General features: G+C 35.5%; 8 protein-coding genes and 1 non-coding gene across 10 annotated transcripts; 3 read left to right on the forward strand and 6 right to left on the reverse strand.

Moving 5' to 3' along the window:
* Positions 1-2,707: 2,707 nt before the first annotated feature.
* LOC133872714 (uridine nucleosidase 1) lies at positions 2,708-6,625 on the reverse strand. Its single transcript, XM_062310290.1, has 9 exons — positions 6,335-6,625; positions 5,518-5,633; positions 5,335-5,394; positions 4,523-4,705; positions 4,255-4,359; positions 3,636-3,732; positions 3,413-3,520; positions 3,177-3,312; positions 2,708-3,067 (listed from the first exon to the last, which is right to left on the reverse strand). The coding sequence occupies exons 1-9, from the start codon at positions 6,420-6,422 to the stop codon at positions 2,959-2,961; spliced, it is 1,002 nt and encodes a 333-aa protein (XP_062166274.1). The 5' UTR covers positions 6,423-6,625; the 3' UTR covers positions 2,708-2,958.
* A 3,219-nt stretch (positions 6,626-9,844) lies between these two features.
* Positions 9,845-14,002, reverse strand: LOC133872713 (transcription initiation factor TFIID subunit 12). The gene is given in 9 exon segments (XM_062310289.1): positions 9,845-9,903; positions 9,906-9,999; positions 10,246-10,281; positions 10,435-10,499; positions 10,641-10,719; positions 11,363-11,437; positions 11,740-12,252; positions 13,206-13,370; positions 13,472-14,002. Coding segments are annotated over 9 exon segments (1,578 nt in total). The 5' UTR covers positions 13,979-14,002; the 3' UTR covers positions 9,845-9,859.
* Positions 14,003-15,099: 1,097 nt separating this feature from the next.
* On the reverse strand, positions 15,100-19,885 carry LOC133872270 (uncharacterized). Its single transcript, XM_062309746.1, has 11 exons — positions 19,565-19,885; positions 19,361-19,455; positions 19,142-19,199; positions 18,402-18,593; positions 18,022-18,098; positions 17,749-17,831; positions 17,519-17,570; positions 16,898-16,966; positions 16,464-16,550; positions 16,250-16,314; positions 15,100-15,443 (listed from the first exon to the last, which is right to left on the reverse strand). Exons 1-11 carry the CDS (start codon positions 19,719-19,721, stop codon positions 15,332-15,334), a joined length of 1,047 nt encoding a protein of 348 aa, XP_062165730.1. The 5' UTR covers positions 19,722-19,885; the 3' UTR covers positions 15,100-15,331.
* A 5,281-nt stretch (positions 19,886-25,166) lies between these two features.
* LOC133872964 (zinc finger A20 and AN1 domain-containing stress-associated protein 4) lies at positions 25,167-26,250 on the forward strand. Its single transcript, XM_062310660.1, has 2 exons — positions 25,167-25,312; positions 25,465-26,250. Exon 2 carries the CDS (start codon positions 25,511-25,513, stop codon positions 26,012-26,014), a length of 504 nt encoding a protein of 167 aa, XP_062166644.1. The 5' UTR covers positions 25,167-25,312; positions 25,465-25,510; the 3' UTR covers positions 26,015-26,250.
* Positions 26,251-27,546: 1,296 nt separating this feature from the next.
* On the reverse strand, positions 27,547-31,630 carry LOC133874372 (purple acid phosphatase 22-like). Its single transcript, XM_062312274.1, has 5 exons — positions 31,357-31,630; positions 30,955-31,246; positions 28,981-29,549; positions 28,791-28,879; positions 27,547-28,223 (listed from the first exon to the last, which is right to left on the reverse strand). The coding sequence occupies exons 1-5, from the start codon at positions 31,504-31,506 to the stop codon at positions 27,995-27,997; spliced, it is 1,329 nt and encodes a 442-aa protein (XP_062168258.1). The 5' UTR covers positions 31,507-31,630; the 3' UTR covers positions 27,547-27,994.
* A 9,310-nt stretch (positions 31,631-40,940) lies between these two features.
* Positions 40,941-46,137, reverse strand: LOC133873134 (purple acid phosphatase 22-like). The gene is made up of 5 exons (XM_062310858.1): positions 45,966-46,137; positions 45,576-45,867; positions 42,681-43,249; positions 41,932-42,020; positions 40,941-41,340 (listed from the first exon to the last, which is right to left on the reverse strand). Exons 1-5 carry the CDS (start codon positions 46,107-46,109, stop codon positions 41,121-41,123), a joined length of 1,314 nt encoding a protein of 437 aa, XP_062166842.1. The 5' UTR covers positions 46,110-46,137; the 3' UTR covers positions 40,941-41,120.
* Positions 46,138-47,769: 1,632 nt separating this feature from the next.
* TRNAF-GAA (transfer RNA phenylalanine (anticodon GAA)) lies at positions 47,770-47,842 on the reverse strand. Its single transcript has one exon. It is a non-coding gene; the product is annotated as a tRNA-Phe (tRNA).
* Positions 47,843-49,891: 2,049 nt separating this feature from the next.
* LOC133874337 (probable purple acid phosphatase 20) lies at positions 49,892-56,534 on the forward strand. Of its 2 annotated transcripts, none has more exons than XM_062312234.1 (5): positions 49,892-50,199; positions 53,299-53,590; positions 54,544-55,118; positions 55,262-55,350; positions 56,191-56,534. In XM_062312234.1, exons 1-5 carry the CDS (start codon positions 50,029-50,031, stop codon positions 56,378-56,380), a joined length of 1,317 nt encoding a protein of 438 aa, XP_062168218.1. In that variant the 5' UTR covers positions 49,892-50,028; the 3' UTR covers positions 56,381-56,534. The 2 variants fall into 2 exon arrangements, with proteins under 2 accessions (XP_062168218.1, XP_062168219.1); XM_062312235.1 differs by lacking the exon at positions 49,892-50,199 and adding an exon at positions 51,745-51,973.
* A 956-nt stretch (positions 56,535-57,490) lies between these two features.
* On the forward strand, positions 57,491-60,046 carry LOC133872268 (acyl carrier protein 2, mitochondrial-like). The gene is made up of 2 exons (XM_062309744.1): positions 57,491-57,741; positions 59,598-60,046. The coding sequence occupies exons 1-2, from the start codon at positions 57,553-57,555 to the stop codon at positions 59,772-59,774; spliced, it is 366 nt and encodes a 121-aa protein (XP_062165728.1). The 5' UTR covers positions 57,491-57,552; the 3' UTR covers positions 59,775-60,046.
* The last annotated feature ends 9,587 nt before the right edge of the window (positions 60,047-69,633 follow it).

The following is a 69,633-nucleotide window of genomic DNA, read 5'->3' on the forward strand; positions in this document are numbered from 1 at the left end:
TTTTCTCTCTCTCTCTCTCTCTCTCCATCTTCTTTCTCTCTCTTGTTTGCATCTTCTTTTTTACCCAATCACTCTCATGTTCTTTGTTTTTCGTTTTTTCTTTTGTTCGCTCATCTGTTGTTGACTGAGAATGAGAGAGGACGGAGAACATGAGAGACATAGAGGCATGAAGGGGAGAGCGTCGTTGTCCATCTCTATCTATCTTCGTCGACAGCATCAGAAGCTTCAAGGACGAGGAATGGTAGGGGTGGGCGTCGGTTCGGTAGGCGGTTAAGTCGGTTAACCGACTTTTGTTGTAATGCAGTCAGTGAATTTATTTCGGTTAAGTCGGTTAATAAGCGGTTGGTTTAAGTCGGTTAAGCAGTTAATAGGCGGTCAGTTAAGTCGGTAAAGCGGTTAATAGGCGGCCGGTTAAGTCGATAAAGAGATTAATATGTGGTCGGTTAAGTCAGTTAAATCGGTTAATATTCGGTTAACATGGGTAATGAAACGACGTCGTTTTGATTTTTTTAAAGGAAAAAAAAAATATGATCAAACGTTTCGTTCTTACTAAAACGACGTCATTTCGTTTTATGTCGGTTCGGTTAATCGATCGGAATAAAAAGCGATTCAGTTCAGTTCGGTTACCGCTTAAAATGCGGTTCGATTCACCAAACCGGCTTTCGGAATAAAATGTTATACCGACTACCGAACCGAAAATTAGTCGGTAGGCGGTTGATAGCGGTCGATAGGCGGTAGGCGGTAGGCGGTAGGCGGATAATTTGCCCACTCCTAAGGAATGGGATGTTGTGGGAGTTGAGGTGGGTGGCGGTGGCAAGACCCGCAAGGAGAGAGGTTGAGGACGACTGAATGAGAGGGGAGAGAGAGAGAGAGAGAGCTGTTTTTTGAGGTTGAGGATGCGTGAAGGAGAGAAGAGAGAGACAAACGTTTTTTTTTTTTTTTTTAATTAAGATAACTTGTTGGGAAGGATAAATGATTGAGGGGGGACTTTTAACCGTCCCCCCTCACCCCTTTTTAATGAAAAAATTATTTTTATTTAAAAAAGTGTATTTTTTTTGAAATTTTTATTAATATAATTGATTTTTTTTATTAAAAAGGAGTAAGGGGGACTTTTACCCCTCAATCATTTGTCGTTGGGAAGTGCTATCCAATGATGACCCTCTAAATTAAGATAACCGACGTAACTTGATTTTTTGTTATTTTTTTAAAATTATTCTTATTTTAAGGGACATAACTACTTAGAGCACTAGCAGTAAATTTTTAACTATTTTTCTTATTTTAGAAAAAATTTAAGGAATCAAATCACTTTTTTTTTAAACAAAAACACCTAACAGCAGCTTCTCTTTATCTTTTCTTATATATTAAAATAATTTTTTTTTTATCTTTTTTTTTTTTTCATTGCAGATTTAGAAGCATCCGCTCATATTCCAGATTTCACTTTCATCTTCTTCTTCTTCTTTCATTTTCTCTCTAAGACTTTTTTTTTTTTTTTTTTTTTTTTTTTTTTTTTTTCTTTTCTTTTCCGATTCTTTCTCAGATTTTCTCATTTAATGATCCCCCAACTCACCCCCTCTCTTCTCCACCTAATCTCTCTCCCCCCATGCACAACCCACCTCCCAAATCGATTAAGAGCTTGGGGAGCGTCGAGAGATTAAATAGAGGAATCGGAGGACGGAGAGGGACAAGAGCTCACTTGGGATGGCCCAGAGAGCTGGTTGGCGACGACGGAGAGGAAGGGCAAGGCGGCAAGTGGCCGAGATCCGACGAAAGCGCGCCTGAGAGATTGAACCCAGAGAGGTCCAGGGCCGTCACATGGCAGCAGCAGGAGTCGCACGAGTATCTGTGAGGGAGGAGAGAGAATTGAGAGAGAGAGAGAGAGAGAGAGAGAGAGAGAGAGAGAGAGAGAAGCGGAGGGAAGAAGAAGAAAGAGTCTTGGATATCTGCTCTGAGTTTATTTGTTTGTTTGGGTTGTAGTGATTTTGTTTGATTTTTGGCTTTTCTCATAAGATTGAGGATTGTTGTTGTTTGTACAAGGAGTTCTAATTAATTTGCTTGGTTTGATTATATTTATGTTGTTCTCCAATAGTTCTACCGGAGAATGAGTAGAGAACATGAGAGAGATGCGAGAGGAGGAAGAAGAAGGAAGGCAATTGGGAATCGTGAGAGGAGAGAGACCGTCTTTATTTTTGGATTATAATAACCAGTTGGAAAGCACTGAGCTTCCCAAAAGTGATTATCTAAAATAGGTAACTGTTATGACTTGATTTTTTGTGAATTTTTTTTTTTTTTTTTTTTTTTTTTTTTTTTTTTTTTTTCTATTTTAAAGAATAGAATTACTTCTAGAACGTTTGCTACTAGTGCTCTTATAAGACACCTATTACTAGTTCTCTAAAAACCTCAAAAAAAGGCGAAGTAAAACCATATTAACCATTATTAATAATATATTTGAGCAATTTAAATTTAATCTATTTGGATGCAAGCAAGTAGAAGTGTTAACAAATTATATTTTATTCAATTTTTTTTAAACAAATCATATTTTATTCAACTTTTTTTAATTTTATCACAATAAGTCAAACTTTAAAATTTACACACTAAATAAGAATTGAATTATAATTTTAAAAGTTAAACACTCAAACGCATCACCAGAATAATTTTTTTTTTTTTTGATAAAAGTAACACCACCAGAATAATTAAGAGTGAGACTTGGTTCTCTACTTCAGAAAATTGGTACTAATTACTTTTTTCCTGTCAGATAACAAATTATTATACCACAACAACAATTTACTTTTTCAATTGTAAAGAGAGGAAGGCGCTGTTTCACATTTTTGAAGTGTTATGACCTTCACAAACAGAACCAATGAGAGCATTAAGAGAACTTTCAGCAGAAATAAGAGGCACCCCAACTTCATTTTCTTCTTATGCATCTTTTTGGAAGAAGGAGACCATATTCCCTTGCTTTCATGGATTCATCAACAATTTTCTGATATAATTATGGACTTCCTCCACATTAACAGTCCAAGCAACTGAAATTGGGGAATATCCCGTCCATGGGTTGTCTGTATTCCATCTGTCTCAGATTGAAGTAAAAGTATCAGTAAAAAAATAAAAAAATAAAAAATAACCAAAAGATAAAGATTTCTCCCGAAAGAGTATGTTTCTTTGAAGTCTGAACATACATTTTTAATCCTTGATCCATGAGCGTATGCCCTACGCAGATGCCTTGTGTCTCAACCCTAACAACCCCCTTCTTGTATGTAAAGAGATCAGGACGGACTAGCGCTACAAAACTGACAGGGTCGTGAAGGAAAATCCCTGAAAGCAAACTCAGGGAATGAATCAAACTTTTAACGAAAGATGACAAAAGATTTATATAGCATAATTGTTAGACCTTGAAAATTTATATAATGATTACCATAGACACCATCAGACTTGACATGCCAATCTCTGTAAAATTTGCACATGTCACTTACGACTCGAGCATACTTCCCCTTGGATTGCCTCAATTCAAGGAGGTCAGCATCTGAAACCATAGTAAAGTGGCAATTGTTAGAAGGATATATTCTTTCACCAATCACAGAAAGTAGCACAAGAGCAGTTGGTTTAGAAAGTGAAGCAAACTTGAAACCGAGAAAAACCTGTAAATTTGACTTGGGTTGTAATGTTTATTCCAACAACAACGATATTTGCCCCGGAGGTGAACACAACATCTGCTGCTTCTGGGTCCCCATATATCTGCAAGTCAGGAAATGGCGTCACTGAAAAAGCAAACTAAACTAATTTTCTTTGTCACTAAGAACTACAGTTCAACATTTAACAGAAACCAAAAAATAAAGAGAAGAGCTACACTTACCAATTTCTTTTTTCCAAAAGTTTATCCCCAAATAATGTATCAATCATGGATGAGATCTACTATTTTGAAAAATATGTCACCATCTCATAGAGTGGTGTGAGATGGTGATACATCATTTAGGAACCACTTTTGGAGAAAAAAAAATTTTGTGAAGTAGAGCATTTTCCATTAAGGTTATATATAGCTCCGACATGATTTATTGGGGAAAAAATCTTTACACATGAAACAGAAAAGATTTTGGGATTTCCAACTGAAACAGTAGCTTATGTTAAAAACGGCATGTGCCTATATGCTCATAAAACTTGCAACACATGACAGAGAAGTACCGATCCCAGCTGGGCTTTGGCATGTTTTCTATAACAAAAACAAAAAAGAAGAAAGAAGTAAGAAAAGCTAGCACTTACATTTGCTTCAGCAGCGGGATTTACGTTTCCCAGTGCAAAGAAAGCACCACCAAGTATTACAATGTTCTTCACCTTGCTGGCAAAGGAAGAGTCCCTCTTGATTGCCTGATCAAGGAAGTCACTTTTTGATAAAAAAAAAAATTGTTTTTTAATTAAAAGGGGAGGGCAGGGGACGGTAAAATGTCCCCTGCCAATCACTACTCCTTGAAATTTATCGATTATGTAAGTTCCAAGGCAGCAAAATACAGAAAAGTATACTGCAACTTACCAAAGCTAAATTTGTCAAAGGTCCAAGTGCAAGTACGGATACTTCACCAGGATATTCAGAGACTTTGTCAACCAAAAATTCAGAGGCACTCTTCTCAATTTTCTGCACTTCTGGAGGAGGTAGAAAAATGTTCCCCAATCCATCAGAACCATGAATAAAGTCGGCAACACGTGGCCTTCCCCCCTTCCGTCAGAATGAAGCATGATTAAGATATAACCAAAAAAAAGAAAAAAAGATACAATAAATAAAGCATGTAATGAAATCTAGGACTTGTTTGACAAAGACATGTACAGAACAGAACATAATAGAGTAGTGAGTTGTTAGTTTTGGAATTAGTAAAAAGTGATGATGTAATATAAAATAAAAAGAATTTGTATTAAAAAGTGAAAAAGTTTTGTATTGTAGTGAATTTTTTTATTTGAATAATAATAAAAAATTATTGATGTGATATAAAAAGTGAAAAAAAGTGAGAATGTTTTGATGTTAATTGGTGGTAAAAAATATAAAAAATTGAAAAAAAAGAAAAAAGAACGTAAACAGTAACAGCATTATGCTGTTCTGTTCCATAAGTTATCAAACAAGGCCCTAGTTACAGAAATCGACAAGGGAGGAGGGGGTTAACAAAATTACTAGAAACTATAAATGTAGACAAGATAACTCGAGATACACAACCATTCAAATGAAATACATCAAAGCAATTTCAAAAAACAAAGAAAGAAAGAAAAATCGGCCAAAGTACATCTTATTTACACTCTAAATTTGGTGAAGACAACATGAGGGTTAAGATAAAGAAGAAATATTTCAATATATACCTTCAAAGGCTCAGGGCTGCCCTCTGCCACCGGAACACCTGGAAACCCTGCGATCTCACACTATGCTTTTGCACATTAATATCACTAATTGATCAGGGACATACCAAAAATATTATCCCTGAAACTGTAGCAAAATAAATATCATGCATAAGAAGATAAAAATCAACTGATATAAATACATACCAGAAGCAAAGCATTGCGAGTGGCATCTTCTGTAGTAACATTACCGAATATTGTTGTCAAGCCCAGGATCTCCAACTCCAGAGATTGAAACGCCATGAATATCGCCATACTATCATCTAGTGATTATTGAAAAGCCATTCACATTTGAGACATGGCAAAGACAGGGAAAAGAAAAGAAAAAAAATCATAATGCATCACTAATTAAAAAACCTAAACTGATACCTGTATGTACATACCTAAGGTATTTCTCAAAAATCCATTTTAATAGATTTGGTTATCTCAATCTAATCTAATAATAAAGTTTGGTATTGAAAACAAAGGGGCTTTACAATCCACTTCGAACAATGAATGGTTAGCAAAAGCATGACCCAGTACTATTTTCTCGATTTTTGAATTATATCTATCTGTAGGTCAACATCAAGCATATATTACAACAAAGGTATACTCATTTCCTTTCAATTTTCTCATTTTCACAGATTGCTCTTTTTTTCCCAAGTTTTCTCAGCAAACAAACAGGTGATTAAGTGAAAAACCAACAACAAATTGATTTAGCCAAAGCACCACTAAATTCCACAACACACTCGCATTCCACAAACTCAGATAAAATCTATTTTCTCAAGCGCCAAATCATCGGAAAATCTCACGCGCCAAACTTCGAGAGACGTTAAGTCCCCGTTAGGACGCCGAGAAAAAAAGAGAAAAGGAAACAATAAAGCGTCAGATGCCTTAAATATTCTCGTTGAAGTTGTCGCTATTTCAACATTTTCTCGGCAGCCAAACGGAGGAACACAGAGAGAACGAGACACCGGAAACTCACCGATGCCAGGGTCGGTGTCGATAATGAGCTTCTCGCGCTTCACGAGAGATCCCAAAACGGCGTCGGTCTCGCCGTTACAGTTCGTCATCGCGCAATCACAGAGCGGGTGGAGACTTGGCAGAGACAATGAAAGCACAACCGCACTCGGATTATATCAACATATAATATCTCTACGTGCCCTTTCCGTGTGCACAAGAGCATATATAAAATTGGGGAGCGCTTGTCCGGTACGAAACGACGACGGTGCAGGCTGACGCTGGGCTAAGCTGCCAAACAAAGACTCCCCCACCTTTCTCTCTTAAGAAATTTATGTAGGTTTGCTTTGGGTAGGTGGACATCGATGACCAACGAAAGAGCGACGTGTGGATGGATATCCGTAGTGGATCTGTGTGTTTTGTGCCGTCTCTCGTCTTTGGGATTTACCGAGGATCCCCGATAAAGATGGAGGGAGATATCTTGTATAACAAATCAGGGTTTTTCTTTTTCTTTTTTAGTTAACGAGAGGGAAGACCGGCATATTTTCCACTAATTAAATAAAATTGACGTGGTGTATGTTTTAAGTGTTATTTTTTTCATGCCTAGATCATTACCATTGAACTAGTCAAAAGTTTTAGCCAAGTTTTGTTTAAAACTAATAGTTATTTTTACTTTTTACATCTCACTGTTTAAATCATTCTACGCTTTATTAAAATAATCTTTTTAATAATTTTATATTGATTTTCTCTCTCTCTCTCTCTCTCTCTCTCTCTCTCTCTCTCTCTCTCTCTCTCTCTCTCTCTCTCAATGCAAATAGAAGAAGAAATCCCAATAGTGCAGATTGCAACGCAAAGCCAAGAAACACGTCCCACCATGTAAAATGAGGACGGATTCTGCAAGAGAAAGAAAAAAAAAAAAAAAAAAAAAAAAAAAAAAATCAGACTTGCGGGGCTCACGGCTCCAAATGTTTGTCACTTCATTACTTTTTGTATAATAATAATAATAATAATGATTACTATTAAGAGATGCTAAAAGGGGGGGGCCTTCAAAAGAAATTGGAACGTCACGTACACAACAAGTCAAGATTGGATTAGACACGTAAATAGTTTTGCAACCCCATATTCAAATTGAGCTGCAAAGAGGGGCCAGACAAAATCTGTTACCACACATGTTTCCCATGCGCAATTGGGTATTTGCTTTGATTTTTCTTTTTCTTCACAATTTGTCAAAGGAAGGAAGGAAGGAAGGAAGGTGTAAGTGTGTAACATCAACATAACCCTCCAGACGGTTTATACGTAACCCCAAATATCAATAAAATCTACGCCTGGACTATATTTTAGGACTTCTTTTTCTTTCTAATTTAATAATCTATTAAACTAACTTTAGAGCACATTATTTTCCCGTGCATTTTTAATTAATAGATTAATACAACATTTAATTCTCACACACGCATCTAATTTAGAAGAATTTTTTCTAATCCAATTTGTATGGAATGTGTGCTCCATTTTATATGAAATTGAAAGTTGGAATGCACGTTAAGGCACATGCACTTTCATATAAAAAAAAGAAAAAAGAAAATGCACATGTTCAGTGTCCAAGCCCGTCCCCAAGACCCCACCCACATTAAATCATTTTACCAAACACGACTTTTATGGAAATTTTAAGCTATTTTCTCATTCCAATCAATTAGCCACTTTATACAATTATAATAATAAAAAAGGATAGATGCACAATGCCAAGCTGAATATATTCCAATCAATGCCGTCCGATAAAACTTTTTAGATGATACTTTCTTTTTATTAAAAAAATGTTTTGATGTGACATAAAAGTAAAAGTAAATTTTAGTCGTGTTTTGTGTTTTGAATTGTTTGTTAATATTTTTGTTTTTTTTTTTATATAAAAATATTTTTTTTAAAAAAAAAAAACGTTGACAACCGAGGCCGACATGCTACAGCTGCCTTAAACCGATTTTACACTGGAATAGCCGAATAGCAGTTAAGAATATGTGACTTCTAAAGGCAAGAGAAATAGAACATAGAAGTTGCTTATCAAACAAAGGAAAAACTTGAATCAAATACGAGAAATGAGGTGTAGGAAGTTAAAAGGAAAAAATCCAAGCACAAATAGAGACACAAGCACTTTGCTTGGTATGGTACTACCTGAACCTACATAAATCAAGTTCAGGAGAAAAGTTATTCATGGCTCAGATTTTTTCAAGCTCAGACTTAAAGGACAACACAACCAAATGGAGCTTGAGCCTCGAACACTTAGCTTGGCTTGGCAATCACTATTAAAAGAAAAAGGCCCATCCTCGGGACAATCACTATGGCAATAATCTAGAATAATTCATTTTAAGAACAAAACAATCTATACATGTATGTGTGTTTGTATACAAAGAGCTGAAAAGATCTCGCTAGTTTTTTCAACGGTCCAAATTCAATTCTAAATTTTTCATGAGAAAGTGAGTAAAATTAAATCTGAACTACTGCAAGAAATTCCCTGTAGTTTAGCACTTGAGCCAAATCCGACACCATAAAATACATGCAATATCATTTTAACAATCAAGTCACATGCTCCATCAAATTTTGAAAGCTTTTAGAGCTGCTACACTAAAAATGTTAGGGTTGTTTTTAATATTATCGGGACATAAAACAGGGAAGACTGAGCAAGACCATTCATGGAGCTAAATTCATTATGTTTGTTTCATCATTTGCAGATCAACATTGAGATTCATTAAACCGTGTTCCTGACTCGGATAAGTAAATCAATTGGTACATTAAACCATCGAAGATACTCCCGATCAAATTTGCCTCAATCAAATTGACTTCATTCTTTGTTCCTTTGTTTTCTATGTAATCCCAAAACCAAGATTTACCATATGCAGCAACAATAAACACATATAAAGCATTTCCGGCTTTCCCACGATTGAAGGTAAAGACCCTCATTTATAGCATGGCAACAAACAGCCATAACAGCTAAAATATGTGTACCTTGTAAGAGTTCACCAGTCCACTCAAACTTGCAGCTGCTATTCAAGATGCTGGGGGCCCAACAGCATTGAGGGCATGGAATTTCAATTAGTGAAACAAAAATTTTCATCCGAAGTCATTTGTGGCCCGAGACCGACATGAAGAAGATTCATATACATGAATGTCCCACCAATGTAGGCATGAAATCTTGTTTCCATTACGTCCTAACATTCTCCTTTCTTTTCACAAACTTTTGCCTGCAAAAAAGTGAAGAGGAATGATGTTAGGAGCAAAGGTCAAAGATAGATGGACTTCCATCCAACAAAAACACTTTTGAACATGTCATGACATTAAGCACTTTACTCCGTGACATGACCTAAAATATAAAAGCAACTTCTTTGGACGTAACTATTTATATGTATAAAAGCGGATAAACCGATTAGTTTTATGTTTCAGTACATGCGACTGAGCACACACATATAGCCATTCCTATCCACGTCTAAAAATTTAACATACCTTCTTTATCAAAAAAAAAAAAAAAAAAAAAAGGTTCTCATGTCCAGCAGCATCAATAAATGCTTCACGTGACTTCATGTACTTTTAGCTTTGGGGAGCCAATGAAGCGGCAGGTGTCTTGGCCAGATTACCTTTTGCATTTCCGGCAGCTTGCCCAGTAGAAATCTTGGTTGCCGTCTCAGTTGCTACTATTGACTTCTTTATCTGCCAATAAAAGAAACAAAGATGAACTGCATACATGTTAAAAAATACAACAAATTCCAGAAAGACGACCCTGTCTTAAACTAATATACAAATTGAACTAACAACTCAAGATTAAATTTAGCTTTGCACAATAACATCAATGTGTGTCCACACGTTCATAAATACCTTTAGAAGCATATACACATTTAAAATTCATCTATTTATTGACAGTCAATAAAGTGGACAGATGCAAAGATAAGAACTTACTGCTGCAAGCCGCTCCTTGTGAACATCATTTATAAGCTGCAAAACCATCAAAGAGCAAGATATTAAAAGAAAATTTTATTTTTCGCTCAAGTACAAGAGGCATAATCACCACAACTAGTACTCTAGTAGATTATGCGCTTCAGCCACTCTGCATCAAGATAAAGGTAGTTGATCAATGATAATTCTTACTGGTTTTCTAAAGCTCTTAATTTCATCACCACCAAAACCAGGAAGCGTCATATTCCAATTCCTCTCTGCAACAAAGTAAAAGAGAGAAAATTTTGATAAGAACATAGTAAAGAAAATTTTGATAAGAAATGAGTACAGAGAATTAAGCATTGAAGGTCCACAATCCGGTGAACACTACGCATGGAGAATTTTCCCACATAACTAACCAAGATGTAGAAGTATGTCTTTTGCTTCCAATGTAGTTGATTTCCGATGCTTGGCCAACGAGCAGCCAAATGTTGTAATCTGTTTAAATGAAAAAGTTAAAAAAGAAGAAGAAGAAGAAGAATAAGCAAAATTATATGAGTGCAAGATTTAAAAAAGAAAAACCTAGAAAATCATAACAAGTCTAATTTGAAGTTCCCAACCACGGCTGGATTATAAACTATAAGATGCTGTGAACCAAAATTTAAGATTACACCACAGCGCAACATAGGCCTTACACCAATTACCAACTAGGTTTATGAGTTCCAATTTTACAAGGCAAATTCTGCATAAAAAAGTATTGTCTTCAGCAAGAAAAAACCTGGGACATAAGGGCACAAGTCTTTGACTGATATCATATAAAACATTTCTATATTCCGAGAAAATGTGGTCATTGTTTCATCCTGAAGGAATTTCATTAATTTAGAAAAGTCCCCATATGATCTCTTACTGACAAAATGATCCATTCAATCAAGCAAAATAATCCTGTCAGGAAAGATCAAGATATAACTAAGCATGGTTTGCAGCAATCCCCGACAAACCTCTATTTCCTACATTGACTCTCTATGACATTACACTTCAAGAATTAGGCAAGATTTAACTAGTCACAACGTGATAAATATTTGCAAAGAGAGTAGACTGAATATGAGAGAGAAAATATAAACTAACAGGTTCAACTACTCACAGAGTCAACAAAATCCTCTGCAATATCCACAAGAATTTCTTCAACTTCAGGATCTAACTTCTCCAATGGATCAACCTGTACAAGAAGCAGAAGCCAACATCGTCAAGGTGTGAGATACACCTAAATGATTTGGGCTTTAGGAAAGGGATGTATTGGGCTATGCGTATCTAGGTGCTTCAATGTTTATGTTACACCAAAAACTTAAAACAAAAATGCTGTACACATCGTTTTATTCACAAAAACAATGTTAGACAGGTTCCCTCATCCCAATCAACTGATTAGACTTCAGGGAAAAAAAAGCTTGTGATTAATGATCCAAGGTTTTGATAATCTGGATTCTTCAGTGAAGTGATTGCAAGAAGACTAACATGGCTCACCTGGCTGACTAGCTCGTGGATGCTTCTTTTGCTAAGAATCCTATCACAAGATTCATCGGTTTCTGTAATAGCTGTCTTTTTCTGCGGCCCAGACTGGACTGTGTTAGTTTGCATCATTCCAAGAGATGAAGGCTTCAGATTTCCTGAGCCCTGGACCCTCGTAATTTGTTGTTGATGGGGTACAGTTTGCAGGACCCTTGATGGTGGAAATTGGTGGCCAGAATGCTCCTGCGACTGATTTGATGGTGAAGGTTGTTGCTGCTGCAGAGGTGACATATGTTGTTGTTGTGAAGCCGTTGGCACCATATGATGCTGCTGTTGAGGAAGATGTGCTCGCTGCTGCATTTGTGAATTCCCCTGATGCCTATTGGAAGGGGATGGTAAAGGAGGCTTCCCTTGTGATCCAGCTGACAACCATGGCTGATTAATACCTTGCATACCTTGCGGAGTATTTGGTGACGAACCAGGAGGTCCCACTGGTGAGAGTCTCAAAAGGCCATGCCCTTGAAGATTCTGCAGAAAGGAAAAGAAATTAAAAGGACAGATAGAACATGCATGAAACCTACTTTTCACAACAAACTACGGGAACAATTTTCAAAAAGCATATACAACCAACCCATAGACAAGATCTACAACCATTGCATTAGTCAATAGTATAACATCATCAATAACAGAACCACCACTGTTCTACAACATATCCGTTTAGTATCCCAACTAGCACCACCAACAAAATAGAAGCAGATTCCTATCACCCCCTCTAGTGAACAATGATCTTAAATAATGCAACCCAATTTTTTTTTCTTCTATAAAGGGTCCATTCGATTTAGCTGTTTGAAAAAATACCGATTTCAAAACGCAGTTTTGAAAAACGCAAGTAAACATTTGGGAAATTGCAGTTCGGCCTTTAAATCATGCGTTTTTATAAACACACCCCCTTGCCTGCGATTTGAAACATGATTTTTTTTAAAAGGCACTCTTCAGTGATTTTTTTTCACATTTTCAAACCGTTATTTTTTTATTTTATTTTTTTTAAAAAAAAAAGGCACTCCCAAAATGGTCACTTTCCGCAATTTTGTTTAAAAACCAAACGGACTCAAAATCCCACAAGGACCTTTAGTAAGTGATATGACCCATAAAACAAGTAGAAATGTCTGAGCACTATATTTAGAAGAAGGCCCTAATACTTGTAGTTGGACAATAATATCTTCAAGTATTGTCCAACTAAGGGGCGCCTTACGTTTTTTCTATAAAATTGATCTCTTACCTATCAATATATATATATATATATATATATATAAGTAGCCATATCAAAAACCCACTTCAGTACAATAATATTCAACATAGCAACAATACTATAAAACTTTAGTTCCTCTATCCAAGAGTTCATCCCATGACAGACAGCTTTACGAGCGATCATAAATATTTATATCAGTCAATGAAAATAATAGAAAATGAAGGCTACTAACTTGGGAAGTAGAGGGCTGATTAGGCGGTGTAGATGGCGGTCTAAGAGATGATTGGACAGGCCTTTGTTGGTGGTGCGCAGGAATCCCACCCGGCCGCATTTGCGAACTCGACCCGAGCGACCCCAACATCCCTATTCCTTGCACTCCTTGCATTGTCGGTCTCGCCTATACATGACACCAAACAAAACCATCAATTGAATTGAGACGAATTGTGTAAATTTCCTAGCCACCAAACAGAGCCAAACCCACAAAAAACAAAATCCGACCTGGGAAGTATTGGGATTCGAGACTGATTCGGGCGCGGCGACCCCCGCCCGGCCCAGCCCGGTGAAGTGCTGACCGAAAGAGGAGGAGAACGGCGTGGGCTGCGTAGAAGCGCTAGCGTGGTGCGCCGGCACACCAATGGCCATGCCACCCCTCGGCGGCGGAGCAGAGATGGAGGGTGACCCAGACGAAGACGCCGGAGAAGACGAAGAGGGCAGCGAAGAGAAATGCGGATAGTTGGGCTGCTGTGTAACAGCTCTGGAGAATGTGGAGGGAGGCCTGGTTGGTGGTTGTGGTTGCGAAGGACTCGGGAGTGAGGTGGCGGTGGTGGTGGAGGGTTTAGGATTAGGGTTTTGGATAGGGTTAGGATTTGGGGACGGTGGGATTACTGGTGGGGTTATTGAGGAGGGTGGCTGTAAGGTTTGTGGTGAGTCGGAGGGTTGCGACGTCGTGGTGGCGTTGGTGTTGGTGTTGGTGTTGGTGGCGGGGGTGGGGGTTTGTTGTTCCATTAGTGGGGATCGTTTGCTTTGCTAGTTTGGTTTCTTTGGGTATTTATCGGTTGGTTTAAACTGGCGAAGGATGAATGAAGGCGAAAGATCGACGTGTTACGTCGGACAGATAGCTGTAATAAATACGTATGAAAACGAATTTTAAAATGCTCAGGGAAAATTTAAAAACAAAACAAAAAAAACAAAAAACAAAAACAAAAGAAGAAGCAGAGAGAGCAAATTTTAACGTTGGCATTACGAATTACATCATAGGGTGGAACAGTCTATTAGATTGAAGAAATACTGAGGTCCCCTTTAAAAGGGAGAGAGAAGAAGAAGAAAAAAAAGAGGTTGAGCCATTTTGTGGAATCACCCTATGGTGGTCGGCCACCTTTGGCCACCCTACAACATGTGGATGCAACCACATCGGGAGTGGCGCAACAACCCTCCTTAGATGAGAATGGGTAATGGTTCACATCTTCGATAGCTCGTCAGGGGTCGAATAACCATATCTCAATAAGAATCGAGACGGCTACACACATTCAATGACGCACTAAACCATTGTTTTGGGAGGTCAAGGCCACTCCCGACGGGTAGGGAATAGCAGTGACCACTGCCGATGTGGTTGGTGTCACCCATTTAGAGATGGCAAAACCTCTCATTTGGTGGTTTGGCCACCCCGCCAGAAGCACTCAATCCTAATCTTTTTTCTTTTTGCAATTTGGGGAATTGTTGACAAGATCAAGATCGTCTATTTGAAATGGACCGTCCAAAAAAAATAGTATTGCATGGGATCTCAATCCACTCACGACATAATTATTTAGTGAAAGATCTTGTCGCATCTTTAACATATAGAGGCTGGTATATAAAGCGAGCGCGTACGGCGTAAGGTTGTGGTGGCGCATGGAGCTAATGATAATAAAGAGCACCAGCAACAGAAGAGACTATTAGACACCACAAGAAGTTCTAATACTATAATGAAATATAAAGCAAATTAAAAATAAGGAGAAATTGTAATAAGAAAAGAGAGAAAATAAGACAAAATTTAAAGTGGTTTAGCTTTAGAGACCTACATTCACCATTTACAAATGCTCAATAAGATTGCATCTTCGTTATATTGCATCCTATCTGAATCCATTGACTTAAATTACAACGTACATATGATAGATTCATACTGTAGTTCAAGTAAAGTACAATTGTGGTTAGTGAAGTACCATACAATTGTGATTGGTAAAGTACAAGTGTATTTCAGTACTTCAACACCTGCCGCGAAGGTAAACCATATCAGTCTTTCTTAAATTGTTAGTACTCAAGCTACAATCATGGCACTAATCGGATAGAAAACTCAAGTTATACTGCAAGCTGCCTTGCCCCTCATGAAGCCAAAGACTCATTTCTAGATGCTTCACTTTCGTTAGCAAGCTCTTGGTACTGTTCATTGGAGTTTCCACCCACGAGAGCTGGTAAAGGAACGGGATCCTTCTCACTGTTACCAGAAGAGAGGGATTAAAAAGAGAAAGTAAAAGACTTGATTATTACTTTTTAAAATGAGGAACCCTAGATATCAAGATCTAAATGTTGGATGTCATTACAGAATGTATAGCTCAAAGCAGTTTCTCATATTAGGCCAAGTTTTTAAAGGCTGGTGATTCCAGCTTAGCATAAGAGTTAAGCTATAGCTCATCTCACTGTTGTCATGATTCTTTGAACACTTGTAATAGAGTGGCTCATTGGTGAAAATATGAATTACAAAATTACTCTGTTCAATATGGAAACACAAAGAAGCCCTGCTATTTTGTAAATTAAATTCAATGGAATGCACCCTAAAATGTGCTCAAGGGTTTTGGTTAAGGCCAAGCTGAAAACATGCATCAAATTGCCTTGAGATCCATCTTCAGAAATAAGCACAGAGACAAAAAAGAGGATATATTGCTCTAGAAAGCAGAGAAGCCAAAAAAAGACACTAATCTAGCCACTGGACTATAAATCTATCAAACCAAAGTCAAGATGCGCTTATGGCTCAATATTGGTGAAAAGATGATTTATTTCACATGCTCTTGCTACCTCTATGCAAATTACAGTGGTTGATTGTCCAGTTAACGATCAACTACTCCTTTTGGGAGGTCTACAAGGTGAACCTGGTTAAGTTTTCTATCAAATTAGATATAATAACTGTTTGTTGGGTTCTATTTGGAGACCAATGGAAAGAACTAACACATGATGCTGCATGTATATTCACAAGCAGAGAGTTTGACTAATAAAAAAAAATTTGAGGCAAGGTCTAGGACATACGTTGTTGAATAAGTGATGAGTCCAATAATTACGAGTGCAAAAGCAAGATAGTATAACCAATCTACCTGCAATAGAAGATTAATATATCAGGTTTGATATGAGTGAAACCAGTTGTACAGAAACGAGATGTATTTGCTTAAGAATCGAAAAAAACTTGGGTCCAGGCCATTTATATCGCAGCTCAGTAATATATGCGTAAACTTGAAAATCATACCTCTTGTTGGTAGATAAAAATGCGAACAACAACTGCCCACATATCAGATGTTAGGAGAGAGAGATTGAACATTGTTGCTCCGCTTAGCTGTATACAAAATACCCACATTAAAGACTGTCTGTTGATATTTCTCATAGAACAACTTCACCATAAGAAAGGCATTTTAAGCCATTGATTTCTAGTTTCATAATTAGTTCGTAGAGGAAATTAGATTACAAAAAGAAGTTTAAGAGAAACACTCTTAAACTTCGTGTATAACCAGAACTTGGATATTGAACAATATATTTTTATTCTCATCTCTCAGTCTAACTAAGACATATATATATATGTAAAAGGCATTGTTCAAATACTCATTCAGTAACCAGACCCAACTGAGAAGTAATTCATCTAAAGAAAATAATTGCACGAAAATTGTTGAGGAGAAGGAAACTTACCTTGAGGACGAAAGGAGCAAGGGAGTAGAACATAAAGATTGCTAGAGCATAGCCAGCAAAGGCTAATATCTGAAAACATGAAAAAAGAAAATCCTGTTTTGAACTGTAACCAGTGCACGTATTTGGAAATTAGACAGGAAAATGTAACAGTTAAATTCCTACATTTTGTTTCCACACTGTCTTTTGCCTTAAACATTACAGCTTAGTGAAAATACAACAGCAAGTGTACCTCAATGATGGAACATGATATGACATAATATTACTCCCTGATATTACTAGTGATGTCCAAAAGTCCCAAAGTTTCTTCTAGTAACCTAATCAATGAAACTCGTCGCCCTAATTGTAATGGCTTGGCAACAGTTTCAGTTCATGCAGATTGCTATTCACTAGAAGAAGGTAAACACTATCCCTACAATCTTACTATGCACAATTAACATCTAGAATTGAAGTTTACTAGTTGGAGCTTAGATGTCATTCTCATTCTCACAATTTGACACCTCCCCCCCACCCCCTCCTGAGAATTGTAAATATAAATTAAAGTATGTTATGCAGAGAAGACAGAGAAAGACCATAGAAAAAGTAATGCACCAAATCCAAGATTATACAGAATTCACTACTTACAATATCTGCAGACCACTCAACTGATTCCAGAGTCTTTAGCTCCAGTATAGATCTGAGAAAAGGCTATTCAAGGAACACAATACAATTCTTCTTCTTCCAGAACGGCAAGATGAATTACATTTTCACACTATTCTCCTTTAAGCTAAAATCACGACAAAAAGATGCTAATAACAAATTTGAAGAGAAATTGCAATGCATGTCTCTACTATAAATGGATCAACGAAGGATACACCTGAACCACAGTCACTAGAAATCCATAAACACCGATCATAGAAATTACTTCAACACGATCTTTTTTCTTAACACAAAATTCCTGCATTGTAGGAAGGAATTATAAAAGGAGCAACTTATAAGGGGCAAGTATGTGACTGAAAAAGACAAGGTAGAATATGTGATGCAGCATGGACTGCATCAATATGGCTTCTGTTGTCTTCGGTGTTCCACAAAAGAAAATGTATTCTTCTACAGAGAGGGATGGAGAGAGACGAAACAGATTCACCAACCTCACCAACATTGCTCATTGCAAAGAAAATTGTCCCTGCAATGACAAGTGTATCCCCTAGTAGAGGTTTTGAACCACCTGAAAGATCAACAAATCATATGACATTAATAGATACAATCATGAATTAGAGATAATTAGAGATAGAACTGCTTAAGGAGTTAAGGGGATAGAAATTCCCTTTCAATGTTTATCCCAAAACTTGCTATAAATATCTAGGAATGAAAAGAAACTAAAGGAAGTCCACAGAGCAAAAGCATACGTCCATTTATATACCCTTACCCCAAGAAAAAAACATCCTTGGAACATAGTTTTGAACAAACATTAGTACATTATCCAGAAAATGGAAAAATTAGTTCTAAAAGGTGGAAAGGAAAATGTCACCTCCACCACCCACCCCGGCATCAGAGATGAGCACTAAGCCAAGGCCAACCACACAGACGGCTGCACCAAATAACTGCCATAAGGAGTATCGAGTGCCTAAGAAGATCCACGTCATAATTATGACCCATGCTACTGTCCAACAGTCCAACAACGTTACACTGGTAATTGATGAGAACTGGTATGCTTTGTTAACTGCAAAATTCATCTGGAAGTAAATCAATGATTCCCAGAATAGAGGAAAATTTTCAATAATTCTTTAGAGCAAGTGAATATTATACATTAGAGGTTCATTTTACAATTATGCATGTGCCAAAATTATCCATTCTTTTGAAATTAATTCTTAGATAAATTCCAAATTCCTAAAATACTATGTTTTATTTCGTCTTTTCTGAACCGTTATAACTTGCAATGCTTGCCTATTAACATGGTATTAAAGTCGAACACTTAATTTGAACATTGACTCCACAATTTACTCTTTATTTTCAATCAATATATGCCGCCGGATGTTTGGTCCACACGTGTAAATGATTAAATTAAACTCGCCATTTCCTTATCAGTTAATTTTTTTTTAAATAAATACTGATTTAACAAAATCATCATACAGACACAGTTAGATTGGCACTACAACCCCCCATCAATTTTCTAAAAGGAAATCATCAATAATCTTAATTAGCCTCTTACATCTGCCATGCATAAATAACGCCAACCACATGTGAGAGAGTTCAGGCACCATTACTCACCAAGATAATTGCCTTGAACATCGACAAAACCTAAAAGGAGATACCAATACCAAGAAACCTGCAACTCTCACAAAGAGTACGTCACGTTTTTCAGAACCCCAAAAACAACTCAGATCTTTGCAACCAATTGCGCTCCCTTCACCCCATAATTTCAATTTCACCAATAGTTGAGCATACGCAATGTACAGCTGCTGAGCAATGAAGGGAAAACAAACATACCAGTAGTTTCTGACGCCTATACAGCAAAACACTCCCATAAACCAAAGCCAAAGATAAGTAACCAAACAAAGTCTGAGAACAAGGCGCATCTACACCTACACACATGCAACAAAGTAAAGGAATAAAAAACCCAATAAAGACCCAACACAAAGCCTACACCTACACGCAAAGTCTGAGTAAGATTGGGTTAATTGTTAAGGTTACCAAGATTGGCTATCAGAGATGAAGTTAAGCTGGCAAGCGCAAGTGAAAAGGAGACGACCTGACCCAGGAACAGTAGGAAAAGTGTTCGCCTGATCTCAGTGCTTCTCCAGCAGCTTTTCAAAGCGCTCCAGCTCATACTGAAACTTGCACCGGGCATCCAAGCAAAGTCCGTACTGCCTTGGATTGTTGTAGCTGAGCATCAACCATCAACATCCCGCGCAACCTCCACTTTTATATTTAAGTAATATTGAGAGGACCCCATCGTGGAAATTCGTGAATAAATTAGATATTTGCGTGAGTGTGATAGAGGAGAGGGCAAACATTGCAGCTACCGTTCTTGGGTTCTTGAACAGTGGGCGGGAGATGTCAACCGTCTTAGACTCTTAGGGACTGGTGAGAAGCACTGTGTCACCCGCGGTTAGCTTTTATAGCTGACTGCACCTCCAATTGTTAGCTGCCCAAAGTGGGACAGGAGAAAATGTTGGTGAGCTACAAGCCTATAAAGAGGGCCTTGTCTGAACAGGGTTTTTCCATTCGAGCAGGACCCCTCTCTTCGGACAGAGGCCGGCCTTTCTCACAGGCTCACAGCCATGTCCAAATAGGACGGACAAGGTACTAAAAGTGAGTAGCCCTTATTCGTGTAGGGAGCCCCATGGGACGGAGGCCCCTTCTCACGCCTCATCCCCATATAGTTGGAAAGTCGGCTGCTTATGGGTCAAATTTTGCTTCTTTTCGTATGGAGTAAAAGACTTCACTATTCTTAAATCTTTATCAAGAAAGTTGTTAAGACAATTTTTGGTCCGGTGACGTGGCAGCCTCTGATTCACTCATTCGTCGGTGACCTGCAACAAAGCAAAAACTCGTCGGAGTTGGCCGGCAGAGCCTTTTTCGACGCCCAAGTCAGCAGAAAGAATATATGAGAGAAAAGTATTAGATGGATTCATACCTCTTAAATGTAATGTGTATATATAGGCCTTTTAATAATTGTTGATGTGTATAGTGAAAGTCTTACAATTGTACAATGTGAATAATAATCGGTAAGGTGTGTAGATATTAAGTATGGTGCTCCATACTGATTTCTGACATGATTTAACAAGTATTGGGGGTCGTAATAAATGCTGAGGATCTTGATTATTCCCGACCTGTACAATCTAAGTGTATAATCCGAACGTTGTACAATCTGAGTGGGGGATAATAATTCTCCAACAAAAGTACCGTTTGACATAATGCAATAAAACATGTAGATGCCAACACAATGTGGACGAATTGATTTGATGACTTTTAACATTAGATAATGAAAACATCAAGAATAAATTTACACTTGTGAGGTTGGATATTGTTTGTACATTAACCACAGGGCAAGCACAGTAAGGGGAGGCTAGAAAGAAGACAGAATGTTAGAGAGGTAATTAAGCCCCTCAAAACCACCTCCAATGCTTAAGTAAAAGGCAGGAGACTAAGTAAATTGACAGAATCTAAAAGTAATGGAATAGAGATGCGTAACTTGTGAAGGGTCGGTCATCCCGACTCTCTTTGGTAGGGCTTTTTGTTGGACTGTTGGAGCTGGACTTATTGGAATGGTCCAAACGAGACTTTAGACCCTTTGGTAATGAAAATTAGACTTTAATTGCATGTCGTCGGGTCCAAGCGACTCCAGGATAGACGGGCCTTATCGACCGTTGGATTACGTGATATAAGATATGGTATCATGGCATACGGTTTTAGTTGGAAGCCAACAGTTCAGCGATGTTGAGGGCCATGACAGAATAATTAAAGGTGATGGCTGGTTGGTTTGATAAGGGTGGATGGAGAGACTATCACGTTCTCTTTTGTTAACCACCAGGGCTCATATCATGTGCAACTCGCCAGTTTTATGCCATTATGTCATCCTACATATGAGTGCCTCAAACAATGGTTTAAACCAAAGATCTGAACTATAAAGAGACAAGAAAATCCAGATGGCGCTTACATCTTTTAGAGCATTCTTAAGATCATTCTCAGCAGCCTCGTTAACCCCGTTAGAAAAAGACAAATTTTTTAAAATATGATCGTTAGAATAAGACAAATATTTATAAATATAACTGTTAGAAAATGAGTTTTTTTAAAATATAACCATTAGAATAAAACAAATATTCAAAAATATGATCGTTAGAAAAAGACAAACATTCAAAAAAGTTTAAATAAAGATATAATAAAGTAATTTGAAAAAATATTATTTAAATAGAATAGTTATAGTGAGTAGTTAAAAATAGTTAGGCTGATGGGGTGCTTTAAAAAAGTAACTCATTAAAATAAAAAAAAAATAATTTTTAACTATTTTAGCTAGTGAAATTTGTTTGAAGGACTCTGATCCGTCGACCGTAAGGATTGGATTACAGCTTTCCAATGAGCTAGACGATATTCTACCAGAGTTTTTGACTGCACATTTCAACAAGCACCTTAGATTCCCACCAGAATTCTCGAAAACCAATTTATTCCGAATCATTGTTAAACGTAAGTTTAGTCTTATTTTTGAGAATTCATATTTTTAGGCATCACATTCTTAAAAATGGATGTCTAGAGAAATGTCAAATTCTCCTAATGATATGCATGATTAATCCATTTTATTAATGATTTATTACTTAAATATTTAATTCATCACAATCAAATTATAGCTTAAGATCCATTATTGATGATAAGATTCCTCTAATGATGGACCACGTACCCTGTCTATGACGTGTCAAAAAGAGTAGAGAAATAAACTAATTCATTGGTGGGGAGTAATTTTAGAATTTTTTTTTTTTTTTGTCATTCTAATAATGACATGGCATGACTTTTAAAATTAACAATCAATTAAAATTTAATAATAATTAATTATAAATCTAGTAATAATTTTAAGAATCACATCATCATTAAAAACGACATAAAAAAAAATAAAATAAAATTATAGCGTCTAGAATTAGGAATAGATGAAACCGTGTGTGCAACATGTTTTTGCTGTAGCCTGTAGCCAACAAAAAGTCTACGTTTTGCAAACAATGGAATTGTGTGACTCACTGCCGCATGTCAATTGTCATGACGTGTTATGGCCCAAAATATTCACGCGCATGCACTAAACACAACTTATTCTATGAACCTAACATGTCTAAAACATCAGCGCTGTCTCATTCTAAATTGTTACAGCTGTCTTTCTTTTTTAGCGCAATTTCCGTAGAATAGGGCTCGCTTTTTATCGTACCGCGCACCAAAACAGTCTTATTTTTTTTTTATTTTTTTTAACGATAAAACAGTCTTATTTGATTTACCACTATATTTATAATTAATTATTATTAAATTTTAATTTTAAAAATTCTTCTAATTTTAAAAGAACACAAAAATAACATACGACAGATTTTTATAATTACTCATTCAAGCACTCCAAATAAATAAAAGCTGTGTTGTTTATACACTTTTATGAACCTCTCCCATAGACTGCTGGCTTCATTGTAAGTATAATGGTATATCTATGTTATGTGTTATTTAACATATATATATATATATATATATATATATATATATATATATTGTTTGGCTTGTACAAAAAAATGCCAACGGCGTAACGTAATTTGGCAATTGTCACCAGATTTCCGGCGATGTCTGGCCGCCATCGCTGGATTCCAGACAGTTTGGCCAAAATCTGACAAAGTCGCTGAATTTCGACATGAATTTCTAGATTCAAGCGATGGTTGCCAGAATTCGACCAATGCCACGGGATTCCAACAATCGGATACTAAAATTCAGGAATCTTCGGCAGTAGAGTTGGGTTACCAACAAACTCCAGTGCTCAGCAGTGGCAAATTCCCACAAAGGTTCGTGCAACAATGAAGAGTTTAAATTCAGAAAACGGTTTTATGGTTTTTACATTTTCCCCCAATTAAATAAGCTTTTATGGTTAAACTGAAAATAATTTTCGTTGAACATTATTTTTGCCCCACCAAACATAAAAAATGTTAAAAATATTTTTCAAAAAATATTTTATACCAAAATAAACGGAGAAAAAATTTATATCCCGAATCTATAAAATATCCTCTCTTTTTTATCTTTTTCTTTTTTATTTCCGACAATTATAAAACAACCTTTTAAATTCGAGTGTGAATGCAAAGGTGGTTCCGTATCTAAACTGGCGCTGACAATGCAAAGCGTAGGTCGGCCGAGCTTATCCGTAGTCTTCAAAAGACATTGGACCTTGTTGTCATTGGCACACCCCTCAACCGTCGTCATCTGAAAAAAGCCAATTTTTCTTTTTCCCCCCTCAAATCTGATTATTTATTTTTATTTTTTTTCCTAAAATGTGGTCCCGTGGACTTTGAAATATGTTCTAAACATTAATTGACATGGACTTTGTTTGCTAAAAATATTCTTATAAAAGTTATGGGAAATGATTCCTACACTCATTCTCACAACAAGTTGATGTAGCTGGTAATATTTTATTATTTTTTTTAAAAAAATAATAAAATATTACCAGCCACGTTAACATGTTGTAGGACTGTTGTGAGAAATGAGTGTAGGGATCATTTCTCCAAAGTTATATAATAGAACGGGTTTATGGGAGTCACAATCTTATTGGGCTAAAAATTAAGATTTTAACACCTTATTAATTTTGTTCATCTATCTTAGCCTAGTAGGTATTTAATTTATTTCCCATTTCAACTACTTCAAAAAAAAAATTAATGCGATTGCTTATACCAATATATCACGTATATTTGATACATGCTGATATAATGTATTTGAAGTGATTTTTTATTTCAGTCTTTTTTTTAAAAAAAAAAAAAAAGAAAAAGAAAATAAAGATCACTTAAAACACATCATATTAATTGATTCGAAATAAATACGTGTGAAGAGTAACACTAATAAAAATAATAATAATAATAATATTTTATATTATTCTAACATATTCAGTTGACGTCTTCAAAGGGTAGCTCAGTCGGTTGAGGACCACACCTCATGAAACAGAGGTCACTAGTTCAATCTTTCTCCCCCTCTTGTGTGAACATATATATATATATATATATATATATATATATATATATATATATATATATATAAAATAAAAAACATATTCAGCTGATTGAATATGCTCAATTCACTATTATATCAATCTTAATTAAATAGAAAAAAAAAAAAAAAAAAGGTCAAAGTTCCATTAAACATACCAATTCAGCCAAGTATGTTGAAAAATACAAAATAATATTTCTAAAAAAATATGTAATAAAAAAAGTTACTAAAAATATGTGTGAAAGTACAGCGTTACTAAAAAAAAAAAAAAAGAACAGCGAAGCAAGACGGAACACTGATCAAACATCGTACTCAATGACCTACCCCACCTAACATCGAAAAACAGAACCACTAAAATCCCACCACGCGAAACCAGAAAACCGCCCGCCACGCGTTAATCAACAAGGTCCAACCGCGGACACGTCAGCTTTATTTTTCTTCTTTTCATTGTATTTTTTTTTTTTGTAAGTTCCTTTTCGTTGTATGATAACAAAAATAAATCCCGAGGGAAAATCCAGGCTGTCCCTCACATTATTCTTATTCATTGTGTACTAAAATAATTTTTTCTCACTTTTATTAGATGATGATTGATTTTTGAAAATGATTATTCCAAATTTGTCCCTTTTCGCCGCTCCTTCCTTTCTACCTTTTTCCGTCTTTAATATTCCTCTGACTCATAATCCTTCCGCGTTAAGTTTCTTCTTCTTATCGAATTCCTCTGATTTTTTCAAACAGGTACGATCTCTCATCGTTTCTTATAGAGTTGAGGTTTTCGATTTTGTAGATTCGGTTTTGATTGTTCATTTGACGATCTGATCCAATCGCCAGGATCTGCTCCTGGGATCGAAGAATTTTTGTTCATTTTTTTCTTTCCCAACGTTTCTCAGCAACCAAACAGAGCGTGAAATAGCGAGGCACGAGAGAAGAGATCTGATGGCGGAAGAGCACAGATGCGAAGCTCCAGAAGGCCACCGGCTCTGCGCTAACAACTGCGGCTTCTTCGGCAGCCCGACCACCATGAACCTCTGCTCCAAATGCTACGGAGAGTTACATCACTCTTCCTCCAAATCCTCCATGGAAATTGCTCTCTCCTCCTCCTCCTCTTCTACTTCTTCTCCACCGGCTACCGTGTCTCTTCCTCCTCCTCCTCCTTCTCCTCCAGCGTTGACCTTGCCGGAGGTCGCCAAAGATATACGGACACAGGCGGTTGTATCCCGAGGCGATGACGTGGCGGTGGTGGCCCAACCGAATCGGTGTTTCACGTGCCGGAGACGGGTCGGGTTGACCGGGTTTAGGTGCAGGTGTGGGACCACTTTCTGCGGGGTCCACAGGTACCCGGAGAAGCACGGGTGCACGTTCGATTTCAAGTCGATTGGGAGGGAGGAGATCGCGAGGGCTAATCCTGTTGTGAAAGCCGAGAAGCTGGAGAAGATTTAGTTTAATCAGGACCGCCTGATCTTATGACTGGATGAATTTGATAAGCCTTGCTGCTACATGACCCACGCGCGTTGATCACGAGCTCCTCTTCTGTACGGAGTTTTAATGGGTATTTTCTCTTTGATGTAATTTTTAATTAAGTTTTATGTGGCTTTTTGCTTGTAAAAAGAAAAAGAAAATCTTTATCATGGTATCGAAATGCACGTACATCTGGATTCTTCCTTTGTATTTTCCAACTGGGTTGAGAATTTGAATACCATTGATGTGTACCCTAGCCAATCAAAACGAGCCAACCGCTGTATGTGCTGACCGGGTCGCATTCGACTTTTCACCTTTAACAAATTAATAAGAGAAATGTTAAAAATAATATATAATTCTATTCAATATTCACCCGACACCAACATGAAACTTGAAATAGTAGTTATTCATTATTAAATAAATAATTCAATAATTGATTTGAAGTTCCACGTCAATATTATTTTACAATTAAAGACAAAATATAATACCTAGCAATGCTATTGGAACCGTTCATTGTAATTCAGAATGTGACAACAGATAAAGAAAGGTAAAGGGTGGTGTGTAAGCCACAAGGAAGGCAAGTGGGAGTAATCTCAAACACTCAAACATATGAGAGACAAGTGGTGACTTGTACCAGAGAAATATGTTAAGATCGAAAATTAATGAAAAAAAATAAAATTATTATCCATTCATTATCAGCAAAATATAAACAAAAGAAAATACATAAAATAATTGTTTCTTAATCTATTTCAATATTTAACTTAATCACCTATCAAAATGCAACATAACATTCTTTTAAATTGTAAAAATCATCTATTTTGCAACAAATTTCTTTTTTGAAGTACAACATCAAAGAATAAGTAATAAACTTGTCTTCAATTTTGTAGCAAAACCTAATTTTGACAATATTTATGGTAGACTGTTGAAAATAAACACAAGTACAAAAACTCTAAAACCATGTTGGAAGACTGTACGTTGATTTTGTGGTGCTTACTAAGTACTATTGGCATAATTTATAAATATTTGACAATTTCTGAAACTATGAATTTACGTTGAATTATATTATGCCCATAATGAAGATATGATTCATTCTAAAATAAAAAATAAAATTTAATGTGCGAGCGAACGACTTGAGGACGAAGAGCCGAGCTGATAATACCACCACCGCACCACCACGATTCAACAGACGAATGCCGAAAGCAAAGAGAAAAAGAAGAAATAATAATAATAATAAAAAGTATATACGTACAGCAAACCTTTTCGCTGAATTTTTTTCTGTCGAAAAGTGACATTTTCTTTTCCTTCTTTGTGATATTGTCTGGAGAACAGCGTTGTAGAGAGAAGGCAGAGCGAAAATTTCCTTCCCAAGTTCCAACTCCAAACTTTAATTCTCCGTATATATATATATATATATATATATATATTTTGTTTTTTGAAGAAATTCTCCGTTTATAATAGAATAATGTTATCTATTATATTTTTATCGACAATTAATAGTAACCTGACAATCACAATTAATTATTAAACTTTTTTTTAATAAATAATAATAATAATAAATTACAAAGAACAATGGATGTGTGTATTTATATTCCCGGGCGATACGCAGAGATACGAAGCAGGCTTCAAAAATTAAGCTAGATATACACCATCTTCTAAGCCGAGATGTTATATATATTCATCAGATCTTCTTTTCCTTTCTGTCTAAACAATATAACTTAGAAGTGAAAAAAACTACAAGCTGACAATTTTATTACAGTGTATATATATATAAGATTCACTTTTTTAAGGAATCTCAAAGATCTAGAAACCCCCTAATTACAACAAATGAAAGCTAATTGACACTATCATCTCAGTCGAATGAGATAGTAATAGAATAAAATGTGATTTCTGAAGCTTCCCCGAAACAAATCCGACTGGAGATTAATTTCGATCACCCTCAAACTGTATATTCATGTACGTCAACTAAAGTTCTTCCTTAAGAGACGATGATAATCCTTGGTCCACAACATCCGGCCAGCAGGCTTTGGAGGTGCTTAAGCTTTCAAACCAGAGCTGGTCTGCCACAACTGAGTTGGAGTCATTGTTGCGGTGCCACGACCAATGCGCATGTGTCTCGTTTTCTATTCTCAGCCGTCCATGTCCAAAACTTGCCTCCCGGTACAAGGAAAGAGGGGAAACTGGGTTCTTGAACCTACATATATATATATGCATGTCAATTTTTCCATAAATTAGCAAATACATAGATATATATTATTAATCAATGGACAAATTATGTCACAAAAGAAAATCATCACTTGAGTTTTGATATCTGATTCTCAATTTCAGTTAAATATTTTTCTCCAGTCTCACTTGTTATAGCATGTGTTAAATTAAATATGAATTAAATAATTAAATTCACCACTTTCTACCAAAGAGCAACATTTTAGATTGAAGTTTTGTAACAAGATGGAAGTTGTGGTCACCTTAAGGGCAATGCAGTTATCCAAAAACTAAGCTTTTACATCGATAAGAAATAATGAATTTAATCATTTATTTATATGTAAGTTTAAACTCTTTCTTAATAAGTAAGACCTAAAAAGTGTTGAATCTTTAAATAAAATTAAAAGCAAATGACGGAAACACTTGATCTTGGAACATTTTGGTTTAATACCATATTAAATTACTAATTATCTTAAGATCTTAAAGTAAATTTACTTATTTAATATTAAAAAAAAAAGAAAAAAAAAGAGGCTCAAAACCTTGATGCATGGATACTTACTTTAATGCTAGTCCTTCTCGGTTCCCTCCATCACCAATGGTCACATACACCGGACCACATTGGTTCTCCTCGTTGTTGTAAACCCTAGTCTGTCATCCATAAATGCAGTGATTAAGAGATAGCTAGAAAACCATGAAAGTTTGAAGGATTATTGTTAATCGAGAAAACAACACACGAATATGTGACTTACGAATCTTTCGTATGCATGAACATGACCGGAAAAAACCACGTCGACGCGTGCCTCATATAGCAACTCTTCCATGGATTTTCTCATGCTTTCTCCTTCACCTTGATGGGCGGTATTAGTGTTATACCACGGCGCATGCAAGAGCACAACCATCCATTGCGTCTTTTTCCGGTCGACTTGAGCCAAATCAGCCTCCAGCCACTTGTACTGAGATGATTTTGCATCAAAATCTGCATAGGATCCTAACATAATAACGTGAGTCCCAGCAACGTCGAACGAGTAATACAAATTTGAGGTGGATCCACTCTCTTCGTATGGCATTAGCCACCGGGCATTGTAGGCCGTGAATCCCTGGGGGTGGATGATCGGGAAGATCTCCATCTCGTGGTTCCCTTCGGTCACCATCCATGGGCGGCGAGTCGCGTATGGCTCGACTAGGCGTCCAAATGAATCCCACAGTGGCTGCTGGAAATCGGCGTAAGATAAATCCCCCGGTAACAAAAACACGTCGTAGTCCTCGCTATCAACATGTGCTAGGGTTGAGGCAGTCCATTCTGTTTGTCCCAAGTCTCCTGCAAACAAAAATAGCGATGTTTCAAGCTGATCCAGGAAATTCATTGTTATGACACTTAATTTTTGTTGTCACCTCCTTAATTAAATGGCCCAGAACCGATAGGGGTATCAGAATAAATGTCTGATTTCGAGCCTCTTCACCATCATTTACTTTATATTTCAACTACATATTAAGCCTCAGTTATTAATGGAAAGTTTGTGTACGTATATGACCATCCAGCCTCAAAATTGTCCGTAAATCACTAATTATTTCAAAATTTTAAACTGATATATAGAAAATAATTTATTTAATAAATTAATTAATATTCTAGCACTTTTTTACGTGTGTTTCTTACCAATCTCTTGTTGGAATCTTGGGGTAGGCGGCTGAATTTAACTGGACCAATATCATTTTTTGGGCCTATATCTAAATTTGAACTTTGGCTAGGCTGCTATATCTAAATTTGGGCTAAATATGCCCCACGTTGCACTAGTCCAGCTGCTGATTCACACGCCGAGAACAATTTCGGGAGTAATCTGATTCCAATCAGATCGATGAATCTCCATTGGAGTTTCGGCCATAGCACCACTTGAGGAGAGTGTATATTTGAAATGGGGGTGGCGGATCAGACAACACACAACCTATTTTAATTTAGATAGAGTAAATAACGGAGATAAGATACTTATTTTAAAAATTTAAGTTGATAAGAAAGTTAAATTTATTCATTTAATTAAGAAAAATGTTTTTTTTTTTTTTTTTCATATCTTTTGTCCTTCTCTGTACCTCGAAGATGGATAAATCTACCATTGAATCGATAGAACTCATATGGAAAAGAGATGAATATGAATTCTACAGATTTAATAATGAATTACTTTGCAAAAAAGAAAAATGTGTAACAACTCTCTTTAATTAACACTTTAACATTAAATTTTAAAAATAACTAGCGATTTAACGTTAGCTCATACATGCATTTATGAGTTTTTTTTTTTTTTTTTTTTGGGTGAATATATATGTCCGTAGAGAAAGAGAAATTCCCAAAGACTTGCAGCCAAGCTGTTAACCGTGTGCTAAGATTTCTAAGTTGACGCATGCGCGCGGTATCCGAGGCAGGCGTGACCTAATTCAGGCTTGAAAAACTTGTTCCATATGCAAGCTAATGCCGATAGCACAAGAAGAACATGAGTCACATGACAAGACACCCAACTTCAATTCATGCAACCTTTTTCAAACCAGTAGTGTTGTTCACTCCTTTCGATTTATGACGGCTTTGCTTAGACTTAAAGCAGTAATAACCTAACCGGCTAACTCGTCCGAAACGTTGGACAAAAAAACACCCTCAGATTCTTTTTCATATTTCAAAGGAATAGGCAAAATAAATAAGCGGTCATGATTTAATATCGAAATTAATTAAGGTCATGACTTACCGACAACTGCAAACTCAATGGGAAATCCCGAAGGTGGCGTCCTGAAGGAAAACTCCGGGCCTGACTCTCCACACCTGTAGAAATGGGTGGTGCTGGGCTTTAAGGGTCCAATCTTAACGTGGTGGATCTCGCCTGAGCTGTAAAAGAAGTACTTATATGATGTGTGTTCTCCGGTTGCCTCTGCATTGTATTTTCCCGGTGCTTCTCCATATTCCACGATCGACTTCGAATGTTCGGTATCAGTAACCCATGAAACTCTGAAATGGTCCTTCCCCGCCAATGAAATATGCACCTAATTATTAAAAGTTTGTACGCAATGAAAAATAATTAAGTAATATGGGTGATGGGTATGTCTTGTTGAGAAAGAGAAATATTTTATGAAGACAAAGAGATTGAAGAGACCTGTTGGGGATCGGAGTCCGATCGGTTATGTGGAGTGAATACCATTGGGCGAGGTGGTTGCCGAGAAAGATAACCCTGTGATTGTAGGAGTTGAGGGAAGAGAACTAAGAATACGAGGAGAGGGAAAGCGCGTAGGTACAATTTCTCCATTGTCGAAGTGTTTAAAGCAGAAAGATATATATTAGACTTCTGGAGATTCCAGTTCTATATATATAAGGAGGAGGGGGAGAGAAAGTGGGGTTTGAGAGTTTGGAAAATATCATCGCTAGCTAGATTTCAATGGCGTCAAGGAAGCCCACCTTAATTCGAATAATTTTTGGATATGCTTGCAGCAATTAATCTATGACCACACAACATAGTTCGTCAATTAATTCCTTGGTCTCTTGGCTCTACTCGCTAGCTGCTTAAAGGCTCGGCTTGGCTATGAACCAAACTATTTTTTTTAATTTTTAAAGCCCAAAATCAGTAGGAAGACATTCACCTCTACATTTTCTCATGAGCAATGCTACACATTCCACATAATCTCATGTGATCTATTATTTTAAAAAATACATCACCATCTCATGAAATTGTGACACATCATTTGAAAATTAAATTTCGAAGAGAAATTTTAGAGAAGTACAACATTTCTTTTTTCTCATTTATACGCTACATGTAATGCTATATATATATGATTTCCTCGGACTCTCGGTGGCCGAGGTTTGGGGCTTATTTAAATAACAGAAATGCTACTTTGTATTATCTTCTTCTTTCTTCTTTTTCTACTGATGTAACATTATATATATATATATATTCTTTTTAATTAAAATTGATCTAGAGGTAAATTGGCAATGCCACATTAGCAGAGAATGACCAAAGAAAAATGTACGTATAACACATTTCATTTCGAGAAATGTTAGAAGTATCAAATTTTTGCCAAGATATGAGTTCCAAAATTATATGGACCTTGTTAATTGGTATCTGTACAATTTCTTTTTATTAATTGTTTTGATCGATTTTCTTCAATAAAAAAATTTCACATCATCTTAATACTAATTTCTTAGTAAAATTAAAAATTTAATACCCCTAATATTTCTCATTAAGTCATTACGGTGTTGTCTCCATCCAATAAAATGAAAAGTCAATGCGAATTACTCAAGGTCTCTGAAATTTCCTTTTCCTTTTTCTTTTTCTTCTTCTTCTTCTTTTTTTATTTTATTTTCTTTTCTTTTTATAAAGCTAGGCGTGCTAAAAACAAAAATTTCTTACAATTTGTTGTCCGAAGAACACTTAATTTAGACAACCAATTATTAAAATTCCTTGAGTACGTAATTCCCATTGACTTTTCATTTTATTGGATGGAGACGACACCGTAAGGAGTACTTATAATTGTGTGGTTATTAGAATATTGAGCTTCTAAGAAGCTGCCAAAAAAAAAACTTGTTGAGGGTCCAAAAGACTGATTTTTGCTGCCTTGTCTGGTAGATGACCAGCTAGAAGTTTCCTTCGGATCCCGATAAATTATGTTAATTAATTCAAATTATATATATATGATGTGCAAATACAGCATGAGATGATGTGATGAGACTGCTCTTTCTTTTAAAAAAAAAATAAAAAATTACAATTAGTTATATTAATTGATCTAAGAGACTAACTTTAAAGAAATTAATACTATTCAAATATTGGTTCAAGTAAAAAATGGTTGTATCATATCGCAGCATATGAGTTGGGGATTTTGAAGTACTATAGTTAATTACGTGCATTGTATTTACATTGATAATAAGAGAAGTTTTGTGACAAATTAAGATTTTGAATGACGGACAAAAAATCTGGTGCAATAGGGCAAGTAATCTCATATGAAAGCATAGACAGACCCTACTTATTTGGACAGGCTGAACAAGTGGGAAGCTCGAACTATCAAAACATCTGTTAACGTTCAAACAGGTAAAACTTACTCATATATATACTCTCACACGGCCTATCTTCTTGCAATGTAATCGGACAAGATGCTAGACCCAGATCCGAATCTCAAATTCTCTTGATTCAGCTATCAAAGCTCTCTCTAGACTCTTTTCCTGATCAACTGCACTAAAAGTATATACCGAGCAAGTATCTATATGTATAGCATATATACAAAGTTAATTAGTCACAGGCTTTAACCATGTACCGAGAAAAAGAGCCCGAATTGGTTGATCAGATAGTCGGTTGGCAAGCTTATTTGCACAAACCATGCCCTTCAAAGAGGAAAAAACCAACCTTCAAAAGGGGATTTGCAAATAAAAGGATTGGATTTGGCTTAATTAGCTTCTAAATCTGACATGTAAAAGCTGCAATTGCCTCTAAAATTAGCTGCGAGTGAGTCACCCATGAAGGAAACATTAATGCTAATCGGCTTAAAGAAGTGGCCGCATGCACGGCAAAACTTCCCAAGAGGGGTTCAAGAATGGCCACAAATTCAGCCTAATGGAGGCTGCAACAGTCAACAAAAGTGGCTCACAATTAATGGGGTATCTATGTGACACATGCAAATTAAATCTCCTCAATAGGTCTTATTCAAAACGAACCCTAAGGGCATATATTATGCCCTATTTTGATATGAAAAATGCTCAAGCTAGCATTTTGAAGTACTGCTAAACTACAGTCAATGCATATATAACCCATTACATATTTATCTCCTTTATATGCCAATAACAATATTGCTGTATTGAAGGCATGATTGCGGCTTTTACATGTCAGATCCTTATGCTCTGTTTGGCATTAGAAATGAATAATTATTTCATCCGGGTTTTTTCTAAAACTTACCCACCCGCCTAAAAATCCGAATTTTGACCCGAATTTTGAGTCCACTTGACTGTCTTTCAGATTAATGGTGGGACCAAGCGCAGAAAAAGTTGACTCAAAAAAAATATTAATATTAATATTAATAATTTAAATCAATATAAAATAAAAGAAATTAATATTAATAATTTAAATAAAAAAAATAAAAGAAATTAAAAAAAAAAACAGAGGGGTGGCTGCCAGCCCTTGGGGGAGGCCGCGCGGCCACCCCCGACCCTGGGGGGAGGCCTCGCGGCCTCCCCCGAGTACTGGGGGTGGCCGCGCGGCCACCCCAGACCCTTGGGGGTAGCCGCGCGGCCGCCCCCCAGTACTGCGGGTGGCCGTGCGGCCACCCCCGACCCTTGGGGGAGGCCGCGCGGCCTCCCCCGAGTACTGGGGGTGGCCGCACGGCCACCCCCGACCCTTGGGGGTGGCTGAGCGGCCTCCCCCGACTACTGGGGGTGGCCACGCGGCCACCCCTGACCTCCTCAGGGGGTGGCGCGCGGCCACCCCTTTCTTCATTTTTTTTTAATTTTTTTTAATTTTTAATTTTGATTTCAATTATTTTTTTTTAAAAAAAATTATTTATTTATTTTTAATTAAATAATCAATATATAATAAATTATTATTATTTAAATTATTATTTCACATAACTTTTTAAAATACCAATCATTATACACAACTTTTTAAACTTTCAATCATTTCTTACCATTAAAATATAATATTTTTCAATCTCAAAATTTAACACTCAAACACAATTTTTTACCTCGATATTTGTAAATAAAATTAGAATTCAATTCTAATTCTCAAAATTCAATACCCAAATACACCATTAGCAGCTCTTTAGTTTGTCCATTTAAAGCTTGCTTTTTGCTGAATTATTTTTCTTGTTAAATTAAAGGAAACATTGAAACCAGTAGTGGCTCCTAAACCTAAGCCTTCTTCTCAAAAGCTAGCCGAGCTGAAAGATAATGAGACCCATTGATTGGAACTCAAAGTTTTGGATGATCAGTGTTTATATTTAATTAATACTGATCGATGAACTTTACACGCTTTTCCTTTCATTTTCCCAAAAAAAAAAAAAAAATTCAAATACCCAAACGCAGGGCAATCTGCATGGACCACTGAAGATGGCTGGGGGACTCATAGTCATTGAATTAAACAAGCAGCCGGAAATTCTTTGTCACTACCAACTACTTTTAAAACTACACTCCAGCCGCTGCAAACCCTAAGGGCTGACTGTGAGAGTTATCCTTGCGTTCTCATTTTGCGTGAGACAGAGAGAGAGAGAGAGAGAGAGAGAGAGAGAGGTAGGTTGAGACGTGCATGACATGGCCCTTGTACGAGAGATTCTCAGTCAAATGTTGTTCTGTCATAACTCGATTAACAAGAAGAGTTTTAACATATTTAACGTCAGCTTTGATCGTGCGCACAAGTAATTAATTATATATGACTAATCATCAGAATATCCCCAAGAATCTACTTTTGGGAAACAAATATACCTATGAACCCAAATTACCTATGAGATGGAGGTTTTGTCTACACCCTTGGCCGGTTAGTACATAGTAGTCAGGGGCGGAGCCAGCCCCCAAGTTAGGGGCTAAATTGAAAAAAAAAAATTTAGAGGGGCTAAAATTTGAAAAAATAATAAATTTTGAGGTAAAATTTTAATTTTTTTAAAATTTTTTTTAATTTTTTTTTTTTTTTGGGGGGAGAACCTTGAACGTGGCTCCGCCCCTGATAGTAGTCTTCTAAATTTTTAAATTTACCTCTAAATTTTATATTTTTTTATATAAATCTTTTTAAATGATTTTTTTATTTTTTGAAAAAATACATTTTACCCTTAAAATTTAACCACTTTTTTACTTTTGCCTCCAATGTTTAAAAAGTGATAATGTACTACTCCCAACAAAATTTTTGAAATTTTCAAGGTAAGCATTCTGTTAATTTTTTTATGTTTTCTTTAACAAAAATTAGTGAAAATACCTAAATGCCCATATTTTTTATTTTTCTAAAAATAATAAGAAAAAAAAAGAGGGGAAAAAAAAAAAAAAAAAAAAACCACCCCCACGGCCCCATCCCCAAGGGGTCTTATTTGGCCAAGGGAGCCACCCTCCCCCCCTTCTTTTATTCTTTTATTTTTTATTTTTTTTTAAATGAGGGCATTTTAGAAATTAACATGTGTATATGGGGGCAATTTTTGTACAAAAAAATACATGTGCGTCGAACGTGAGCCATTTTCCGTAAAAGAAGACTGAAATTGCTAACTGAGTTTTGCATTGAAAATTTTAGAAACTTTGTTTGGGTATATTGCCACTTTTTAAACATTAGAGGCAAAAGTAAAAAAAATGGACAAACTTTATAGGGTAATCTATATTTTTTTTTTTCCTTTTTTTAATTATTTTTTCTTCCCACAGTTTAATTTTTGGGTTAATTACCTTTTCTCCATAAACTACCGGTCATTGTCAATAATCAATATGCCACCACAAACTGACACTTCGATCGAAAGAGAGTATCCAACTACCACTTTTGTACCTTTAGCCGTCTTCCGTTAGGGAATCTTGTTAAATTGGACATAATATTCGATTTTTAGATGTTAAATTTTGTTAAAGACAGAAATGCCCTCAAACAGTAATTTAATAAAAAAAACATTTTTTTTTATAAAAGAAAAAAAATATGTAAATTACCAGCAGCCACCACTTCTTTTTCCTTTTGTTATTTTTTATTTATATATATATATTTTAATTGTTTAATTTTAAGGTATTATATGTAAATTTGAAACTTGAGTTAGGATATTTAAGTCTTTTAACGAATTTGACTGACAAAAGAAGGGTAAATGTACGAAAAGGGTAGTTGCATGCTCTCTTCGATCTGGTCAATGTGTTAGTTCTTGATGGCATATTGACAATGGCCGGTAGCTCATGAGATAAAAAAGTAATTATCCCTTAATTTTTGGTTCGGCCCTGCACCTTCCTCTTTAGATCAGATTCATCATATAGACGTTCTCACGGCATGGCCGGTGTTGATCGTAAATTCGCCATAAATTTATTGGATTTAGATGGGAGATCGACCACGTAATCAGCAACAGATTAGGATCGATCTATTCAGAAATATATACTTAATATTGCGATTTCTTCAAGAAATGCAATAATAAATTATCTCAAAAAGCACGACGACAAGAAATTATTGATTTAATAAGAGCATTTTGTCTGAACAAGAAAACAGAAAGTTGATTTGAGCAATCAACGTAACAACCATTCTAATTATTGGTTGTTTACTTACTAATTAAATTAAAGTACAATTAAAATGGTTTAGATTCATTATCAAAAAAAAAAAAAAAAAAGTGGTTTAGATCTAGATTCGCGTTACACCTGGTATAATTTTCTTAAAATATTGTTTCATCGCTCAATAATCATTTATATATATATATATATATAAATATTTTATCAATCCCTACATGATCTCGATCCATCACGTTCACCAAATATTAATGTAATAAAAAACTAAAAACTTAGCCATCTAAAAAAAGTTTAAAGCTATAATTAATTTTATTATATTTTAAAATCGATTAAAAATATGAGTTTGAGATTAGATAATAGATGTCGATTAATATAAAGTTTAGTATATGTAATAATGATCAATGATGAATTTGACAAAATATTCCAAGAAAAATTATTGAATAATATAATATTATGAAAATTAAACTAGATATAACTTGAATCAATATTCAACTTAATAAATCTTATATAATAAAAGCATTCAAGTTCACATTCACACGTGCTTTTTATTTTTATTTTTATTTTTTATGAATAATAACTGGATAAACCTTTCTAGTAATTATAGTCTTTCGTTTGTTGTAGAGACATGTTCTAAAAGACTACAACTACAAAAACTAAATATAATAATCCACTTTTAGGCCAGGGAACATTTTATCTATGGAAGATTGAATTTGAAAATTTATAGTCTTTCGTTTGTTGTAGAGACATGTTCTAAAAGACTACAACTACAAAAACTAAATATAATAATCCACTTTTAGGCCAGGGAACATTTTATCTATGGAAGATTGAATTTGAAAATATATATATATATATATATATATATATATATATATATATATAATATAATAATCCACTTTTAATTAGGGCACATTTTATCTATGGAAGATTGAAAATATATATACGTAATGACGTAATGTCTTACGCATGTGCTTCGACCAATCTACTCACCATCGGATCCACAAAGAAAACCTCTACATAAAATGGGCTTAGGTAACAACCAAGACTATAAATTTTGTTTGCGACTTTTCCCGTTCTCCCGGTATGGGACAAGATTGCTGTCTTCCCAGCCAAAATATATGTATACTTCCGTGAGGTATAAGACAACATGTTTGAGATCGAGCAACCCAATGATGTGATCGAGTTTGTTTTTCTTTATACTTTTTTCTTTGAATATTGTTGACAAAAGACTAGATGATGTAAACTCCCTTATCGGCTATGGGAACTTGTTAGTTAGTTGTACGTTACTGAAGGACTCCATGATAAAGGTGGAAGAAGAAGAAATATATTCAAAATAAATTTAACTATTTTGTTTTTCGAATAAGGGTTTTTTCCAAATTGAATAGGATTAAAGAAATTTCTGTAACCATGTCTATTCAATTGACAATTGATTCTTATATGCATTTTCAAAAATGCATGTATGAATCACATATTCTGTTAATCCTATTAAAAATGTGAAAAACTGCACCATTAGTCTCTGTAATTGATATAAATTACAAATCGCTCCATTTTCAAACATCTCTATAGTTTGCTTAATTTACAAATCACTCATTGGAGTCAAATTCCATTAAAAATTTTAATAGATTCCGTTAAATGCTACGTTAATGCCAATAAAAAGATGACACGTATCAATCATAATAAAAAAAATATAAATAAATAAAACTTAATTTTTTTTATTTATTTTTTTTAAATGAAAAGAAAAAAAGATGTGGCATGCCAATTGAGTAGCCACCCCATAGGTGGCACGTGGTCACCTCAAAATGCATTTAGAGGTGGCCTTTGGGCCACCCCTAGCCCCTAGAGGAGGTTGCGTGCAACTCCCAGAGGTAGCTGAGGGTGGTCGTGCAGAGAGGGGGCAGGGGTGGCTTAGATTTATTTTGGGGTGGCCGTGTGCAACCCTCGGCCACCTTTGGGGGTGCCACGCGCCCACCCCCATTGCCTGGGGGTGGCTAAACCACCAAGCACCACCCATTTTTTTCTTTTCATTTTTTTTAAATAAAATTTTAAATTTTATTTATTTATATATATTTTTCTTATTATGATCGATATGTGTCACCATCTTATTAGTGCTGACATGACGCATAATGGAATCAGTCAAAATTTTTAACGGAATTTGATTATAAAAAACGATTTGTAAATTAAGCTAACTACAGGGATATCTAAATTACTTTTAATACCAGAGTAAACGATTTGTAATTTAGGCCAACCACAAAGACCAATGATACAATTTTTCCTTAAAAATGCTTGTCATAATCACATATTTCATGAATAAATGTAGTTTAATAATCCAAATTTAAAGAATTCTTTTTGCTATAACAGTTTTGAGGAAAAAATTTTCCTTACTAGAAACTACATTTTTATCACATAATTATCTCCAATAGTTACGTGATAGTCTTTGTTAAAAAGAATTCAATAATTAATTGAGAATACCCCATCAACATTGTGAAATAAAAAAAATGTATTATGTCATCCTTTTTACATAATAGACTCACCCAATATTAAAATTTCAAAGTGTCCACGTGGCTCCCAAAGAAAACTATCCTTTATTTGGTATGACTAGTCTAAGTAACACACTTATCCACGCAATAATAATAATAAGCAATACATGTATCTTGGTTATCTTGCCGTACGAAGCTGAGGAAGCAAATTGTCAAAGTTTATGGTTATAGTGATTAGATTCTACGTACTAACTTGCTCATATTGAACGAGGCAAACGTGTAGGAAGGACTTCAATATCATTGTATTAATTAGGAAAAACGTGTAATTGAACAATTTAATTAATTTCCTATCATTGTCTATTACTATCACGATTATTTTGTGTTGTGATTGTTTGATTCGAATAATATTCAAAATAATATTCTACTTTTTTAAAAAAATAAATTATATTTTATTAAATTTTATTAAATTTTATTTCATAAAGTCAAACTTCATAATTCGTGAAATGAATTAGAATAATATTTAGATTCAACACCTAAACGGACTTGAAGACAAGAACCTAAACGGTTGTGATAAAGGTAATTTATTGAGTAAAGTTTTTCTAATTAATTCAATCTGATAAGATGACATATGTTCAAAATGCATGTGATTTTTATATGTATTTTTTTCTAAAAGAAAATAATTATATATTTCAAAATCACATGTTCTAATAAAAATAGACATGAGAATCACATACACACACATATATATATTAAACGCATGTTAGTCTAATAGACTAATTTTTTTTTTTTTTTTAAAAAAAAAAACAACTTTATTCTAGCTCCATCATGTATGGTGTGTGATTTAATTTGTCAGAAGGTTTCATAAAACTTGCCAATTAATTAATTTGAAGGTGAATATGGAATTACATTAGGTCAAGGATAATTAACCTTTTGGTAGCTTTCTGCCTTTTGTTTTCTTCTCTCAAAATAAAAACATTAACAGATAATACGCATAGTCTTAAAAACACCAAAAAAACATTGTGTCACATAATAATTAATGCTTTTTCAAACCAAATGTAAAATGCACCCTCTAAAATACAAGAACAACAGAGCCAATGAATTACTAATTATTAAGGTTTAGACATTAATTAATAAGCACTTAACAAGCATGCATGGAACATCAACAAATTAGAAGAAATATTTACACAAATTATTTATGGTCTCATCCCTTGAGTTGAAATAATATACAATTAGATAGTCTTGGTTGCTTAATTAATTAGAGTTCATCATTAGGAGGTGCTTGCTTATCCACAATATCCCAGCATGCTTTAGACGTGCTTAAGCTTTCTAACCAGACTTCATCCGCCACAAATGCGTCCAAGTCATTGTTGCGGTGCCATGACCAATATCCATGTGTTTCATTCACTATCCTCAACCGTCCATGCCCAAAGCTTGGTTCCCGATACAACGACAGAGGAGAAGCAGGCTCCTCGAACCTGCACATAAACATTGCATCGATCATACATATATATTACTCCAAATTATCGAGAATATTTTAACAGGGGGAAAAAAAATTATATATATTTTCATTTGGACTGTCCAACTACCGGATGTGACCCTTCCCCTAGGCCGGCCATCAAATTCTCAATCATGGATTGCCGGCCTGTAAGAACCCCTAAAGGTCATTCATACTGGAAATTTAAGACGTTAGCTTTTTCGAGCTGGGGGCCGGGGTATAGGGCCTAGAAATTCAGTGGACAATCTGTGGTTCGTCGAGGTAAGAAATTCACGAATTTAATACGAACTGAACACAAAAATAGTAAATTAAGATTGAAGATTTTGACTTGAATTAAAAATAACCTATATAATTTTATACCTAAACCCGACGCATGACCTACCTCGATCAATTTGGTTTGAAATCAAAGCCAAATTAATTAGATCGATTCAGTTTAATTTGAACCCGATCGAACTTGATCTCTGGCCATATTTTTGCCTTTTTAAAGGCAATGAAACTTGGCAAACGATGAATTTTAAGGATTGTAAACAACAGTCACATTAATTAATAACTGAAATTCAAGAGGACTCACTCTAGTGCAAGTCCTTCGCGGTTTCCTCCATCACCGATAGTAATATACACCGGACCGCATGGGTCAACCTCGTTATCATAAACCCTAGTCTGCAACACATTGAGAGTAGAATCCAAATAAATAATAATTAATAATAAAAAAATAAAAAATAAAAAATAAAAAATAAACTTATAACCCGGATATTTCATCAATTTTACAATTAAGTACTCAAACTTTAAAAAGTAGTAATTTAGGGTATTCAACTTTCAATTTTTTTCAATTTCAACATTTTGTTACAATTAATTTTTCGTAAAATCCTGTTAAAATTTTGAAAATACCTCTCATTTTTCTTAGAAAAATTAAAAAGTTAAAAAAAAAATTAAAAAGATTTAAGTATCAATAAGAATTTAATGAAATTTTTAAAAATACCCCATGCCTAAATTTACATTTTCATTGCCAACGTAATAAAAGATTATATATATATATATATATATATTGAAATAGGGTCCCACAATCAGGGATTGAGTTTCCTAGAAATTAGTAAAAAATTCGGATGGCCGAAGAGATGGGCTGTAAGGCCTACTTATCATGGGCAACAAGCTAGCTAGGCGCGCAGATGAGACCCACAATCCTCAGTCTTAGACTCTTAAGCTATCCAAATTTATGTAAAATACGGGCACAGACTAATTATATTTCGGGGATCCTAGTCCTGCATGCTATCATATGATTCATATATATGCTTTTAATTTTAATTTAGCCAAGTGACTTACGAATCGTTCATATGCATGAACATGCCCAGCAAAAACCACATCCACCCGTGCCTTATACAACAACTCTTCCATTGCCTGTCTCATGCCTTCTCCTTCACCTTGATGGGCTGTGTTAGTGTTATACCACGGCGCATGCAAAAGCACAACAATCCATGGGGTCTTCTTCCTGTCAACTCGAGCCAGATCAGCCTCAAGCCACTTGTACTGAGCCGAGTCGACGACAAAATCCGTGTAAGACCCTAACATTACGATGTGAGTCCCGGCAACTTCAAACGAGTAATATAAATTTGAGGTTGAGCCACTCTCTTCGTACGGCATCAGCCACCGGGCATTGTAAGCCGTGAAGCCGAAGGGATTACTGTTGGGTAAGATCTCAATCTCGTGGTTCCCTTCTGTCACCATCCATGGGCGGCGGCTTGCCTGTGGCTCAACTAGGCGTCCAAAGGAGTCCCAAAGAGGTTGGTGGCCGTCGGCGTAAGATAAATCTCCAGGTAACAAAAACACGTCGTAGTCGCTGCTATCCACATGTGATAGGGTTGATGCAGTCCATTCAGTCTGTCCCAGATCGCCTGTAAAGGAAAATTGGGTTGTGGTCATGAGAGAATTACCGCATTTCAATGCATAAATTACAGGAAAAATAGCTAGGCTTTAGCAACCACATATTTGGGTCATCCCTAATAATCATGAAAAATGTTAGAGCAGCTTCAGTATGTGTTTTTCTAAGGTCCTTATAAGTTGATATGGTACCATGTTTATAGTAATAATAAAAACTAGAGTTTGATTTCATCCTCATATTTTTATTCAAAAAAACAGGGTGTCGTGTTAGCATAGAAAAATCATAGGCAAACACTAGAAAAAGTTATAGTATTTCTTAATAATCATATATCAACAACCACAATATGTGGTCGTTGCTAATGGCAACAATTAGTCGTCCTTAATATTGGCAAGAGAAATATGTTTGTGCATGCAAAAAGCCACGCAAAAATATTTGCATTGGAATTTGACTTATTTGAGACTACTATAGGCCTCGCAATAAATAAATAAATTAGCGACAATAATAAAAATTATCATAATACATTTTAGTGACGACACTATATATATATATATATATTAGCAATGACAATATTGTCGACGTAGTGTATTTACCTAAAAAATGATCTACTAAATAGATGTATTATTGCCGATGGGTTTTTCTAAATTATAAGCACCATGGGACTGAGATTCAATACTATTAAGTTTCTCGGATTTCTATGAAATTAGGATATAGCTTAAGAGAGGCCGGATAATTGTGGAGCCTACATGCATACTCTAAACATGTGGTTTCATATTTTAGGCTACCCAAATTAAAGTAGGTAGGGCCCCGCTATCTCCTCTTTCAGAGCATCGATCGGAATTTTCTTTGAAGTTTGGACAACCTAATAATAATGATCCTTGTCATGAGTTCAGAACCTATATGGAGCTTGAAAAGAAAATTGATCACGTTACAATAAGTCATCTTTCCTTTGGCTTAGGTGTTATAAAAAAAGTACACTGTATGTAGTGTAATTTTATCAATGATCCAGATTTAATTCAAACTATTTTATGAGAAAAATTAAAAATTTAAATTTTTTTAAAAAAAACTACAACACATATTTTTTTTTTTATATATATTACGTAAAGCCAAATCCTTCCCAAAACTCGTCTCAGCACAGCCATACTAAAGAAGACGTAGAGGATCTATAAAATAAAAAAAAAAAAAAAAAAAAAAGACGTAGAGGTGAGTTTTTGTGCATTTGCGGCGATAAGGTCGTCACAATAGTTCTTTAATAACAGCCTAGTAGTTGACGTTTCGAAGCTACTTTTTCAAATTAAAGCATGCACCGCTTGTTTTATAACGGCGCGCGGCTTCTCTTCTAAGAAGTTCCATTCACTTTTTTTTCGAGGGGGTCAATTTAATGTTTTATTATCTCTCTTCTTCTTTTTTTCCTGGTCAGAGAGCCACGGAGCCACCCCTTTCTATATATATATATATATATATATATATATATATATATATATTCAGTTTATGAAGTAATAAGTTAGCTCCTAAACACCTGAAAAATTAAACACACGTTTTCTCCAAATATTCTAGTAAAAATTTGTAAATTTTTTTAAAATTATGTTATGATTTGAGAAATATTCCGTACTTTAAATTATTAACAAAAGATATGTACTTTTTATTTTTGAAAATATATATATATGAAAAATATTCTTGTACAACAACATTGACAATATTGTGTAATTTGTGCACAACACAAGACACATGGTGAGACCTATGTGAGTGGAATCCACCACATGAATCTCACTCCATGTTTCTTGTATTGTGCACAAATTGTACAATATTATTGTGTACCAATCACTTTTTTCTCTCTCTCTCTCTCTCTATATATATATATATGAATAATGATTCAATGCCACCTAAATATACAACTTTTCACCACCTTGCCTATGTGACAAGGTGGTCCCCTACTACTTTTTGAGTTTTTTTATTTTTTAAAAATAAATTAAAGTGGGGGACCACCTTACCACATAGACAAGGTGGTGAAAAGTTGTATATTTAGGTGGTAGTGAATCATTGCTCATATATATATATATATATATATATATATATATATATATATATGGCAATGTGGTCCCCCACTTTAATTTATTTTTAAAAAATAAAAAAACTCAAAAAGTAGTAGGGGACCACCTTGCCACATAGGCAAGATGGTGAAAAGTTGTATATTTTGGTGGCATTGAATCATTATTCTATATATATATATATATATATATATTCGAAACTTGCGAAACAAATTTAGAGTACAATTCTAACGGTGAGCAACTTCTCTTCCAACTAACTAAAATAACCGTATTTAGAAAGTCGGGGGGACTCACCAACTACGGCAAACTCAACGGGAAATGTCGAAGGAGGTGTGTTGAAGGAGAATTCCGGGCCTGAACCTCCACACTTGTAGAAATAGGTAGTGCTGGGCTTCAACGGTCCGATCTTGACATGGTGAATCTTGCCGGAGCTATAGAGGAAGTAAGTGTATGATGTGTGTTCGCCCCTTGCGCTTTCATCATATCTCCCTTTTTCCTTTCCATATTCCACGATCGACGGTGCGTGTTTGTCATCAGTAATCCATGTAATTCTCATGTGATCGCTTCCTGCCAGTGATATATGAACCTAACACGATTGAACATGGCAAATAATTAATATAATATTGTTACGTGTAAAATAAATGCACTTATTATGGTTCAAAAAGAAGAGAAAATGGAACAGACCTGTTGAGGATCGGAGTGAGATCGATCATGTCCGGTGCGAATGATCTGCCCAGGAGGTTGACGAGAAAAATCATCGTCCTGAGATTGTAGGAGTTGAGGGAAGACGAAGATGGTCAGAAGGAGAGGGAATACGTGTGCCCACATTTTATTCGTTACTGTTGTAAAGCTAAAGGAGTCCAAGAGAAGAGGCAAGGCATATAAGAAGAGCGCGCGGTTTGAGAGAAAATAATAATAATAATTAAAATAAATAAAAAAGGATTGGAAATGCGTCAAGCAATTGTCCACCATGGCATCTTCTTGGATATGCTTGCAAGAATAAACACTCGGAAATTTCTTGCGCAAGCAGCTAGCTTAATTTGGCTCAGCTTAATTGGCCTGAATCTGAATCAACCTGGGTTTCTAGAGTAAAATATTGTCGACTCACCAGTAGGCGATAGTACGTACTACAGGTCCAATACTTCTTGATATATGCTAGACATTAATTTTCTCACTTTTTATTTTTTAAAATTTCTTCTGATATCATGAAGAAACATGATTAGCTAATAGCTTATAATTTATTGAACTAATTAATGAAAATACTTGAGAAATCCAGCAATATTGTATTCTTCTTCTTCTTCTTCTTCTTTTATTTTTTATAATATTTTGGATATTATTCTAGAAGAATACATTCGAACGTGTTAATACATTGGACCGTGAGTGCTAAAAGAAGTTAGGGCACCTATGACTAATAAAATTTTAGTGAATAACCAATACTGATCATATATATTTGCATAGAGATATGATATATTGCCATTCCATAATATAACTATTAGCTTTTATATTTATTTTTTATTAAACAAAAAATCACAAAATCATGTAAATGAATTGAGGTATGTCAATAGTCATATCTTTGAGTGACAAAATATCATTTCTCACTCCCATATCGGTAAGAAGAGATTAATGAGTCATAACAAACGAGGGCTTTGGTCCAACGTGATCTTCCCAATGTTCCCATATAGGAATTAGTGTGGTAGCTAGCTAGTTCTTTTGAGGTTAAAAGATGTCTACATTGAAACATATGTATAATGTGGTAATTAATTATGTTTTGAGGCTGAAGAAGCCCAAAAAAGTAAGTTTGGGAGTTTTTTTAATTATTCCAGACTTGCTATACATTCTCTTTTGATATTTACCATTAAATATATAAGACTTATGTGTAAGATCTATATAGATCCTACAAATTTAATTGTAATTTTAAAAAGTGTAAGAATAACAGAAGGACAAGATAGAAAATGAATTATTTCTTTTTTTTAAGTGGTCTTCCATTCTTTTTTTCATAAAAAAAATAAATAAATTTTATTATTTAATTAATAGTTAAACAAATAAAGAAGGCGGAGGAAATCAATTGCGAGAACTCAACTAATGAATACTTCGTTGTCAAAAAAAAAAACTAATGAATACTTCATTAATGACACCGCTCGTACAACTAATGACTCATCAGGATATCCTGAGAATCTACTATAAACTCCACCTATCTTTTTTAAAAAAAAATAAAAAATAAAAATGGACCACGAGAGAGTAAGCCCCGTTCAGTTAGCCCAGTGGACCACGTGAATAACTGCGTTGTCGGCCAACCAGCTTCGGCAGGAATTCAAAGGCTCCACACGCGTCTCAGCCCTTCGCACGAGGGCGACAGAATTCCGAACTCGAAGACTACCTCGTTTCCGAGGCTGCATCTCTGCAGAAAGAGGCCCGGGGACTTTCCTGGGCCTATGCAATAGCAAGCTAAAGCAAATGGCCCACTCACATCTCTCTCGTGGTCCGAAATTGCGGTGAGCGTGGATCGAACACGCGACCTTCAGATCTTCAGTCTGACGCTCTCCCAACTGAGCTATCCCCGCAAGTTGAATGATGCTTCCACCATTTTATATTTGTTAGAAGATTGTTAGCCAGTAAGAGGAGAGATCCCAACGGGCAACAGTACTCCCAATTCCCAAGCGCGTTTTCTTTAGTCTTTACTACAGAGGAGTATTTTCAATATTTCACTACAAAAATTACAATATATGTTCAACAAAAAATGCTAAAATAGTAAAATATGTTAATAATTTTATTATTGTTTGGATTTCCGATTTAAAAAAGTGCAATTTAAAAAATTAATTTTTAAAAACACATGCTAAGCGTTTGGCAAAATCACAGTTTAATCTTTAAAATTCTACATTTTCAAAAAACCACATTATCTACGATTTGATAAAGCAATTTTCTGCATTTTTAAATTGCAATTTTTTAAAAATATAATTACCAAACAATTTATTTTCTACAAATTTTTTTTTTATCTACGAAATTAAAATCTCAAATCTACTCTTAATGCCTACGATTTGGTCTCATAAAGCAACACAAGCGTCATGCATGTTCATATGCACCAATACCACCAGCAGACTCTTCTCATGTGTTCAACAAGTCCATCACAGAGAACAAACATGTACAAGGAATATATATATATATATATATATATATCCAATTAGTCCATTTAATAAGTTAATGTGCTCTAAAATTAACATTAGGAGAAATCTTCAAAATAGTTCGAATGCGGATACATTGAAGCTGATCATAAATATCTCCGATCATTGTCTCCAATAGTTAGATCAGCGACGTTCCAATAAAGTAAATGAATTTACAGAGAGAATGCTTTTTAGAGACTATGAACCGGCCAGTACCGCTTCCACACTGCCAACCCATTTCGGATAGTCACATCAAAGTTGGAGCAAAAAGAGACACAACTAGATTTTTCGATCGGTACGGTATGCACTGGCCCATTGGGCATGTCGGCGGGACAAAAGCTACACGTTTTGTTAAATGTTACGTGACAAGGTGGTTCTCTTGCTGGCCGGCCAGAGAAGAGAAGTTTGTAAAGATCGTGACTTGATGATGGCAAGTTTGGGTAAAACATTTATTTATATATTTACTATTTTTTTAAAAATTAACCTTCTTCCTTTGTCGGAAAAGTTAAGACAACCGCTCGTATGGGGCGCTACAGAAACGTCATGTTGGAGATTTGATTCTTGCACTATATCATCATAACAATTGCACAACAATCTCTCACATGAAGGTGTGCTACAGTGTGTGGACCCACCCTCATATAAGGGGTTGTTGTGCAGTTATTGTATTGGTGTTGTAAATCTAACAATATTTTCCATAAAGATAACTTATTATCTCTAAGCTATTCCAGTTTAAAACTCCTAATGAAATTATATATTCTTATTCTAAATTAAGAGAATCTTGCTACTACAAGACTTCTTATGCCATAAGATGTAGACCCATAACACTAATAAAAGACTAACTAGAATAAACCACTTCTAATATTATCAATAATGATAACATACTATTGTAGCATTTAAATCCTAATCTAATCCTAATTCTAATATTATCAATAAAGATAACTTATTATCTCTAAGTTATTTTAGTATTAAAGTCTATCGGTTCCAATAGATTTCTTACGTACCAATCAAAACCAAAAGGAGTCATTTCGGGTAAACTGAAACGGCAAATCGTTTTCGGAAACTGCCAATGAGAAAAGGAAAACTGTGCATGAGACCAACCGCATGCAACACCTGAACCGTGACGAAAACTTGCAACCACATCTACATCATATATATATATATATATATATATATATATATATATATATATATATATATATTTATATATATATTTGACATAGACGAAAATATAAAAATATTGTAGAATTTTCCAGCATCGAAATCCAAGCCTGTGAAATGCCTGGGATATTCGAACCACATCAGAAACGTACGGACTTTCAATTTGCACCTTCTACGTGTCAAACGGTAGTTAAATTAATTATTATATCACGACTCACGAGTCAAGACGGACATCATTTGCGTAATTCATTGCTCGGCCATATATACCTGTATGCGAGTAGAAAGTGCAAATTATATATATAAGCAATAAAATTCAGAGTTCCATTATCTGATATCTCCACTCCACGTACATGTGAGGGTCGTTTGTCTTCTTCTTCTTCTCTCTCCTTCTGGTTCATCTTCTATCTTCGAGGGGTCTAGCGCGCGACACCATGGGTGTGCGAGGGCAGGGGCTGTTTCCAACGTTTGCAGTAGTACTACTGGCCATGCATGTGGCCTTCGCCGGATTCTTTGGCGGCGCTTATTCATACAACCGTCCGCCTATGCGCAAGCGCCTCGTTGACACTGTATCGAAAGATTTTGATCATGCTTCTCCGCAACAGGTATCAATTTTGTCATGTCTTTCAGTAATATATATATTTCATTAAGTAGCATATATATATATACGTCTTTATTTTTGGTATGAATCTTTTGCCGGAAATTAAATCATGAGCGAGAATTTCTGTGTTGGAAAAAACATTCCCAGGTCTTATATATCCGCCTAATAATAATTAATTTAGTACTTAGAAAGAAAGCTCTTACCTTCTGGCGTGGATGAACGTGGAATACTCAATAGCAGTTAATGGTTGGTGGGATAATGGGTGTAGAAGTTATCATTACACCATCATCTTGTGTATTAAGTCAAAATATTTCTTAATGAAAAGCATCCAGAAAATTATCAAGTAAATTGTAGGTTTTGGCCCTTGAACTGCCAAAAGGAGGGTTTGACCCTTGAAGTACCAAACTGTTAATTTTATTTACAAATTATCATTCTCAATTAATATATAGGTTTATTACACCATGTAGTTTTGTATGTTGCATGTGGGGAGATTCTAGGATATGATACAAAATTTCAATACCAACCTAATTGTTTGTTGACTTTAAGAGGATGACAGCCTTTTGTCTCCAAGTTAAGGTCAAGGGAAGGTAGATTACCAAATTAATCTTTGATCAATATCAATTCTTACTAACTTTAAAACTATATACAAAACCAAAAGATCGAAGAGACTGATTAATGCATGTTCTATCTCTTGTGAATTTCTAGTTCCCTAGCTAGCTCTTATACAATGTTTTCGTGCTAGACTCTCTTAGGAAATGTTGTCATGTGGTTTCTAGCATTACTTTATCTTTAATTTGGTTTTTTTTTTTGGGTCTCAGTCCTAGCTAGCTAGTTAGGTTGCCAACAAATGTTGATTTTCTTTAAATATTAATTAAATGATTAAATTCTTGAAATAACTGGTGATTTAACCTGCATTATATCAAAATAGAAGTTTTAAATTCAAACCATAACTTTACAGTTACTCCCATTTTAGAGAAAATGTCATTACTCGAACGCTTCTCGATCGTAATGACCCTCATGTGTTAAGTTAAAAGAAGAAGAAAAGACATTTTTATAAGCTTCAAAGATGAAAACTTATATATGTATATAAGGTACATGTGACAATTTTATAATTTGAATTAGAAAAATTCTTTCAACTCAATTTAAAGAAAAACTCTGATCATTAAAGTATATTCTTTTCTCGTAAGTACCTCTTATCATAAGTGTTATCTAACATATAACGAAACTAATTATTCAGTATTTTGGGACTAATATTTTATTTTCCCATGATAATGATTACTCTTTATATAGAATCATATGTAAATTATAAGGGAAAAAAAGAAAAAGGAATAATGTAATATACGTTCCAAATGATTGAATATTTTTTGCACCGGCGGCGTCGACAGATGAAGCCACGAGCTTTGTCTTAAACGCCGATTTCCCGTGGCCTTGTTTTGTTTGTAACGGATGTGACAAATGAGAAAGATATTATCTCGGTGGATATAAATTATAAGGAGACAAATGAGGAAGATATTTATTTCTCACCCATTAAACGAAAGAATAATTAAAAAAAAAAAAAAAACAGTAAAATTCAGCTGAATATCCTCTGACATGCGAGGATATTCCAATCTCTCACAATGGCCGCACGAGGGCTGGGGCTGTTTCTCGCATCCACAGGCCTGGCCTTCAATGGATTCTTAGGCAGTACTAGTCTTTACACGTACAATCTACCGCCGCCCCTTCCGACGACCTTCTTTAAGAACCAGTTCGAAAATGTTAGCTCTACTTCTCCTCAACAGGTATCAATTCCTATCTTCTTTATGTGGTTTAGTTTTGTTCGTTTGAATCCGTCGCCGGAAATTAATTAGGAAATAAATATACGTTTAGATTGTGGCCCATTGTTTGATCGATCAGTTCAAGGAGATAATAGCAACTATTGCAGCACTGTCCGTTTTAGATTATTATCAAAGTAAAATTCAACCGTGAAATGAGAGATTGAGAATGGTGGTTTATTCATCAAAGAATTATTTTTATTCATTAAAAAAAAGAAAAAAGAGAGATGGGTTGGTGTGTTGTCCAAATTCATTATAAACCGATTCATAGAAATTTGAATCACCTAAAATTAGGTTGGCCGAATTTCTAAAAGAGAGGGTTGTTGGGAGTCCGAGTAGATGGCCCGACACTAAGCTGCTCATAATAGATAAGTACCATAGCCCATCTTTTAATTAACTTGTCCAATTTTTTATGAAATTCGGACTACCAAATTCTAAAAATCCTCTCATTATTTTAAACTGTCACATAAATGTCATAGGTAGGTTAATGCGGAGCAAGTTATTAGTATTTAATTTTATTTTCAAGGGTCAATGGCATTAAGTGTTGCTTTAAATTATTTTGTGTAATTCAATAATATGCATTGCCATGTAAGATAAGTCACTACAATTATATTAGATAAGTCAATAAAATTATATTAGGCAAGTTAATAATTGGCAGTTGCCCTAATTAATTAAGTTTAGTCCGAGTCTCCTTAAGCTTGCATTGTAATTTGGTTGAAGTACTTAAAAATAAAAAATAAATAAATAAATAAATTACTACATCGACGTCCCTGCCAGAGCCCAGGATCACTACAACTTGGGCCGTGTTGAATTTAGTAAGTCGGCCTAAAGCCCCAACCTGATCGATCGTAAGTGGCTTGGGCTGCAAGACATGCATATGAATTAATTCAATGAATTACAGCAAACAATTACAAAAACAGATGGGTGTTGGATTTTTCAATCTTATTTCATGAATTAAGAAAGGATTCACCATTTAACTCAATCAGCTGTAATCAAATGCATGTCTACAATTTCATTTTATTTTTCCAAGCTCGAGGCATATATGTTACTTAAAAGGACATTTATTGTAACCCCTCAGTATTATATTAAGAAGATGATTAGCTCACATACAATGAACTTTTATGAGCAATTATAAATAGTTTAAATTAAAATTTAATTAGTCATTTTAGAGTGATAACGCAAATATAAATAGATGGGAGTCGAATCACAATATATGGTCCAAGCTAGTGGCTATGACCAGAGCAGAACTTGGGTTGTAGTACTGTTGATAGCTTCCATTAATAATGCTGCAGGTGCATATATCTTCAGTTGGCGAAGATAAAATGAGGATTTCATGGATTACTGACAGCTCAACCCCGGCCACAGTAGATTATGGTACATCTCCTGGGGTATACAGCCTTTCTGCAACTGGGAGTACCTCTTCCTACAGTTACTTGATGTACAAATCCGGTGAAATTCATGAGGTGGTAATTGGTCCATTGAACCCCAATTCAGTATATTACTACCGTTGTGGCTCAAATCCCTCCCGTGAGTTCAGTTTCAAAACCCCGCCAGCTCAGTTCCCAATCAAATTTGCTGTTGTAGGTATGCATAATTAAGCTCATTACACATAGTTTACAATTTAATTATTTGTGATATACAGGTAAAAATATTTGGACATAGTTTTTCTACAAATTTGGTTGAACAAATTAACCTTGTGATTCTCACTGCAATTTTACTAGAATTGTGTCTGTCATATATAAGTAACGCAAGCATGAATAAAAAATAATCAAATCGGTTTCAAGAAGAAATTAGATGTTGATGATCATTAGGTTATAAATAGTGAATCATTTGAGGACCTATATATATGTCTTATTTTATACCGGTTCATGTTCAAATTAAACATGTTAAATCACTACTTATTCTAAAAGCGTAAGCAAATAAGAATGAATAAACTTAATCATTTAATTAATGTTTTAACACTCTGTTTCAAGTGTGGGCTCAAATAGCTTTTTTTAATAAGTGAGCTCAATATGTAGAATATTTAATTGAAATTAAAGGTGAATTGTCAAGTCATAGTTCGAACTCATGACTTATATTTGTCTCTGATATTATTTTAAATCACCACTAAAAATAAGTAGGACTAGGTATCAGTTAAATCGATAACGGTAAGAATAGTTTTGCCATCAAACCGAAAAAGTCAATTAATTAACCGACTTTATACCGACAGGAGTAAATTTAGACTATTTCAGTTGACCCGGTGAAGTCGATTAAATATCGGTCGGTTAAGTCAATTAATCGCGAGCTTTTTATATTGGGCCAAAATGGCCGGGTCGTTTCTTTGGGTCAAACAATTGTTCTTTCATTTTTTGAGCTAATTAAACAAGTGTTCATTGAATATGTTTTTGGGCTAATTAAACAAATTATGACAATTCGGTGACAGTTGGTAGATAGTCAGTTGGTGGCAATCGGATATATATTCTATCCACTCATAAAAATAAATTATTTAATTATTTAATTAATATATTAAAAAATGCAAAACTGCATGATCGATGTAGGTGATCTTGGACAGACTGGGTGGACCAACACAACCCTCCAACACATAGCAAAATCGAACTACGACATGCTGCTCCTGCCAGGAGACTTATCATATGCAGATTTGTACCAGCCTTTATGGGATTCATTCGGCAGGCTGGTCGAGCCACTGGCCAGCCAGCGGCCTTGGTTGGTGACCCAAGGCAACCACGAGATTGAGAAGTTTCCAGCATTCCACTCCATACCCTTCACAGCCTACAATGCAAGATGGCGCATGCCGTATGAAGAGAGTGGGTCGGGCTCGAACCTCTACTACTCTTTCAATGTAGCCGGGGTTCATGTCATCATGTTGGGTTCGTACACAGATTTTGGTCCTGGCTCGCCACAGTATAAGTGGTTACAGGCAGACTTAGGGAAGATTGATCGGAAAATGACTCCGTGGACAGTAGCGCTCATTCATGCGCCATGGTATAATTCTAATACTGCTCATCAGGGGGAGAAAGAGTCGGTTGATATGAAGGCAGCCATGGAAGGGATGCTCTACCAAGCTCGCGTGGATGTTGTTTTTGCTGGACATGTTCATGCATATGAGCGCTTTGTAAGCTTTAATTTCTTTCTCCCTTACTTATTTTATTGCTGCATGGATCGACATATATAAATAAAACTCTTTAATGCTAATTAATTAATTTATTGACCTGTTTCCATTTTCCATTGGTGCTAATTACTTTCTCGATCTCTCAGACTCGCGTTTATAATGGGAAGGCTGACAATTGTGGTCCGGTGTATATAACCATTGGGGATGGTGGGAACAGTGAAGGCCTTGCCAGCAAGTAAGAGCTTTCATATCTTCGATACCATGCCTATATATCCTTGCGATCGTTTAAGCATCATACTGTATGAGTATATCTTGCATGTTTAAAGGGGTAGAAAATAGTAGATTTTATTTGGAATATAAATTAAATAACTAAATTTACAATTTTCTTTAGGAACATCCCCAAACTCCACTCTTCTCTCTTCTTTTCTATTTTTTTCAAAAACAATTATCACCTAAATATCATTTCAAACATAATGTCTCTACTTTCTTTTTTTTCTCGATATCCGTAATAATGAAAAAAAGTTAAAAAGAATACAATACAAAACAAAACAAAAAATCGCATATCCAAACGTCCTCTGCTTTTGGAATGCTGATGATTTAACATGGTGAACATTATTTTCATCATTCACCTCTTATTTCAATTAAATATTTCACGTGTTGGGAACCACCTATTAAGAAGGAGTTTGAGCTCATATATGAAGGGAAGTGTTAGAATATAACTGAAATGATTAAATTTACCATTTCTTATATATAAACTTAACCTTTTAGGATAAGTGATGATTTAATAGACTTAACACTACTCTCCCAGTCTCCCTTACATTACGTGTAGGTTAAAACTCACTCTTAATATTCTATTATTTTTCTCACGTGTAAGTTCAAATTCTCATTTAATAAGTAAAGTCCAATGCAGGAAATATTCAATTGAAATAGGAGATGAATTACGAAGACAATATTCAAATTCAATACATCACTTTAATACTATGTTAAATCACCGATTATAAAAATAAAAAATAAAAAAAAAAACTTACACGGATAAAAAATGATGGACTTCATGAGTGCATTCTTGTGCTTGCAGGTTTATAGATCCAAAGCCCGATATATCCATTGTGAGGGAGGCGAGCTTTGGGCATGGGCAATTGGAAGTGGTGAATGCAACCCATGCGCTCTGGACATGGAACAGAAATGATGACGATGTGGCGGCTCTTAGTGACTCAATCTGGTTGAGAAGCCTATCATCCGACCCTGCTTGTAAAGTGCAAACCTAGATTGTTAACAAATGTTTGTTATATATGTTCCTTCCAAAGAGATAATAAAAGCTAGGATATATATTTTGGCCATATTTCTCCACATAGCGAAGGACATGGCCTTATAGTTAGCTACCCAGGAAAGAATCACAGTGCCTGAGAACCAATTACAGTATGTAGTAAGGCTGGTAATATGGGTTGGTGTGTCGGTTTCGAGTCGATCGACCCGCCAATCCGTTAAGGTTCACTTAAAGAAAATTGTTTGGTTGCGTTTTACAAAAACAAAAATAATAAACATGATTAATTGAGGAAATACAAGCAGGTGTACGTAAAGATGACTTTTTATGATTGACACATGTTCTTAGAGCACGTGATTTTTACACATTTTTAAATGAGTAATGTTAGAACGCGGAACAATTGTAAGATAATTCTCACTATGTCTTTTGGAGCATGTAATTTTCACACACATTTTTCAACATTGTAGAACAATTGTAAGATAAAATGTAATTTCTAATCTTCCTCTTTTCAAAACACAAGTGATCATTACATGCTCCAAAAGACACAGGGAGAATTGTGTGTGGCTTCCTTGGTTTTTGGTAGATATGCATATGCTCAAGAAAAATGGATCCTTCTCATGCATACCGAATAATTTTATACTACCATGTTGATTCTATTTACTTATAAATCAAACAAAAATGGTAAATTAAGCATCACTAAGGCCGGGTCGGTTTGGATTTGTAATTTCACGAAATAACAATTTGAAAACATAATTTTTAAAAACTCAATTAAGCGTTTGACAAAATCGCAGTCTGGCCTTTAAAATCGCAGTTTAGCCTTTAAAATTGTGCGTTTTAAAAAAAGCACCACATTACTTGAGATTTGAAAAGATAAATTTTCAGCGTTTTCAAATTGTACTTTTTTAAAAACACAATTTTAAATAATTTACTTTTTACAATTTAATTTAAAATTATATTTTTTATCTACAAAATCGTAACGTGGGCGAGAGAATTCATCATAATACCTCTTTCCCTAAACGACTTGCAGCATGGCCTCAAGTCGAGGAGTCTACCCTCAAGGGCCACATACCGTTTAGCCTAAAACGCAGCGTCTTCGCAAGCGAACTTTTATCAACCCCGAGAACCCTGTGCGTGTGCGAGGGTGTCTGAGTGAATCAGTAGTGAAAGAGCGAGAAAATGCAGGCCGTTCGAGCTGGAATCCGAGCTCTTAGATCATCATCATCCGCGCCAATGATCAGAGGAGGTAGGGTTTTCTCTCAATCAGCACCGTCGGTGTATTCTCCTTCGGCTGTCCTGGAAAAGCAGGAAGTCACTTTCCGTGTTCTCGATCTTCTCAGATCCACGCCTTCCATCGATCCCACCAAGGTACTCTCTCCCTGAGTCGCTGGCACACACGAATATTAAATCTAACTTCTTTTTTTGTTCTGATTTGGTCTGTTTGGTCAAAGGGAAAATTAGAGTGATTTTTGTTTTATTTGGAAGGACTTTCAAATTTGGTGTTGTTTATGTGATTGCGTTGGTGGAAATCTTAGGGTCTGGTTGATTGCTAAGAATATGTAGGAAAATAGAAACTTTTTGATACGCATATCTATCCAAAAGAAAGAAAAATGCAATCTTTCAAATCTTTGTTTTGTTTTGGGCGAGAGTGATTTTGGGTCTTGCCTGATTTAACTTTTTCCTTTTCAATTAATGCACATGACTCCCGGCATATATTTATCAAATGGTTTCTTTTGATGATATGCTTACTCAATTATGGATGAGAGAGATACCAACTCGCTACAAAAGCTTAATGCTACGGGCGTAGGCTTAACAATTTATCTTTTTGAAGCAGAAAAATGATGTATTTGTCACCTTTAGGCAGTGGAAGGGAAAACTCCATTACTTAAAGGTGGATTATAATGATGGTGAAAACCCCTCAAATCCTAATCCAAATACACCCAAAACCGTGTCTCTCACCAGTACAAATAGCACGCACCAAGAGAATTTCTCATTGGTGTTAATTCTTCTTGTTGTTGCTCACTAAATAGAGAGTTTGCGTGTGTCACAAAAGAAAACACATGCCAACTCTATACAACCCCCTGAAATTGGTTAGAGTGCGTTTGGTCCCACGATTTCGCACGCCAAAAGCGCGTTTTTAAACAAAATTGCTAAAAGTATCCTGTTTCGAAGTGCGTTTGAAAAAATGGCAGTTTGGTAATGTAGAAAAATCAATGTTTTCAAGCTGCAAGTAAGAGTGTGTTTTAAAAACGAATGATTTTAAAGGTCGAACCATGATTTTAAATGTCAAACCGCATTTTTATCAAACGCTTATCTGCGTTTTTAAAAATCGGGTTTTCATTAGCTACGTTTCGAAATCGCTATTTTTGTCAAACCGCACGTTTTGAAACCACTATACCAAACGAACTAGTCACTTTTATTGTTATTACTCTACTAGGATTCCATCGCACATGAAATCCTTTCATTTCACCGTTCTGAAAGCAATCTTTGAATGCTATATTTGTGTTTATGGGTGCAATGGGGAATGCCCTTGGGGAAGTATAAGTTCCAGTCCTTGCTGCAAAATGGGTGGAGATCCATTATATGGATTTCTAGTTGAAACTTGCTCTCCATTATCCAACTGGCCATATGAAAGTTCATACTTAGTAGATCAGAAAATTAAATAGTAGACTATAATGGTCACCTTGTGTGTTTCTATTTGCAATATGAGAGCTACTTGCCGTATGAAAACCTTAAAGCCTAGTTGCGAAAAGCAAGACTCATTGTGCTCCCACACCCACTTTCTCTACTATTGGTTCCCCCAGGACTTGAATACTTCTAGTTTGGAGTTTAAATTGCTCCTGATAGACAAGGTTTATTTTCATAACTGTATGAAATTGTACATCACTATAAAGTGTTGCACGTGGCATATTCTTTTCTGCTTCTTCCTTTTTGTTATCTTGTTACTTTTTATAAAGTTTCTAACCAAAAGAATGGTGCCATGAGATATTAGATATGAATAACAGCTAATCTGGATAACAATTTAGCATATTTTTGTAGCATTCTCTGGTTCTTTCTGTGGTATTAGGACTTCCCCCCTCCTCCCTCCCTTTCTGTTTTTTGGGTCAGGTCATTTAGATCTTGGATCTTGGATCTTGTAATTTCAGAATTCTCCCTTTCATTTTCACTGCTTCCCTTCTCACATCTGGTTTTATTCTTATACCTCTTATTTTGCGATTGTACAGGTGACTCAAACAGCAAGTTTTAAGGATGACTTGCAACTGGATATATTGGACAATAATCAAGTTCTGATAGCTGTGGAAGAAGAATTTGCAGTTGATATCCCGGATAATGAAGCCAACAAGATTTCAACCACGGGTCATCTCATTGACTACCTTACAGCCCATCCACAAGCTAAATAAGATTCTCTTTGGTTGCCAGGTGAAATCACAAATTTCGTTATGTTCTAGACTATCAATGTGGTGTCCATCGGTAGTTTGTAATAATTTTCCTTTGGTAATTAAAGACATGTTTGCCAAATTTTTATGCCTCCTTAAATCTGAGCACTTTGCTTTTGGATTCATAATGATGTTTTTAAAAGTCAAATATGGTGATGCTGTTGTTTATGAAACTGTAGTGGTGATGTGAACTTAGAGTTCTCAAATGAGTGAATAAATTGTGGTTCTTTGTGGAACGGCTGTGGATAAAGTACAAAAGTGGTAGACTGGTTCCTAGTGGATTGTGAGTGAAGTATGTAGTCTTCGGGTAAAAAGGATATATGCATCTTTCTTTTTCTTCCTTTTTCAATATTAATGATAACTCCTTGTAACCTTTAGAGTTAGAATTAGTTTTATTATTATTATTTTAAGATTAGGGTTATCATCACTTGGGTGTTATCTATCTCATCTTATTGTAAGTCTATAACACGACTATGTTGTTAAAGAGGCACCTATTCAAAATTATCCCGTTACGCATTTGAAATTTGAGCATGCAACATTTTTGGTGTAGATCTAGCACGCTTGCCCAATAGGGTAGTTCTTTTCTATTAAACAAAAGATTTACGAGGAGCATGATGGAAATGCAAATTTAGCAGAGGTAAAGCTCACAAGGATATGACTCCACCATCCCTAGTGCAAGTAGATTATTGGACCTTGGAAGAACCAAAGATAAACAACTATCAGCTCAGCAAATGTATTGATGATTATGATCAATTATCTATATATACCTTACCCGTGCTCCAAGTAAAGCCGCCCAACCTCTTATGAATGTGGCTGCGGCCACATCAACTTTAGCATCTGTTTTTTACCAAGAGTGTTGGTAGGGTATAACAGTTTTTATTACAAATCTTTATAAATTGATTTGTCAGTCCACGTAACATTTAATACTTATCAGAGCATTTGTATCAAGCTCTTCAAAATTTCCTCCAAATTTAACCCAAACAATGTGCTTTTTTGATTTTGTCTCTCAGTTTTGAAAAATTTCCTACATCAAACTCTCTAAATATTTCTTTTATTTTGACTATATATTGTTTTGTATTAGTTTTAATACCAACCAATTTTACTGTATGAACATCAAATTTTCGTTCTTGGAACAATCCCACCACAATCGGTCACCCATATAACCAAAATCTCAAAATTACACCATATCACCAAAATCAGCCAAACATCAACACCACACCACCAAAATCTCAAAATCACACCATCAAGCGCCATAATTTCACTAGAATCGGCCATCAACAGAGAACTCAAGTTCTCACTAGAATCAGTCAAGCCAATTGAAACCCACAATTTCAAATCCTAAATCAACTTCTTCTTCTTCTTTTTTTTAAATGAATCGAAACCCTAAATCAATTGAAAACAATTTATGAAACTCGCCATTTGGAAGGGAAATTCGGGGTCAAATTCGGTTGCTTCTCGCCTATTTCATCGGTGAAGTTAGGGTTTTTGAGGTTGGGATCTTCGTCGTTGACAGCAAGGTCACTGGTTGCGTTGTTGGCCCATTGCGTTGTCGGTGTCGGTCCTCGTCGGTTGCGTTGTCGGCGTCGAGCTCGATCTTGTCCTCGTCGATCCAAAGCCCACCTTATCGCCTACGCGAGTTGGCCCGATGCCTGGAAAATCAATGGCTTGCTTCCTTTCGTTGATGGCTTGATGCAGAGGAAAGTGGCGGATAAATCTTGCGGGAAGAAAGTGAAAAAAGGCATGAGAATGAAAAAAATAATAAAAAATAGAATAGCGTGGAGATGATGGGTCTTAGATATGGAGAAGCATTCTGACAAGCGGTATCTTGGTGAAACGATAGAGAAACGATAGAGAGCTTGATGCACGGAAGAGTTTGAGAAATTTAACCAAAATTTGGTGAAATGTTTGAAATGCCGAGCTCGATGCTGATGCTCTCACGTTTACAAATTAAGTACTTATCAGTTCACATTACAGTTAGTTTCATAGAATATGAATTGCTGCATGAATTTATAAAGATATTATAGTAAAAATTGTACTATCCCGGACGTTTTCATTTAGCCAATAACAACATACTCTACTTACTGGGTAGAGAGGGACAATAGCATCAGAAGAGTTCACATTCAAATAGTCAATTTCTCTACACATTCAGTTCACATCCATTTTCCAATAGAATAATAATAATAATAATCAATTAATTTTCCTTATGTTTCTAGTAATTGTTCAACGTAAAGCTCTTACATGACAACCATCCTTGGCCCCCAGCTGAAGTGAACGAAAAAAAAAAAACAAAATATATATACTTTTGAGAACCTGATGCAATCTTTATGTGCAACCTGTATGTCTAAAGTGGTTTTTTAGAAAGTAACTAATCTAATCCTCTTTTGGATAAATCCACGGGCATAATTAGAGAAGTCATTTTTTAATGTAATTAAAATTTGCTAGGTCAAAAAAAGGGGGAGCAAAAGTCCCAATCCCCTGTTCTTTTCTTCTTTTTTTTCACTTGGTATCCAGCTGTGATGATAACATTTACATCAGTAAGGGCCTTACAAGCATGAAAAATGTTTAAAGTAATACAGTTTTTACCATAATTCCTTATAAACTCTCGTAACGATCTACATTTTAGTAACTAATTTATAAATATAATAAGTATCATGTGAACACGCCACATTCCAGTTCACATAGGGTGTTCAAAAATGCTAAAAACCCAACATCCAACTACCTTGACCGGATTTCGACTCTCTTTTCGACTTTCTATAATAGGCAGGTCAAATTTCTCGGATTTTATTTTGTTTTCTTTTTTGACTTTTAGTTAAAAGTTGAATTAGAAGTAAGATTTATAAAACACTTTTGAACCGACCTGAAATATAAATAAGATTTATGATAAGCTTTTGCACCGACCTGACCATCCTATGTCGGCACGGCACGTAAACAAGTTACATTAAAAGCTGTCATACCTAAATAACACCTGTACAAGCAATGGATTAGAAGGAAAAGTTGCTGAAGAAACAAAAGTTGAAGCACAACCGTATGAACACAAGAGTTGAAGATGTGCTCCCATGAGTGGTTTTTTACAACAACGTGTGGTCCCCCAAAAAACAAGAAGAAAAAAATCACCATTTACAAAGGGGTAACTGACGAAGAAAGTTCAAAGCCTAAAGATCAAAGCCTAAGTTCACGTGTAGGATTCAAATATTCAATGCACTTACGAACCGTAATAATTGTAGAATTTCATCATTAGCCATGCAGGGGATTGATATTATGTGAAATCATTAAAATGAGCTCAGAAAAAAGTAGGGAGACTTAAAGGCAAGCAATGTTGATGAGGTCATGCCCATGGGGCTGGTTAAAACATAACCCAACTCATTGCCTGTGGGTCACGCAAACTATAACCCCTGCCAATAAGATCACAACTCACCCATCATCAAAAGGATAGAACTTTGGAAAGTACTCATATTTTTCACCAATTTTTTTTTTTTCATATTATTAATAGTTCGGTCGATAGTCTTTGTAGAACTCATATGTTCGAACAGGTTTCGAACCGCCTGCTCTTTGTTTGGACATACAAACTTTATAAAAATTCTCTCAAAACTACTTTCTGGTTTGCTTCACATTATAACTAAAAAGCAAAAAAAAAATTAAAAAAAAAAATCAGTTGAACCGATTCACCAAACAAGCCCAACTTTCTTTTTCTTCCGTATAGAATAGAAATCTCAAACCTTCATTCATGGTGTCTTGCATCAATGCTGTCCAATCAAAGTGCACGGGGTCAAGCACTTAAGCTCCCCCACGGGTGATGCAATCATAACCCCCCCATCTCTCCCACATTTTTCTTCGGGTAAACGAAGGATCATTACCACTCTGCATAATTGTAATTATAGGCAACGTGGATGATGATGATAAGTATCAATGAATGCCTGTTATCTGTAGCCATGCAAATCTTTTGAGCACTGTCATACACATTTATGAAAATAAACAACCCCTTTTCCCCCCTTTAAATCATAACCCCATATTCTTTTTTTCTTTTTCTTTTTCTTTTTTTCCTGTATTAAATTAAAGGGCCGCTCAAAATTGCTGCAAAAAGCAAAATGCTTTTTATTTAAGAGGGGTTGAAAGATTACTGAGGGAAGGAAGCATTATTATTGGGGTTTGCCATCATTGGCTGTTTCAGACTAGATTTATATCCCTACACTCATTCACACTTTGAAGCCAATTTACTTCCCCTCTTGCACGTTTTGGCAGAGACCCCCTTTTGCACCCCCTGTCTTTGACTGTAGCATACTTTGAACGACGGATGGGTTGACCTGCCACATCTTGCAGATTTGACATGTATCTTAGAACTGAATGAGATGCACTATCTATCTATCTATCTATCTCAATTGCAATGCAATCAGACAGGTAAGTGAGATAAGCTCTGTTATAGTCGGAGGTTACAATTCAGATAAAAAAAAAAATTACAGGTAATCTTGATTCAGTTAGGTTGAGGCAAACGAAATTTCGATCAGTTGCAATAAAACAATCTATGTGAGAGTTTGTCTAAACTCTACTTGTTTAGATAAGTGTCTAGACCGTTCGAACTCTAGTTATTTAGACCGACTGAGCGATAAGGTCCAAACAGACTCCCATATAAAACGGTTCTATTGCACCATATCTCTGTCCATTATACAGTTGGTCATTATAGTTTATTCATAGAAAGGAAAATAAAAATAGCAATGGAACATTGTAGACTTTTTTGACAATACCATGTATTGACTTTTGAGGAAATTGCATTACACCCACGATTAACTCCACGAAGATAAAATTATTGGAAAGTTCAAATGGATTCTCTCAAATACAAGAGAGGATTTTCCATCTTCTTCGTTCAAGTTTTTTTCTAATATCACGACATATGATTCAAAGTTTTTTTTTTTTTTTTTTTTTTTTTCTTTTAATAAAAAAAAGGTCAATTGCTAATAATAACCATTTTCCATTTGCCATTTGCCATTTGCCATTACACTTATAAACTAGACCAATTGCAACTCACCCCCTCAAATTATCACTTCGTTACAAGAATATTCCTTAGCGATTTGGGCGTTAAATATAGATGAAAAATGTGTCTCATGCCTAACATGTAACACTTGCCAATTGACTTTTTAAAAAGTGTCCCCATTTTGATCATGTCAAAAGATCAAATTACCGAACATATTAGTTTTATGTAATATAATGTTGGTTCCTTAAAATACCCTAATTTTTAAGGTAATAATTTACAAAAAATGCCCAATCACAAATATAAAACACATCGTTTTGACTTTTCCTCCACGACAGAGGTGGCCGCTCAGCCACCTTGCACTTACAATAAACGGGTGGCCATGCAACGATAGTTACTCCTAATATCTATTTCCCTCCTCTGAGCGGCTAATCCCTCCCCACCAATGACATCCAGCGTGGGATGGATCTCCATCTCCTACACCCATTTTCACCCATTTTTTATTTTTTTATTTTTTTTAAGGCATAATTGTGTGTGGCATAATAACATGGATATAAATATGTGGCATATTTTTATTGGTTTGATGTGAAAAAAAAATGACAGCCAACAAGTATTCCGTTAAAAAAGTTGAATGGAAAGTATGATTGAAGAACTTATTTGTTACAAATCTGAAATTTAAACATTTCATTACCGAAATTAAAAATTAATGTCTGTATTTATCATATAAGCGAACAAAACTAGCAAGTGAGATGATCATTTATCATGTCATCCCCATTTAAAACAGTGAAAAATAATAATATATTTCATGATTGTAACTTAATAGTATAAACAATTTACTCTAATTTTTAACAATATATATATCTATTGTTAATATTATCAGTAGATACGTTTTAATAATTCAGTAACCCTACAATGTGGACATCTTTTTGTCCTTCTCTCGGTCAGGCCTCATAAATTAAATACAAAATTGTATTTTAAAGATTGACATCACATCTTGAGCACCTGTGAGGGAGCAAGAATCCAGCCAATCTTATGCAATTAATATTAAAGAATTTTGGTGATCAGCTTTTAGATTATTTTTTTTTTCAATAAAAGGTGGAGTAATGCTTTAAGAAACAAGGAATAGGATGTGAAAGGGGAGATCTATTTTTATAATTTAGATTTCGTTTTATTTTATTGGGAAAAAGACATTTTGTTCCCCTGATTTATCTACGTTGTGACAATATACTCTTTAATGTACCAAAATTAAGAGATGACCCTCCCGAACTTGCCAACTTGTGGCAAGTTATACCTTCCGTCCACTCGCCCGTCTGTGTAGACGGGAAATCGGTCATGTGCAACTATCGTGATCATTTAAGCATAAGTCATTCCCAAAATTGCCCCCTATTAAATGCTGCGTTTCAGTATTGGTTCAGTTGAAAGTCGTCTTCAAGCTTTCTTTGGTCACGTACATCTTCTCCACCTTCTGATCAACATCGTGCAGGAAAATGGAAGCCAACACCCGCGAGCTTGCTGCCATGGTCGCCTCTGCGGCCAGTTCGGGCGCACCCACGCGCTCCTTGCTTACATGGAACCCACACCCGCTCCCCCACCCTCATCCACGGAACGTGAACTGCTGGGGCTATCCATTGCTGAGCGTCTTCAGGTGCAACGTACTAGCGCCGATACGCGATGGGTTCCTGGTAGATTGGTTCGCGTACAAGGGCGCGTCTCCGAGCCCAGGTTTGAGACTGTGCTCGCACGTGGCTTGCAAACGGCCTGAGATGAGGAGGTTTGAACAGGGTCCTCTGTTTCGATTGGGTAGAACATAGTTGAACAGAGGATTCAAGTTTTCTCCAAAAACTTCACAGGATAACATTCTTTGTGTGATAACATGAAAATCAAAATGAGTTTGATGCCTCAGTTACTGAATCTTTAGCTGGTTTTGCAATTTCTTTTACAAGGCACTCAGCAATTGGAGCTTTGTGCTCTTTGAGGATAGTAGCAGCCTTGTAACAGTTCTGAATTGTTACAGTTGATTCTTTAGGAAGAATAGAAAGAAACTGAGAGAAATTTGAGGAAGAAGATAGAAAATAAGAGAAGAAGAACGAAAGGTTCATCTTCTCATGCAGCAACAGCCACGTATGAACATTCAATCCACATGTCACAATTCCCGAAATCCAATTATTAGAGTTTAACCTCTATATATCTGATCGTGCCAAGGCTATGAAAATTCAAAGACACCTGGAAAAATACCTAGTTGCCAATGATGACAGAAATATGGTCCGCCAGAGCCACAACGATTCGTCGTGGAGGGCCGTGTGGTTCATTGAGTTGGTCGAAGGGAAATGCCACGCTATACGCTTGAGAACCTACTATGGCACGTACCTGACTGCCACAGATGTGGCGTTTCTTCTGGTCATGACCAAATGCAAGGTGCTCCAGACCGTGCTGGAAAAGGCCTACGACTGGAAGTACGAGTGGGAGCCGATACGTGATGGGTTTAGCTGAAGCTGAGAACCTAGTGTGGCAAGTATCTCCACACCAACGGAGAACATTGTTGTGGAGAGACTCGACCACGACCGACGACCCGCACATCTCGTCGACGCAGAATTGGACCTTGTGGGATGTGGACTCCTGGTTCTTGGACAACCTAGGGTCTGGTGTGGCGAAACACGTGACTTGAGGGTGCTGTCCTTGGTGGGTTTGAAGCATTTCAGGTTATTTATATTCCGGGGGTTTGAACTAAGTATAAAGGCTGATGAGGACAGGGGTATTTTGGGAATGTTTTTCATTTAAACGGTCGCGTGCAACGCATGTGACTTATTTTCCGTCCAAACATACGGGCGAATAGACAGATTGTATTTTTTGCCACGCGTTGGCAAGTTCGGGGGGGTCATGTCCAAATTTTGGTACATTAGAGGGTATATTACCACAACGTGGATAAATCAGGGGGAGCAAAGTGTCTTTTCCCCTATTCTATTGTATCACATTTTTTTAAAAATAATAATAATTTTTTAAGTTTTATTATTATTATTAAGAGCAATACGTGTCGCCATCTTATTGGTGCTGATGTAGCGCATAACGGAATCTGTCAAAAAATTTAACGGAATTTGACTCAGTAAACAATGTGTAAATTAAGCCAATCATAAAGATCTCTAAATTAATTTTGATACGACAATAAATTATTTGTAATTTAGGCAAATCACAAAAACTAATGGTGTAATTTTTTCTAAAATAAAATGAAGAGATCCAACAAACAAGTTGCCAAGTAGGCAACAAATAATACTAGGTATGTTTGTTAATTTGTTTTTAGAGATTTATTTTGTTTTTAATTTAAAAAAGTGTTCTGACGTGACGTAACCAAGAAAATTATTTTTGTATTTTTAGAAGATTTTTTTTATTTTTATTTTTAACAAAGATATCTTCAATTCTTTTTCATTTTTCAATTTCTTTAAATCCAGGACGATAGCTGTTATTTGAACATTTGTTCAAGGAAAAAGTAACGACAAAATTTATAAGAAAACAAACCGTTGAGGCCAATTAGGTAATTTGAGGCAGTGCCAGCCCATGGATTGAGAGTCCATAATTACATTGATGTAGGCATAGCCCCAAATGAAGAGCGATACAAAACTAAACGAGCTCCACGAGGGGGGTGACAAAACCAGTTGACGATTTCACCCTTACAACAAAGACCCTTCCAAAACACCACCTGTCAACCATGATGTTTCACGTTAAGCTACTCATAACCCATGAGGGCTGAAGCCTGGCTGGCCCCCCTACTCTCACCCAAAACACCCTGCCCGTTATTTCAAGGTCACCCCTATATTTAGCAACAAAAAAAAAAAAGAAAAAAATTGCTTTTACTTATGATACTAGTTTGGCATATAATTATGATTATAATAACGTAAAACAAAAGACCATCGATGATGGAAAGAGAGCAAATTATGGAAAGTGAAATAGTCTCTCTGAGTTAGATTTAGATTTATAGCAATTTGCTGCTTGAATTGCCAATAATTCAAGTCTATTTGCACGAGATTTGTTTGGACAGATAGAGTGATGGGCCTATAAAAGCTATCTCACATTTATTGAATTGTTAATAATTCAAGTCTGCTTGAATTACTAGTGATTTAGGTCTGCACAAGGCTTGTTTGGACAAATAGAGTTATATACGGACCTATAAAAGCTATATCACATTTACTGAACTATTAGTTGGATTTAGATTTATAGCAACTCGTTGCTTGAATTGTTAGTAATACAGACCTGCACGAGACTTGTTTGGGTAGATGGATTTCATAAAAGCTATTTCACATTTACTAATTGAATTAATAGCAACCCGAACAACATAATTATCAAAAATCTCTAATCCTTTTAGTTGTCATATAACGAATAAGATTTGCATATTCTGTCTTGTGCGCACAAAACACAAGCGGAGTGTACCGTACCGCAATCTTTCTATTTGCTTTATCTATGGAACCCTTATTAAAATGGGTAAAAAAATGCACTTACACTGTTTATGAATTACTGTTTATGAATTATTCTAATAATTAATTTTAACAAAAAGTAATTAATTAGACAAGTAAATATAAACAGCATGGATAATTCTTGGAACAAGATATCTTCGAATTCCAACTTACACATGATTAACCCTATACATAGATGTAATCTTTTGATATGGCTTTATATATACTTGAATATAACTGTTGACAAAAATGGCAGACATGAATGTGCCATGCAACCATAAGGGGCAAAGTTTGTCTTCTTCATCCCCAAAACCGCCACTTTCAACAAAGAAACATTACGGCAGAAAATGATTATTACCAACAGTACGTTCCAAAGCAAGAAATTGAAAAAAAAAAATTGTAACAGAAATAAAAGGAG

The sequence above is a fragment of the Alnus glutinosa genome, chromosome 7, assembly GCF_958979055.1.
Source record: "Alnus glutinosa chromosome 7, dhAlnGlut1.1, whole genome shotgun sequence".
Taxonomy (NCBI): Eukaryota; Viridiplantae; Streptophyta; class Magnoliopsida; order Fagales; family Betulaceae; genus Alnus; species Alnus glutinosa.

What these genes read in the sequence shown, in the direction of transcription:
- LOC133872714 (XM_062310290.1), bottom strand. Translation starts at nt 6,422, where the DNA reads ATGACGAACTGTAACGGCGAGACCGACGCCGTTTTGGGATCTCTCGTG. An exon ending in CTTTGACAAATTTAGCTTTG is followed by an intron (nt 4,360 to 4,522) that starts GTAAGTTGCAGT and finishes TTCCTTGATCAG; the next exon opens with GCAATCAAGAGGGACTCTTC. An exon ending in ATGGATCAAGGATTAAAAAT is followed by an intron (nt 3,068 to 3,176) that starts GTATGTTCAGAC and finishes AATCTGAGACAG; the next exon opens with ATGGAATACAGACAACCCAT.
- LOC133872270 (XM_062309746.1), bottom strand. Translation starts at nt 19,721, where the DNA reads ATGCCCGGTGCAAGTTTCAGTATGAGCTGGAGCGCTTTGAAAAGCTGC. An exon ending in ATAGGCGTCAGAAACTACTG is followed by an intron (nt 19,200 to 19,360) that starts GTATGTTTGTTT and finishes TGAGAGTTGCAG; the next exon opens with GTTTCTTGGTATTGGTATCT. An exon ending in CTCATCACTTATTCAACAAC is followed by an intron (nt 15,444 to 16,249) that starts GTATGTCCTAGA and finishes TTCTGGTAACAG; the next exon opens with TGAGAAGGATCCCGTTCCTT.
- LOC133872964 (XM_062310660.1), top strand. Translation starts at nt 25,511, where the DNA reads ATGGCGGAAGAGCACAGATGCGAAGCTCCAGAAGGCCACCGGCTCTGC.
- LOC133874372 (XM_062312274.1), bottom strand. Translation starts at nt 31,506, where the DNA reads ATGGAGAAATTGTACCTACGCGCTTTCCCTCTCCTCGTATTCTTAGTT. An exon ending in CATTGAGTTTGCAGTTGTCG is followed by an intron (nt 29,550 to 30,954) that starts GTAAGTCATGAC and finishes TTTTGTTTGCAG; the next exon opens with GAGACTTGGGACAAACAGAA. An exon ending in TTCATGCATACGAAAGATTC is followed by an intron (nt 28,880 to 28,980) that starts GTAAGTCACATA and finishes TATGGATGACAG; the next exon opens with ACTAGGGTTTACAACAACGA.
- LOC133873134 (XM_062310858.1), bottom strand. Translation starts at nt 46,109, where the DNA reads ATGTGGGCACACGTATTCCCTCTCCTTCTGACCATCTTCGTCTTCCCT. An exon ending in CTCACTCCGATCCTCAACAG is followed by an intron (nt 45,868 to 45,965) that starts GTCTGTTCCATT and finishes CAATCGTGTTAG; the next exon opens with GTTCATATATCACTGGCAGG. An exon ending in CGCGAAGGACTTGCACTAGA is followed by an intron (nt 41,341 to 41,931) that starts GTGAGTCCTCTT and finishes GTTTATGTGCAG; the next exon opens with GTTCGAGGAGCCTGCTTCTC.
- LOC133874337 (XM_062312234.1), top strand. Translation starts at nt 50,029, where the DNA reads ATGGGTGTGCGAGGGCAGGGGCTGTTTCCAACGTTTGCAGTAGTACTA. An exon ending in ATCATGCTTCTCCGCAACAG is followed by an intron (nt 50,200 to 53,298) that starts GTATCAATTTTG and finishes ATAATGCTGCAG; the next exon opens with GTGCATATATCTTCAGTTGG. An exon ending in AATCAAATTTGCTGTTGTAG is followed by an intron (nt 53,591 to 54,543) that starts GTATGCATAATT and finishes TGATCGATGTAG; the next exon opens with GTGATCTTGGACAGACTGGG.
- LOC133872268 (XM_062309744.1), top strand. Translation starts at nt 57,553, where the DNA reads ATGCAGGCCGTTCGAGCTGGAATCCGAGCTCTTAGATCATCATCATCC. An exon ending in CTTCCATCGATCCCACCAAG is followed by an intron (nt 57,742 to 59,597) that starts GTACTCTCTCCC and finishes GCGATTGTACAG; the next exon opens with GTGACTCAAACAGCAAGTTT.